At 42.1% G+C, this 72,089-nt stretch overlaps 1 protein-coding gene and 2 pseudogenes across 1 annotated transcript; 1 reads left to right on the top strand and 2 right to left on the bottom strand.

The window, feature by feature from the left end:
• Positions 1-16,156: 16,156 nt before the first annotated feature.
• LOC138824932 (14-3-3 protein zeta/delta-like) lies at positions 16,157-17,943 on the bottom strand (annotated as a pseudogene).
• A 1,879-nt stretch (positions 17,944-19,822) lies between these two features.
• Positions 19,823-29,764, bottom strand: LOC138824959 (zinc finger protein 420-like). Its single transcript, XM_070019352.1, has 8 exons — positions 29,714-29,764; positions 26,920-27,046; positions 25,296-25,388; positions 23,877-23,977; positions 21,559-22,746; positions 21,187-21,319; positions 20,955-21,122; positions 19,823-19,914 (listed from the first exon to the last, which is right to left on the bottom strand). The coding sequence occupies exons 1-8, from the start codon at positions 29,762-29,764 to the stop codon at positions 19,823-19,825; spliced, it is 1,953 nt and encodes a 650-aa protein (XP_069875453.1).
• A 6,403-nt stretch (positions 29,765-36,167) lies between these two features.
• LOC138824933 (cytosolic iron-sulfur assembly component 2B pseudogene) lies at positions 36,168-36,630 on the top strand (annotated as a pseudogene).
• The last annotated feature ends 35,459 nt before the right edge of the window (positions 36,631-72,089 follow it).

A 72,089-nucleotide genomic window follows, 5' to 3' on the forward strand; every position in this document is an offset into this window, starting at 1 on the left:
TGTTCCATAATCCTTCATACCAGCTCTGTTGGGACTCAAATTCCCGCTTTCTTTTATCTAGCCTCTCTTTGAGTTTGTCTAGGGTCTCGATTATTACTCCTGTTTTGTTAGCGTAAAAACAACACTCTTCTTTTAAGGCTGCACATAGGCCCCCTTCCTTTAGAAAAAGCAAGTCTAACCCCCTTCGATTTTGGAGGACTACCTCAGCTAAGGGGCTTACGGAGTCTGTCAACGCCCGGACAGACTTTTTTAGGGTCTTTAAGTCTTTATTTACAGCCTGATGTAGGAGCATGTATTGATCTGCCTTCATCAGGGCTGTGGTTCCTGTGGCGATTCCGGCCGTTATTCCTCCAAGGCCCAAAAGAACAGCTAGGGAGAGAGTTACAGGTTCTCTGTTGTCCCTGTACACAGGGTTCTCGAAATACTGGAGGACAAATTCATCGGGATGGTAGGTGATGCGGGGCCAAATTTGCACTAGTACACAATAATCCCTAGTTGGGTTAAAAACGGCTGCTGACACACACGGGGTAATTCCAGTGTTACAAGCCCAATTTTCCTTTGGCTTGCAGAACCTTTATCTTAGAACAGCCTTAAGGCACCACTGTGATGCAGAAGCTTGCTAGATTTTAAGGCTAAGAGTATTACCTCCATTGATAACACACTCAGGTTATTACCATACCAGAGCCAAACTAGGCTGTGACCATAGAGTGGATTTCCAGTCATTATGCACTGAAGTGCCTAAGACAAGCAAGCCAGTGATATCCTTGTCCCCAATATCCACTGTGGGAAGAGAGGGTTTCTGGATATCACCCAAAAGAATGTCCCACAAGATCTTAGATTTAGCAGCAGTCAACCAGGAAGCAGACTCAGGTGATGGAATCAAGCAGGAGTTCCTCCAAGTGACTGTCAGGCCGTCGTTGAACTTTACCCATTAGGGTATGCAGCAGCAGCAGCAACCGTAACAGCAGCAGCAGCAGCAACAGCAGGATCTCTCAGTGGCTCCAAGGGACTGTCACACCTCATGCTCGGCTGTAAATTCCTACACAGACTGGTTAAGGATACATTGCATAGGCTTGGCAGGCTTTGATCCTGCTGGTTTTTAAGATCTTTTAAACAATAGCTCAGGACAATTTACCAAAATCACAACTTTTTACTATCCAGATATTTTAGTAAATACACACAGAAGGCTTAGTCTTGTAACCATCTCTGACAAATGCAGTCTCCACACCTTGCACACCTACAAGAGTTAACACTATTTTTTATGCCCTTTTTTAAAAATTATTTTATCTATTTTGCCTCATTTTTCCAAAACTGACTCTGGACCCTTGATCTTAAAATGGGGGTAGAAGGGCGAAGGTCCATCTTCTGTAACTTCTTCAAGCTGACTTTAGGGGCATTGATCTTACCTAGCCAGGAGCCTATAACCTTAGCCTATTTTACAAAGAGGCCATCAGGGTTAGATGTCATTAAGAACAATATTTAACTTTTGACAACTGCACAGACCTTTTCTCCAGCTATAGCAGTGTAGCTTGTTTAGCACTCTGGTTTGTAAAAGCATCTTTCTGGATGACTTAGGAATGTGATCTCTAGTGACCCTAACACAATGCCTGAGTTACCTTTGCAGGCCTTTAGACAGATATCAATAGAAACACACTCTCAGGTTTACAAACTTTTTCCTGAGAAGATGAATTTCATGTAACTGGTGTCAGCTCAATATTACTGCCAATTAGAGCTTTTGGCACATAAAGGGGTTAAGATTTAAACTACCCCCCCATATTTTATAACATTAGCTTTTTTACTATCACAGAGGACTGGCAAGTTCCTGTCCCTTACAAGGTAGTCATGAACATTAGGCATGCTTCCAAACTATCTTCCTATGACCTCCCGGCTCTGATCAGTTTTGAAGGGCCACGCACAAATGACTCTAGGATCTGACATTTCTGCCATCCAAGCAGTGGCTTACTGCCTCTGGATGTTCCTCCATTGTTTTTGTCCCAGGAGTGTCTTCTCTACACTGGATAAATGCCTCATTGGCATTTTCCTTAGCTGGTTGCTGGACTTGAACTCGGGGCCTGAGCACTGTCCCTCAGCTCTACAGTTCAAGGCTAGCACTCTGCCACTTTGAGTCCCAGACTCGGGGCTTGAATGCTGTCCCTTAACTCTTCAGTCCAGGGCTAGTATTCTGCCACTGTGAGTCCCAAAGCATCTCTGCTTGCTCTTTCAGCACTCTGCTGGCTGAGTAGAGGTGACAGTCTCACAGGGACCTTTTTCTGCCCGGGCTGGCTTTGAACCAGTTTGCAGATCAATGAGTCTTATAAAAGGCCACTTTACTCCAATTGAAAGCAACAAGGTGGTCAACATAGAAGTAGCTTTTAAGCATGCTCTTACCTGAAACTTATTAAGAGTCAAAGTTACATCTGACAAACTGTAGGAATCCTCTGTGCTTTGCTCTGGACTTTGCTGGAAACTCGAAAAACCTATAAGAGCAAACTAGAATAGCAATTATTTTGGTAATCCTAATTTTTCCTTTGTGCACATTGAGGCTAATGTCAAGAACAATTTTACGTTTAAACTTTATATCCAAAAATCCATTCCCTATTTTTTTTAAACCTCTTATTAACCACCTTTAATATTTTATACTTTAGTTATTATTTGCGTTTTGAAAAGATCCCTTGAAATCTTGAGGCCAAGTGTCACTCATTGCCTCTTGGCTTCTTGTTTTAAAACAGACATACATTAAGATTTTTAAACTCAGATGACAATTTTTCCTTAATGAGAAAATAACAATCATCATAACTGAACCAAAAAGTTAGACTTAGCGTCTTTATGACTTTTAAAAACATCCTAATTGTAAACATTAAAAGCAAGTCACATTATACAAATAACTTTTTAACCCTCTTTTTAAGGCCTTCCTAATTTTAATGTTAACACATCCAAGGGGAAGTTTTAGCAATACTAATCAGATCATCACATCACTCATTTTAATCATGTTTTCAGTGGCTATCCACAGGGAAAAGAGACAGAACAACGATGGGCCACTTGGCCCCTCCTATGGAATAGGCAGGCACACACCCAATCCGACTCTTTAGGGTTAGATGAACTGCGTTTGTGCCAGCTTGCCTCACCATGGGTGGACTCCTCCCAGGGCCTGTCCCACCATGCATGACCAGCTGAACTGCACTTCTGCTTGTTCACCCCTAACCCCTAAAGATAGGTCTTCTGTTGGCTTCTAAGTTTTTCCCCCTGTCTCTTCTCTTGGTTCTCGAATGAAATACACAGTTTTAGACAGACAGAACAGGTAACATCTTTGACAGTGTTAAACTAACTTTTACATTTAAATTTTTATTATTTTTCCCCAAATTTTAGCCAAGGGAATTAAATGCCAAACTGCCAATGCATTTTGTTAAGCCAGATAACTTGATTACAGTATAAACAGACTTATGCATTTTAAAATATTAGCTTTTAAAATACCAGATTTTCTAATTTGCAAGTTAAAGAATCTTTAAAAAGCCATTTAAAACAATGTGAAGATTCTTTAAAATTTTTGGTAATGTCCAAACCTCATAATCTTTTGAATTTTAAATTTAAACTCACCCAATTGTTACAGTATGCTGACAATTTTCATCTTTGAACACGTTCACAGACACACAAAAAACACTCACACAGATCTTAAAGTGCGCAAAAATCAAAATCAGTTGTATGTACGCCTTCTAAAGTTTTTAAACAAAAATTTAAGACAGTATTTCTTTTAGAACTAGGTACCTTTGTTGGGCTTCATTTTCACAGAGCTTGCTTGTTAGCAAGGCTTTTGAATCTCTTCTGAGTTGGAGGAGGGCTGGGGGAGGGAGTCACCTAAAACAAAATTGGCCTGATTTATTTATTTATTTATTTATTTTTACCCAATTTTAGACAGAACTAGCTGAAAAGTCCAAACCAGGCACACAGCCTTCTACGCCCTCGCCTGTCCTCCAGCAGCCTCCACTGGGAGAAGGTGCAGCCTGAGGCTTGAAGGGAACCAAACTAGCCCAGTAACCTTCCATGCCTCGCAGGGAGGGTGGGCATAGCAGGTCTGTGACCAAGCCCAGTTGGAACTTTTATTCCCTCAGAGATGTTTAAATAGATAAATAACAAAAACACAGATACACACAAAAACCAATGATCCACATTTAAAACTGGTACCAATTTTAAAACAGAACTAGACAAGAACCAAAGGCTGAGTTGGGGACTAATGGGCCCCAGTTTATCCCTACCGGAACTCTGTGCTGTTCTCACTCAGCAAGCTGAATCCAAAGTCTGCTGGGTGAGCCTGCCACACTCACCCAGAACTTTCCTACCCCAGAAAACATAAAACAAACACACTAAAGTTAACAAGACAAACAAGTGGTCACAAAGACAAAATCAGGTCTCAGTGAATGGGGCGACATCTCACCACTTACCAGGGGACTCAACACCCCCTCTACTCATTCCAGAGAAATTTTTCTATTAGATTCCTGCAGACGTTGACCCAGGGGCCTTCCAAGGCAGAGGAGAATTCCCAGTCATCTTGGGGCAAGGGAAAGAAGTCCCTAGCGGCCGTCCCCTCAGACTGACAGGTTCTCCCCCACGCTCAGACCCCCTAAGCCAAGGCCTGAGGCTGAGATCTAACTGGGGCCACTCGCAGGTGGTCAGTGGCAATTTCATAATTGACAAACAAGCAAGTTCCCAAAACCTGACAATCTCGGCTCAGGCTGTGACTTCCAGTGATCTATAGTCAGACTTAAGGGGGTTGTTAGTTGCTGCCCCATCCCTTTAAGGACAACAAAACAGACAACAGAAACAATTAACACTAAACAGAAACACAAAAACAGACAGGCGCCAAACAGAAAAAGCAACTTCAGATGGGAGTGGCCGACCACGGCTAAACTCCCCGAGAAGGAGAGAGATTCCACGTTCCCTCCTTTCCCCGAGAAGGAGAGAGATTCCACGTTCCCTCCTTCCCCCGAGAAGGAGAGAGATTCCACGTTCCCTCCTTCCTCCAGGTCACCCTGGAGTAGGACTCCAGGGCGGGGCCAGGAAGAGAGAGATTACTTCTCCAGTGGTCTAGGGTTAAAGACAGAGGAGTAACAACAGCCTGACCCATGTTAAAAAGAACAAGAGTTAAACCAACACTGAACACAAAAAGAACCAAAAACGGACAGGTTAAGACAAACGCTGCGCGGCTCCGGTCACAAACCGAAAGCAGATTTTCAGACGGGGAAGCAAAATCCCCGGGAAGGAGAGAGATTCCACGTTCCCTCCTTTCCCCGGGAAGGAGAGAGATTCCACGTTCCCTCCTTCCTCCAGACATGAGCTCCGAAAAATCGAGCCCCTCTAATCCCTGAGGCATCCCCCAGGGTGGCGGGGGAGAAGTCCGAGCTCGTCAGCTCCTTCTCAAGCCGCCCAGATACAGAGCTATTACGCGTAATAGTACAGACGCTGCGCGGAGACAAACACCAGACAGACAGAGACAAAGAAAAAGGCCGGCTTACCTCCTGGTGGGTCCGAGCTGGAGTGGGTCAGGGGGCGATCCCGGACGAGCCCCCAAGATGAAAGACCCCCGACTTCGGGTGTCCCCCATATCAGGACCTCCCTGCCCCAAGCACCAGTCAGACGACACCAGATGCAAAAGGCAAGAGGGTTTTATTTGGGCATGCCCAGGTTCCCAGGTGCACGTGACCTCGAGATCCGCAAGGTTCGGGTCAGTGGCTGGGAACCCCGAGCAGTCCCGGGGATGGTCCTTTTATGGGACCCCTCTGTCCGTTACAGGAGTGCCCGCGCTTTTTCAGCCAGTAAATTTAAAGTATTACAACCTGGTCTGCACGCAGGCAGCCAATCCTTTTAAAACAAATCATGTGTTTTGGCCAATCACTGTTCGAGGGGGTCCCTCTGTGTACATGCCCCGAGTTGTGTGTCTCCCGCCCTTGGTATGAGGAAGTGACCTTTGTCAGCGCCTGTCCTTCGCTCACACCAGGGGGCTGACTGCGGGGTGGGATTAGTTAGTAGGGTGTGGGCTTGTTGATTAACTGGTGAGGTTAGTTATCAAAGGGGGAGTGTGGGGTAATAGAAAAGCAAAGCATGTTACAGAAGACAGAAATAGCTTGGTTAGATACAAAACTCTGTTCCCCTACAAAGAGGCTCAGGGCCTGGTTGGTTGGGGAGGGGGTCTTTCAAATCCTTACAGCCTGCAAGGTCCATATGATATGACCGATTTACACCTTTTGCTTTTCTCCTAGTTAGGCTGATCTTGCTGTTTTCCTAACTAAATAAATACCCAAAAAGTTAACAAATCAGGCAGGGCCTTTGCAAACTTCTAGAAATTTCTTCTCTAAACCTTTGTGTGGACCTGGATACTTGAAGGCTTCTGCTTATAACCCTAGCTACTCAGTAGGCTGAGATCTGAGGATACTTGTTAAAAGCCAGACTGGGCAGACAAAGCTGACAGACTCCTATCTCCAATAAACTAGCAAAACACCTCAAAGTGGAGGTTTGGCTCAAGTGGTAGAGGATCTGCCTTGCACGAAAAGCTAAGCAAGGGCATGAGACCTGGAGTTCAAGCCCCCTGGCATGCATACACACACACACACACACACACACACACACACACACACACACACACACACACACACACAAACCTTTGTGTAGTTCTCTCCATTTTCTCAGGAACAGGAGCAGAAGTTCTACCTCAGCAACCCCTTCCCTTGCCTGCTGACCTAAAATATTCATTTTCTCACTAGTTCTTTGATTTCTCCACAGAGCAGGTCTCAGTTTGGGCCTCCCTCGAGAGGATGTGAGCTCCTAGGTCACAATCTATTCTATACCATCCTTATCTCTAGCAGCACCTGCTACTGTTTATTGAGAATAAACTAGAGCTCTTTCTGGACAGAAGAATTTGCAGAAAAGGTCCCCCTCTTCCCTGAGCCAAGCAGCCTAAGTAAAGCTGAGACCTGAAGATTTTAGCTCATATACTTCTCCACCTTGGGAAAGTAAACTGAGGACCTTCCCCAGCTAGGTACATTGTAGCTATTGTATTCAGTAATTACTGCTTGAAGGAAGTATAGCAGTCAAAGTCATAAAAGGAAGGAAATTATTTAGTCTCTCTCCCCTTCACCTCTCTTCAACTAGCTTCCTAGAGTACTCTGAAGGAAATTGGAGTTGAGGTGTGTTTTGTTTTCCTTTTATCTTCCCAGAGTCACTTTTTAATCAAAGTTGCACACCAGGCCAGGCTTCCCCACAATACTTTAAGAACCCAGATTTAATCTCATGCCCTTTCATCACTTTTTTTTTTTTTTTGGTTCTGGTCATGGGGCCTGAACTCTGGGCCTGGGCTCTCTCCCTCAGCTCTTCAGCTCAAGGCTAGTGCTCTACCACTTGAAACAGAGCACCACTTCCGGCTTTTTTCTTTTTGTTTATGTGGTGCTGAGGAATCGAACCCAGGGCCTCATGCATGCAAGGCAAGCACTCTACCACCGAGCCACCTTCCCAGCCCCTTTCATCACTTTTGTAATATAGGATGCACCAAACAAGGGATTTTTATCCTCCTCCCAGAGACAAGACTACTTTCAGTGGAAAAACAGACCTGATCATTGACTGAAAGTAAATGAGAACTGATACTTTCAGACTGAGCCCTCCTATTGGGGCAGCCATGGGCATTAAATGAGATAATATATAGTAAAAGGTTGCCTGGCTGTGGTGGCTCACATATGTAATCCTATCTACTCAGGAAGCTGAAGTCTGAGGACTGGGGCTTGAACTCAGGGCCTGGGCCCTGTCCTTGAGCTTAAGGCTAGTGCTCTACCACTTGAGCCACAGCTTTTTAAAGTAGTGTATTGAAGATAAAAGTCTCATGGACTTTAGTGCCTGGGCTGGCTTTGAAACAGGATCCTCAAATCTCAGCCTCCTGAGTAGTTAGGATAACAGGTGTGAGCCACCAGCACTTGACTCACAATGACCCCTTTAAAGCCCTCTCACCTGCACTGTTGATCTTGCTATGGTTGCTTCACATATTTGTTTATTTACTTGGTTGTCACTGTGCTTCCTCAAATAGATGATTGGTTGTGACTTGGGTCAGCACCTTGTCAGCTTCTAGACTATTGTATTTGATGAATGGTAAATCTCTCCTCCCACTGTCCCCTTGCTACTTCTCTCTTTATTATTTTTGTGTGGTCCTGTGCCTTGAACTCAAGGTTTGGGTCCTGTCCTTGAGGTTTTATTGCTTATGCTAGCACTCAACCCCTTGAACCACAGCCTCCCCATTCAGTTTTCTTGGTGGGTAACTGGAGATAAGAGTCTCAGACAAGCCTATCCTGGTGGCTCCCACCTGTAATCCTAGCTACTCAGGAGGCAGAGATCTGAGAATCTGGGTTTAAAAGCCAGTAAAGGCAGGAAAGTTCAGGAGATTCTTATCTCCAGTCAATCACAGAAAGAGCCAGATGTGGCTATATGGCTCAAGTGATAGAGCGCAATCCTTAAGCAAAAGTTTAGGGACAGTGCCCACGCCTAGAGTTTAAGGCCCAAGACTGGCAAAAAATAAAAAGGAAAGCAAGCAAGCAAGAAAGAAACTCATAGACATTTCTGCCCAGATTTGCTTTGAATAGTGATCCTCAGATCTCTGCCCCACAAGTAGCTAGGATTACGAGCATGAGCCACCAACATCCACGTCCCTTTTTATTTAAGTATTTATTTTAACAAACTGTGGTCTGTGTCTTCAACCTTCCTGGTGGGATACAAAATTTCCTACCAGGTGTCCTTACTTTGGCTTTTTTAGGGATCTTCAGTGTTGATGCTATTTATTCTGGGACCTCAAGCTGATGAAGCCAAAGCCTTAGCCAAGGGTTTTGAAAAAAGAATAGATTCACCTAGAAGTGCTGGTTTATGGGTCAGTATTTAAAACACATTTTATTGTGTGTGTATGTATGTGTGTGTGTGTGTGTGTGTGTGTGTGTGTGTGTGTGTGTGTGTGTGTGTGTGTGTGCGCATGCATGTGCGAGTACTCTGATACTAGGGCTTGCTCTCTTGCTTAGCTTTTCTGCTCAAGTCTGGTATTTACCACTTAAGCCACACTTCCATTTCTGACTTTTTTTTTTTTTTTTTTTTTTTGGTTCGGGTTGTGGGGCCTGAACTCTGGGCCTGGGCGCTGTCCCTCAGCTCTTCAGCTCAAGGCTAGCACTCTACTGCTGGAGCCACAGCACCACTTCCGGCTTTTTTCTTTTTGCTTATGTGGTGCTGAGAAATCGAACCCAGGGCCTCAGGCATGCAAGGCAAGCGCTTTACCACTAAGCCATCTTCTCAGCCCCCATTTCTGACTTTTTAAAACTTAATTGTCGGTAAGAATCTCACAAGCTTTTTTGCCCAGGCTGACTACAAACCAAGGTCTTTAGATCTCAGCCTCTTTAAGTTGCTTGAATGGCAGGCAGGAACCAGTGCCTGGCTTGTTCTTAATATTCTTTTTTTTTTTTTTTTTTTTTTTTGTCAGTCGTGGGTCTTGAACTCTGGGCCTGGTACTGTCCTTGCACTCTTCAGCTCAAGGCGAGTGCTCTACTGCTTGAACTACAGCGCCACTTCCATGTTTTTAATATTCTTTAACAAACTGATTCAAAGACTGGGTCTCCATTTTCCCATCTCATCATCACAAACCTTTAATCCCCATTCATTCTCTTCTCTATGAAGAAAGGATGATGATAATGGTGTGATTTCCAGGCTGGCACCAGACAGATCGGCTTAGCCAAAATCAAAGCCCAAAAATCATAAGTCTGAGACTTCTGGCAAAGATCCAGGAGAAAGGAGAAGGGATTGGAATGCAAGGGTTTAAGGACAATGTCTGTGAACTATGGAGGAAATGAAGGCTCAGAAGACGGAGGTGACCTCTCACAGTCCCAGTGGTGGCAGTGGAGTACAGGAGGAGCCTTAGTGCCCTGCACCCCAGGACTTGGCATGTCTGCAGTGAGTAGGCATTCATCTAATTCCTTGGAGGTCTCCAAGAGGGCAGTGGCATTATCAGAAGCCCCAAGATCACTCATACTGTGGCAGATGTAAGAGGTAGCAGGCTTAGATTCCATACTGTCTATCCCTGGCTTATTTCCTTATGTTTGCCCTAGTCATCATAATAGCATTGCAGTAGATTCCTAGGACCAGAGACTGAGTGATTCATTCAAAATAGGAGGGAGTGACAATCAACACCAATGATAGCAAGGGAGTGAAAAGCCAGGGCAGGAAGCTAGGGAGGTTGGCGGGACTGAAAAATGGACAAGAAGAGAGCTTTAGCCAGGTGCTCGTTACTCACACCTGTAATTCTCACTACTCAGGAGGCTGAGATCAGAGAATGATGGTTTAAAGTCAGCCTGGGAAGAAAAATCCAACAGACTCTTATGTCCAGTTACTCAAAAACAACAAAAACAACCTGGAAGTGAAGCTGTGTCTCAAGTGGTAGAGGGCTGTCTTGAGTGAAAAGTCAAGTGAGGTAGATGCTGGTGGTTCACACCTGTAATCTTAGCTACTCAGGAGGCTGAAATCTGAAGATCATGGTTCAAAGCCAACCTGAGCATGAAAATTTGTGAGACTTCTTTTTTTGAGTTACTACAGGGGGTAGGAGGGAGTCAGTACCGAGGCTTGAACTCAGGACCTAGGTGTTCCTGAACTCTTTTGCTCAAGGCTAGCACTCTACCACTTGGAGCCATAGCAACACTTCTAGTTTTCGTTTGGTTAATTATAGATAAAAGTCTCATGGAATTTCCTGTTTGGGCTAGCTTTGAACCATGATCCTCATATCTTAGCTCCCTGAGTAGCTAGGATTACAGGCATGAGCTATGAGACACTCATTTCCCTTTAATTACTAAAAAGCTGGAAGCACAGATGTTCCTCAAAAGGTAGCATGCTAGCCTTGAGCATAAACAGCTCAAGGTCAATGTCCAGGCTCTGAATTCAAGCCCCAGGACCTGCATACATACACACCAAGGACCTGCATACACACCAAGGGGGTCCACTAACAGCCAGAGTGATGAAGGCCATGAAGAGAACATTCATTCACCTGCCTACCACACTAGGACCTTGCAGAACAATCTAGAACTGTGTAGAGAGTTCTGTCTCCTCCCCGTTTGCTGTTCTCCCTTAGATTTGGATGCTGGCTCTTCCTGTTACTGAAGTCCCCATTCTTAGGCCTGTAGGAGACCCTTCCTCCAGTTCTGTCCCCAGCACCACACCCAAAACACGACTCCCAGTCAGCCACCCCGTCTATACCCCACACCCCATGGTCATACTACTGTATCTTCCTCTGTGTGTGTGTGTGTATGCACGCATGCACGCGTGTGTGTATGTATGCATGCGTGCATGTGTGCACGCTCATCCTGGGAATTGAACTTAGGACCTGCACATTGTCCCTCAGCTTTTCTACTCAAGGTTATCTCTGTATCTCTTGAGCCACAGCTCTGCTTTCAGCTTTTTGATAGTTAATTGGAGATAAGTGTCTTATGGACTTTCCTGTCTGGCTGCACACCATGATTCTTGCCTCACTCCCAGTCTCCTGAGTAGCTAATACCAGTACACAGAAAATCTATCTATCTATCTTTCTATCTTTCTATCTATCTATCTATCTATCTATCTATCTATCTATCTATCTATCTATCTATCTATCTATCTATCTATCTATTGTTGGTAATGAGGCTTCAACTCAGAACCTAGTCACTATCCCTTAACTTTTTTGATCAAGGCTGGAACTCTGCCACTTTAAACACAGCCCAACTTTGGAATATTTGCTGGTTCTTTGAAGGTAAGTCTAGGATCTTTTCCTACCCAAGTTGTCTTTGAACCAAGATCCTTAGTTCTCCGCCTCCAGAATCCTTCCTATGTTATTTTTCCATATCTGTTTGTTACTATTTATCTGCTTTTGTCCAGAGAAGCTGATCTGAGACCCTTCCCAGATCACGCATGCTGCCATGTGCAGTGTGGCAAAGGAATGGCTTGCAGAATGAAGGAATGAAGTCTGTGTGTCCAGCCTCCATCTAGGGATGTGGCAGGTTTCAGGTTAAGGCAGTAAAGGTGGCTAATTTATGATCCCTGGCTCGTGAGCCCATGTTCTTCCCATAATGAGAAAGCCTACAGCTGGAAAGAAAGACATGAGATCTTGGGGGTGGCAGCCCTGAACTCCCATTCTGGTAGAAAGGATGTTCTCCCTAGGAGAGTTTTGGGAGTCTGTGATGAGAAACAAAGTAGTCACCAGGAAGGAATAGGAATAGCCCAAAAGGCAGGGAGTAACAGAACACTCCCTCCCCTCACCCAAAATCTAAGACCACTGGACAATAAATGGTTGGTGTGAACATTGCTCTGTCCTTTGACTGGGCTTGGACAATGTCCCTGCTTCTCTGTGTGTGTGCGTGTGTGTGTGTGTGTGTGTGTGTGTGTGTGTGTGTGTGTGTGTGTGTATGCGTGCACGAGGGAACACACACACACACCATGGATGAACACAGAAATATTATCTTATAAGAAATGTACTCATTATCTTGCCCATGTAATTGTAACCCCTCTGTACAGTATTTTCACAATAAAAAGAAAAAGAAAAAAATATTACTTTAAAAAATCATCTCTAAAACAACTCACTGATGGCTTACGACTGTAATCCTAGCTATTCGGGGAGGCAGAGATCTGAAGATCTCAGTTCAAAGCCAGCCCCAGCAGATATATTTGAGAGATTCTTTTCTCCAATGAACCAGCAAAATCCCAAAACATATGAACATATGGCTCCAGTGGGAAGAGTGCCAGCCTTGAGAAGAAAAGCCAAGTAAGAGTGACAGACTCTGAGTTAAAGCCCCAATGCTAGCAAAAATCAGGCAAATAACTAATTTAAAAAATCAGGTCAGAGCTTTCCTCATCTGTAAAATGGAATGATGAGCAAGATAATGGAAGAATGAAGGAATCCTGAAGGGCCTCAGTTCACCCCATTCCACCCCCAACACCTGACAAATATACAAAATCACCTGCTCATTACTTAGATCCAACCAACTAGGCCTGCCTAACCTTGTTGTTTTAGTGCCACCTGCTGGTACAGATGCAAAATGCTGCATGTTGCCATCCTAGGAGACACTTAGGCAAGTGTCTTACCTGCTCCACAGACCTCTGGCCTCATTGGGTCTCACCTTGTCTATCTGCTACATAAACACAGTAGACTCCTTCTGCTCTATATCCTGCATCTTCCTGGCTTGTGATTTTCAGATTATTTCTTTTCTATTCCTTCTGTTGATCCTGGGGCTTGATCTCAAGTCAGGGTGCTGTCCCTTAATATGTATGCTCAAGGCTAGCACTCTACCAATTGAACCACACCTCCACTTCTGGCCTTTTGGTGATTACTTGGAGATAAGAGTTTCGTATGAGCTAGGTGTCAATTGCTCAGGCCTTTAATTCTAGCTTCTCAGGAGGCTGGTAGCTAAGGATGTCAGTTCAAAGCCAGCCTGGGCAAGAAAAATCTGTTAGTTTCCTATCTCCAATTATTTACAGAAAAATCTAGAAGTGGTGCTGTGGCATAGAGTGCTACCTTTGAGCAAAAGAGCTCTGGATAGCTCCCAGATGCTGAGTTCAAGCCATAGGACTAGCAAAAAAAAAAAAAGTTTTATAGATTTTTTTTTTTGCCTGGGCTGGCTTTGAACCCTGATCCTCAGATCTCAGCCTCCTGAGTAACGAGTATTACACACAAAGGGCCCTTCTTATAAAGGTTCTGCCTCCTATCACCTTGACCTTCAGCCTTCCTGTATACAGGCTCCCAGACTTCATCTCATCCTGCCTTGAGCAGTTAAGCATGTGGGCCCCTGGGCATCACACTGTGGCCCATCACCCCTGGAAGACTTGTACATGAACACTGGACTGATTGGACCTCAGAGGTGTTTCCTTTCTTTTTAGTCCCCTTCTTTGTAGAGATCTTCATTTCTTTGATTTTCAATCCCAAATAATTTAATAATCTTACTGATATCCATCCCTTCTTTCAAAACTGATCACACCTCTTTTGTGGGCCTATTTTTAAGGCCCTGATAATACACCTTGTGTCCTGTTGTGGCTTCTCCTGACCAGCTAACTCAGGAGGACTAATGCTTGTGCAAAAGATCTGATAAGTTTACAGGTGTTATGAAGGAGTCTGGATGGATTCAATTTACTGGATGAGTTTGTACTGATTTATACAAAACACTGATTTAATATTTCATATTAATGAAATGTAATCTGATTATTCCAAAGCATTGTATGTGTGTTTATATACACATATGTGTCTGTTTGTCTTTGAAAGAATGGCAGTTTTTATTTTAGAACTATATCAAACTCAAGAATAGTAATTGGTATAGTTGATATTTCCAATGACAGCAGATTTTTTTTGCCTCCAATAATCAATATTTATTGAGCATTTACAGTGTACTGACACAATAGAACATACAGAAAATATTGTCCCTGCTCTGGAGGATCTTACATTCTGAAAGAAAAAAATATATCTTTTTTTTTCTTGGTCGTGGGGCCTGGGCGCTGTCCCTCAGCTCTTCAGCTTGAGGTGAGTGCTCTACCACTTGAGCCACAGCACCACTTCGCACTTTTTCTGTGTATGTGGTGCTGAGGAATAGAAACTAGGGCCTTATGCTTGTGAGGCAAGCACTCTATCACTGAGCCACCTTCTCAGCCCCACCTGTCTTTTAAAATGGCACTTTTATTTGGTGTCTTCTGTAACATTCTGAGGAAATACTCTGTAGGGTGAGATTTGGTATAACTCAGACCCATCATTACTTAGAGAAGATTTAAAGGCGAACAATGGCAGACCATTTGGGATAGAGTTTATAGGAGATATACAGTCTCATCAAGTAAGGTGAGATGTGCTGCAGTAGAGGATGAGGTTAATAGTTTGTGGGATGCAAGCAAAGAAAGCAAGGGATCTTTGACAGTAAGTAGAGCCAGAAAATTCATGTGACCTTTTCCAAAGCACATGGCCACCAAGGAGGAATGGTTGGTGACAAGACAGAAGACTAAAAAAAAGGAAGGTAATCCTGTGCACCTGACAAATAAAATGACCAAAATCAGAAGGCAAACAGAATCAAGAAATTCTCAAAAACCAAAACAGAATTTATAGTTAATGCTAACCAATGTCATGATGGGTCAAAAACGTTGTGACTTCCTAAGTTAGAAAATGCTATATATCAACATTTTAACTGGAACATATTACTTTTCAAATCAATTTTCCCCTCCCAAAGGAAAAACTTGGCTCTGTAGGAGATGGTCATTAGATAGATTAGTATTTTTGCTATTGTGATAAACTTTGCACTTTAAACTTGGTGAAAGCCCATTAGCTGCCAAAAGGGAGTAAGGAACAAGTTTATAATAATGTACAATTTATTTTGAGGTGTTTCAAAACCAAAAGACTAATTTACATGAAAGTTGTAGAGAAAGTAGTAATAATGATTACCAAACAGTTCATTTTCACTGCATCTTTACTTTTACATTTGTTCGTAGGTTGCCTAAAACATTTAAATACAAATAAAATGTGTAGCAAAAATAATGAGCAAACATTACAAATAATGGAATGTGAACCATTTCTGCCCTTATCCAGAGTTAATTGAGACACAACTTTGTGTCAAAGAATACTTCTAGTGCTGTACTCTAAGTTGTGCACACTGAGATAACTCTTCCACAGAAATACATGATTCCAGCATGTAACAGCCATGGAATGTTTGTACCACAGCCCTGCAAGTGCGCCCAAACTTTCTAATATCCAGAATAACTACACCTGTGCCTGGAACCAATTTTCCCTTTTATTCTCCACCAGTACAAACCAATATGTAGGAAGATTTCTTCACTTTGACATGGAAGCAGTTTTAACACTGGCCTTTGTGAAGTCACTATGTACCAAAGTACATGCCAAACATTTACAACTTGTATAAAAATTCTACATCCTCATATTGGTCATCTCAAGATGAAAACAGATAGCTTACTAAATGTTAATGGGCAATATCTATTCCCCTAATATTAAGCAACAGAAAAACCCCTGGGAAATATAGAAATTCAAATAGAAGCAACGTAAACCTGTCATAAATCATAAACGACAAACTATTTGTGGGACAGTATGGATGACAAATGGTCTACTGTATAAATTTTAGAATGAGGCAGACAAAAGTTGGAAAGCCAATTAATTTTCCCCTCCTTCTCCTGCTTTCACTTCATCTTATATCCACAATGTCAACTTTTCGCTCAGTAACTACGTTATTAGCGTGCAGTCTTTGAACCACTCTTCACTGAATGTATCAAGTTCAGCAATGACTTCATCAAAAGCTGTCTTTGCAAGAAAGCTAGCTTCCTCTGGGGAGTTCAGAATTTCATAATAAAACACTGAGAAGTTAAGGGGCAGACCCAAACTGATAGGTTTATCAGTTGTGAAGCTTGAACTCTGGGTCTGTGCGCTGTCTCTCAGCTCTTCAGCTCAAAGCTAGTGCTCTACTACTTGAGCCACAGCACCACTTCTGGTTTTCTGAGAGGTTTATCAGATATAAGAGTCTCAAATGTTTCTATCTTGCTATTGTTTCTAACATATTTATAAGATTTCTTTATTGCTTTGTATGTCCCTCCCTGATGGTATAACCCCTGTTTTCACTGTATTTGATGTTGTATAATTTGTGGAGGGGAAGGGAAAAAACAAATTGCTTAAATAAGGATACAGGTGGACCCATTGCAACAATATGAAATACAAGACATTATGCCGAAAAACGAATTTTACAATTTTGGCACATGGGGGTGGAGGGTGTGATGAGATGTGAGGGGGGGATAGGAAGGGATGGGATGGGGAAACAAAGGAGGAGGCAACAATGCTTGATATGAAATGTACTCATTACCTTGCTCATGTAATTGTAACCCCTCTGTACACTATTTTCACAAGAAAAACAAAAGTCTCTCAGACATTCCTGCCCAGGCTGGGCTGGCTTTGAACGGTGATGCTCAGATCTAAGCCTCCTGAGTAGCTAGGATTACAGGTGTGAACCACCAGCACCCAGCTTGCATTTCCTTTTGGCTGATCTCAAAAGCTTCTTGGTATGCTGGTTATGAACGATTCACAATCCCTTTCTTGTCATCATCTGCAGCAATCTCAGCCAAGTAGTGGTAGTAGTCTCTCTTCATTTTCAAATACAAGACTGCTTTCTGCTTGTGAAGCACTAGGGATGGAGAACTTTTCCAAAAGTGACAGTGCATCATTGTAGCTATCTCCTAGCTCATTCTTTTTCTTTTTTTTTTGTTGGTCGTGGGGCTTGAACTCTGGGCCTGGGCACTGTCCCTCAGCTCTTCAGCTCAAGGCGAGCGCTCTACCACTTGAGCTACAGCGCCACTTCCGGTTTTCTGGTGGTTTATTGGAGATAGGAGTCTCACGGTCTCTCCTGCCTGGGCTGGCTTTGAACCGCGATCCTCAGATCTCAGCCTCCTGAGTAGCTAGGATTACAGGCGTGAGCCACCAGCGCCCGGCTTCCTAGCTCATTCTTGATTCTATGTTCTTCATCATCTGCTGTTTTTCTCAGCAACTTCCATTTTTTTGCTCAATACTTGAAATGACCCTCTAAGATGACCTATAGGCATCTATAACATTTCTGTAAGCAACTGAGAGAAGATTCCTTTAATCATTTGACAATTCAGCTCTTTGCTCAGTGACAGACTTCATGTCACCATATTGCTCAGCCTGCTAGGTCAGTTTGGCCTTCTGTACCAGCTCATTACCCATCACTGGATTTTGTGTCCTGAGTAGGTGGTGGAGGACGGACAGGGTTTCAGTGGCTTCTGGGTGGTGGCAGGAGTGGCATCAAGGCTGAGACTCGGCCCTGGATCTTGAAGTTCATGGGCTCCAGTGATGGGGTTTCCTCCAATCCAATTGTTTTTTTTTAAATTCACACTGAAATTTTCAATCAATGAAAGTACATTTTGATTGATGCTCTCTTTTGCCATTTTAAAAGGATTTCATATCCAGACATTATAGTAACATGTGGTTGTGGGATTTATTTTTGAAACAATACGATGTCAATGTGTATGTTGGCAGGTGCTCAGTGTGAACATTCTATGACCTCTTACCACAATGATGAGATGAAGAATGAAGTCTTGCCTTCAACTCCAACTGTCATTCAGCGCCAAGAGGTTCACATTTGTGAACAGTTGGGATATGCTCAGGTTCCTTCTAAAATTCTGAGAAATGGGAAATCTTTACTATTGTTATGGAGGTATGTTTAGAGTTTCTGAATGCTGCTTTTACAAGAGACTGCTCAATGTTACTTAATCTATATTCCTCATCTTTTTTTTTTTTTTTTTGGTCAGTCGTGGGACTTGAACTCTGGGCTTGGGCTCTATCCCTGTGCTTCTCAGCTCAAGGGGAGCTCTCTACTGCTTGAGCCACAGTGCCACTTCCAGTTTTTGAGTGGTTTTTATTGGAGGTAAGAGTCTCATGGACTTTCCTTCCTGAGCTCAGATCTCAGCCTTCTGAAAAGCTAGGATTACAGGTGTGAGCTACCAGTGCCCAGCTATTCCTCATCTTTTTAAAATTTCTCTAATAGGGGCTGGGAAGGTGGCTCAGTGGTAGAGTGCTTGCCTTATATGCATTAGGCCCTGGGTTTGATTCCTCAGCACCACATAAGCAGAAAAAGCCAGAAGTGGTGCTGTAGCTGAAATGGTAGAGTGCTAGCCTTGAGCTGAAGAGCTGAGGGACAGTGCCCAGGCCCAGGAAAGACAAAAAAAAAAAAAAGGAAGAAAAAAAAAAACAAGCAATATCTTTACTTATTTTTAAATATGCAACAAAATACTACATTTCGACTTAAGGTTCTGCAATGAAACATTTTAAAAAATATTTTTCTAATTTAAAATATTGTAGTTCTTTGAATATAAACATCTTTTTCTAAACATCTTAGAAGAGAAAATGTAACAGGGGGCACAACTTCACTGCCCTTATCAGAAGGACTCGTGATACAAAATAGAACAATATCAAAATTTGATATGTGGCATAAGGAGTAGAGCACCAAGCTTGAGCATAAAAACCAAAGACTAATGTGCCATGAGTTTAAAGCTCTCTATGAGCACAAACAAAAAAAGATAAGTATAGTAATAGAATATCATGAAACAAATTGTGCATCATCTTATTTGTGTTGATGTCCAAATAGAAAATATTAGACATGGAAATCCAGAAATTTTAGATGGGTTTTCAGAGTAGTGTGTGTGTGTGTGTGTGTGTGTGTGAGAGAGAGAGAGAGAGAGAGAGAGAGAGAGAGAGAGAGAGAGAGAGAGAGAGAGAGAGAGAGAGAGAGAGAGAGAGAGAGAGAGAGAGAGAGGATAACTGTCCCTGAAAGAGAGAGAGAAGATAACTTTGTCCCTGTGACTAGGGGGATCCTGAGGAAGTAGTCACAAGGCGTAGTGTCATCAGGTCAGTAGAGTGCATAGTGGATGATGAAGGGAAAATAGCTTGGATGGTTCTCAGTGAGTTAAGGACTGTGGGAGTGACTGGGTATCTATCCTGAAGCACCTGGTGAGGGTAAGACTGACTGGGCCCCTGATTGTTGAGGAGTGCCTGAAGAGGCAGATAACTTTTCTCAGCTGACCTTGACCCCTGGCGTGTTTGACTCACATCAGTAATCAGCAGAAAGTTGTCATTCCCTTCATAGCATCACTTCAGTAGGACAAAAGACTAACCGGGGCCAATCAGTCAAGGAAAAGTGAATTCTTGGCACAGATATCAATTGGTAATTGGTTCAGGATGTTCTGATCTGTGAACCATCTTGGGAGCCACGTAGAACAATGATCACAGGTGGGGTCACCTACTGATCAGAAAGGCTCCCTAGAGGTCTTTGACAGCAAGATGGTGAGTGGATTGTATAAGTGTGCTCTTCTTCATGTCCTTCAGAAAAAGTACATTTCGAAGAAGGTGACCTATTTTTCGTCAGGAGTGGAAATGTAGACCTGGTAGGCATTCATGATTTGAATCTTTTCCTGGCTTAGGCTATCTACTAGAGAATCAGTATTTCCAGGATAAGTTGATGAAGATTTGAAGAAAGGGAAAAAAACTTGCTCTGGCTTTGGATTCCATGACATCATGCAGAGGAATGAAGGGTTCCAGGAGATAGCTCTCCAGCACTCAACTAGATTCTTTTCTCATTACCATCACTCAGGAGTGTTGGGATTCTGAGGAAGTATTTAAAAACAATCTACCCTTCCCTCAGGGCTGGGTTGAGATCACAGGAAACAGTAGATATTATCTATGAGCTGCAATATAAAGGATGTAGAGTTAAGGCTCACTTGACTTTCCTATGGTTAGACAATTGGAATAACATAGGCAGGAGTAACATATCCACAACAACCAACATGGAACTGTGGCATAGAATCATCTATTCATTGTATAGATGTCATGTTCTATTTGAATCCAGGGCTCAGCTATGCCTTAATGGCTAAGGAATTTCCATATTTGTTACATTCATATGGCTTCTGTCCTCTGGGTATTTTCTGAGACAAACTGACCTATGTCTTCTTGAATAACTTTCCACATTTGTTGTATTCATAATATGTCTCTCCTGTCGGTAGTCAATGAAGAATACTAAGCTGTGCCTTCTGAGTGAAAAACTGCACATTTGCTACATGCATGAGGCTTCTATCCAGTGTGGGTTCTCTGATATAAATTGAGTTTTTTCCAGGTGAAAGATCTTCCACATTTGTTATATTCCTAAGATTTCTCATGTGTATGAATTCACTTATGCCTGCTGAGTTGGGAGGTTCTGGTTAAATGATTTTCCACATTTGCTTCATCTATAAGGTTTCTCAACTGTGTGAATTCTATCATGTGTGACCTCCACTTAAAAATCTTTCCATAGTTGTTGCATTCATAAGGTTTCTATCCTGTATGTGTTCTCTGATGCAAAGTGACATGTGACTTCCGGCTGACTTTCCACATTTATTGCATTCATAAGGTTTCTCACCTGTGTGAATTCTCTTATGCCTGTTGAGGTTTGACTTCTGGGTAAAGGATTTTTCACATATCTTACATTCATAAGGTTTCTCTGCTGTGTGTATTCTCTGATGGACACGAAGTTCTGTCTTCTGGATGAAAGACTTTGCACATTCGTTACATTTATATGGTTTCTCACCTGTGTGAATTCTTTTGTTTGTTGAGGGTTGACTTTCGGGTAAAGGACTTTTCACATATCTTACATTCATAAGCTTTCTCTGTGTGTATTCTCTGATGGACATGAAGTTCTGTCTTCTGGATGAAAGACTTTGCACATTCTTTACATTTATATGGTTTCTCACCTGTGTGAATTCTTTTATGTTTGTTGAAGGTTGACTTTCAGGTAAAGGACTTTTCATACATCTTACATTCATAAGGCTTCTCTCCTGTGTGTGTTCTCTGATGAATAGTAAGTTCTGCCTTCCAGTTGCAAGATTTTCCACATTTGTTACATTCATAAGGTTTCTCTCCTGTGTGTGTTCTTTGAAGAAAATGAAGGTATGCCTTACGGGTGAAAGACTGTCCACATTTTATACAGGCATAAGTTTCTCTCCTGTGTGTATTCTGTGGTGAACATGAAGGTGTGTCTTACGGGTGAAAGACTTTCCACATTTGTCACATTTATAAGGATTCTCTCCTGTGTGTCTTCTCTGATGCAAAGTGAGGTCTGACTTATGTCTGAAGGAGTTTCCACAGTTGTCACATTCATAAGGTTTCTCTCCTGTATGGATTCTCCAATGAACAGTAAAGTTTGCCTTGTGTCTGAAAGATTTTCCACATTTGTTACATTCATAAGGTTTCTCTCCTGTGTGTGTTCTTTGATGAACATGAAGGTATGCCTTACGGGTGAAAGACTGTCCACATTTTATACAGGCATAAGGTTTCTCTCCTGTGTGTATTCTGTGGTGAACATGAAGGTGTGTCTTACGGGTGAAAGACCTTCCACATTTGTCACATTTATAAGGTTTCTCTCCTGTGTGTCTTCTCTGATGCAAAGTGAGGTCTGACTTCTGTCTGAAGGTGTTTCCACAGTTGTCACATTCATAAGGTTTCTCTCCTGTGTGTGTTCTTTGATGAACATGAAGGGATGCCTTACGGGTGAAAGACTGTCCACATTTTATACATGCATAAGGTTTCTCTCCTGTGTGTATTCTGTGGTGAACATGAAGGTGTGTCTTACGGGTGAAAGACCTTCCACATTTGTCACATTTATAAGGTTTCTCTCCTGTGTGTATTCTGTGGTGATCATGAAGGTGTGTCTTACGGGTGAAAGACCTTCCACATTTGTCACATTTATAAGGTTTCTCTCCTGTGTGTATTCTGTGGTGATCATGAAGGTGTGTCTTACGGGTGAAAGACCTTCCACATTTGTCACATTTATAAGGTTTCTCTCCTGTGTGTCTTCTCTGATGCAAAGTGAGGCCTGACTTATGTCTGAAGGAGTTTCCACAGTTGTCACATTCATAAGGTTTCTCTCCTGTATGGATTCTCCAATGGACAGTAAAGTTTGCCTTGTGTCTGAAAGATTTTCCACATTTGTTACATTCATAAGGTTTCTCTCCTGTGTGTGTTCTCTGATGAAAAATGAGGTATGACTGCCTGAAGGTCTTTCCACATTTCTTGCATTCAGAAGTTTTCTCTTCTGTGTGAGTTCTCCAATGCCTGCTGAGAGATGACTTCTGGGTGGCAAATTTCCTACATTCCTCATATGCATAGGGTAGCTCTACTGTGCATGTTTCAGGCTGGAAAGTCAGGTCTGACTTCTGAAAGATAAATTTTGCAAATTGGAGACTCATCAGACTACTCCTCTGGAGATTTGCTCTGAGGTTTTGTAAGGTATATTGCTTTAGTGAAAGACTAATGGACTAATGTCCACTACATGGACAAGGATTCTGTCCTGAGTATATTTTCTGATGTGTAGTGACTATAAGGCTGAAGTAGAATGTTTTCGTACAGACCATACATTCAGGTGCTCTCCTTACTCTCTGAAGTATTTCTTAGACAAGGAGAGCTGACTTATAGTCTTTTCTATATTTACTAAGTGGAAGGTCTCTCTCACACAAACCCAATTACATCTAAAAAATATGATCTCTAGCCGGGCGCTGGTGGCTCACGCCTGTAATCCTAGCTACTCAGGAGGCTGAGATCTGAGGATTGCGGTTCGCAATCCTGCCCGGGCAGGAAGGAAGGTTCATGAGACTCTTATCTCCAATAAACTGCTAGAAAAACGGAAGTGGTGCTGTGACTCAAGCGGTGAAGTGCTTACCTTGAGCTGAAGAGCACAAGGACAGCACCCAAGCCCAGAGTTCAAGCCCCATGACAAAAAAAAAAGAATATGATCTCTAACCCAGGCACTGGTGGTTCATGCTGTAATCCTGGTTACTCAAGAGGCTGAGATCTAAGAACTGTGGTTCAAAGCCAGGCAGGGCAGGAAAGTCTGTGAGACTCTTATCTCCAATAAAGTACCAGAAAACAGGAATTGGTGCTGTGGCTCAGGTGGTAGAGCACTGCGTTGAGCTGAAGAGCTGAGGGACAGTGCACAGACCCTGAGTTCAAGCCCCACAACTGACAAAAAAGCTTTTTAAATAAGAAAAATTTAAAAAAAGAATATGGTCTCTGAGTTTAATACTTCCCTTCTTCATATTCAAAATTCTGCAGCTCATTTGGAGTTCTCCTACTTTTGACTAAAATGTTCTGAATATCTGCAGGATTCTTCAATTACAGGAGACACACCAGGCCTACATGCAGCATGCATCTCATCAGGCTCACTATAGAGAAGCATGTTCTGATACTCAATGAAATCCTCAGTCCTTATCTCTAAGGAGTTCACATTATTTCTAATCACCTCTGGCTTATGTTTTGAGCTCAAATTAAGGGTCATTACTAATCTCACCCTTTCCTCCACTGTGTTAATTTTCGTGACTGTTGCTTCACACAGACATTCATCTGGACTTTGCTGGCACATCTTAATCACATCCTCAATTCCTGGGACATCTAAGATGAGTCATAGAAAAAAAGATAAAAAATAAGTAAAATCCAAAGTTCACTTAGTGTAGACATTTATTTCATTGTAACTGTTAGAGATTTTAAAAAATCAAAGTCAGAAATGATTTATAGAAAATATATGCTTTTTTCTCAAATGTATTGAAGTAATACTGATTACTTTCAGTGGAAAATAATGTTTTTGTGTTTAAATTTTTTCTTCTTTTATATCAGAGGAAATATTTACTCAAATAACTCAACTATGTGCTGCTAGAATTTTAAGCCAAGTACTAGCCATCTGCCTTTAGTAATTATGGTGTTGTTTTTCTCAAATATACTTTTGTTTGATCATAAGGGGATAGCTGCTGTGTTTTTCATTTTTCTTGAAAAAATTTATGTACTGTGCTGCTTTTTTCTTAACTAGTAGGTTAGGAAAAGTAATATTTCCTAGATTCAGAGACCAAAAGAATGTTTTATACACCCCTTGGCCTTTCACTTAAACAGGAATTGTTCTCAGAAGTAAGGATTCATACCTATATCTCTTCAGTTCTAACTTCTTAGTAAGAATTACTTTTAGGTCCCTTTGAGAATTTTAAAAACCATTTCTCTCCATCTTTAACAAAGTTTCATCAAAATTCCTTTTCTAACACTCCTGCCTTTTAGATTCATGGAAGACCAAATATCCTCCAGGTAAAGATCACTCAATTATCCTCTCTATACTAAAATCTTTGGTTCTGAATCCCAGTCTCTGCCAACCATGACTGTTAAGAAATTTGCCTTCTCTGGGGCTGGGAAGGTGGCTCAGTGGTACAGCGCTTGCCTTGCATGCATGAGGCCCTGGGTTTGATTCCTCAGCACCACATAAGCAGAAAAAAAAAGCCGGAAAGTGGCACTGTGGCTCAAATGGTAGAGCGCTAGCCTTATGCTTAAGAGCTGAGGGACAGTGCCCAGGCCCAGAGTTCAGGCCCACGACTGGACCCCCCCCCCCAAAAAAAAGAAATTTGCTTTCTCAAAGGATAGTAGCCCAGAAGTACTCCTTATTTCCACTTACCCGGATTGTGCTAGTTTCAAAGAAAATGATATCTCATTTCCTCCATTATTTTTTGTTGGTTTGTTTCAGAATGATTTCCACACAGAGAAAGAGAATTGCTAACTATAACTCAACTGCCACACAGAATTCAGGGTATCTCCATATTAATTCTTGATTCACAAAGGAGATAAAGGATCACATAATTCTCTGACTAGGAACATAATTGCTCAGTTCAGCACAAGATGAACTTACCAACTGGGGGCTGGATGCAATGTCACTATGCATGGCGCATTAACTTACCTGTGAAATTCTTATCTGAGGCTTCTCCTATCCATGGTTCTACACCTTGCTCCAGCTTGACAATCAAGTTAGGTTTAGGAACACAGGGCCCTGCTAATAAGAACCAATGCAGAACTATTGTTCATGCTGAGTCACCATTCCTCTAACATCTCAGACATCCTGTTCACAATGTTGCTCTTAAATGTTGTTTCTCAGTTCTCACTGGCTTCATGATTGACTTTCCCCCAGCTTTGGATTTATTTTACCGGTTTTGTTGCTTAATCTCGGCCCTTGTGCTCTATGATAGCAATGTACCAGTTTAAGTCCCCTCTACACTTTTAATTTTTGAGTGGTTAGTTGGAGATAAGAGTCTCATGGGGACTATTCAGCCATTGCTGGCTTCAAACTGAAATTCCCCAGATTCAGCCTTCTGAGTAGCTAGGATTATAGGCTTGAGCCATTGCACCCAGGGACAGGTTTGGATTATAAATAGCCACTTTCAACTAGTGATTTCCAGTTCATATTTCCAATAGTCATACCTCTTCTACTGTATACCACCTAAAATAATCACCTCAAGTTTGGGAAGACAGTCTCCTGTTAGTGGAGCATAGTTTAAAACTTTTGTCAAATTTCTGATTTGCTTCTTGAAGAATGAGAATAAAATTGCCTCAGGAGTTACATGATAAAGTTGAAGTTTTCCTTTGGAAGAATTTACCCAAATGTTTACAAACAAGACCACACTAAAGCTACTAGCACAACTATGTTTATTGCAGCATTACTTACCATAGCTAAGATATGGAACCAACCCAGATGCACCTCAGTAGATGAATGGATCAAGAAAATGTGGTATATATACAAAATGGAATTTTATGCCTCCATCAGAAAGAATGACATTGCCCCATTTGTTAGGAAATGGAAAAACTTGGAAAAAATTCTATTAAGTGAAGTAAGCCAGGCCCAAAGAAACATAGGTCCCATGGTTTCCCTTATTTGTAATATCTAGTATATGTATGAGTCAAGTGGAAAAGGTCAAATAATGTGATGTCAGGAAAATGAACCCTTAGATGTATATTTTAAGGTTTTTTTCTTTCATGCATGTGTTTCTAACGCATTTATAAGATTATCTCTTTGTTGCTTTATATGTCCCTCCCCCATAGTATAACCCCTGCTTTCACTATATTTGATGTCAGTATAACTTGAGGAGGAGATGGGGAAAAACCAGTTGTTTAAGGATACAGGTGGACCTGTTGCAACAATGAGAAGTACAAGTTGTCATGTCCAAAACAAGCTTTACAACGTCGGTGCGGGGGGATGGGGGGGAAGGGGGGGGAAGGAGAAGGATGGGGATTGGGGGGGAGGGGGGAGGCTGGGTAGGGATGTGAAGGGTAAACACAGGAGGAGGCTGCAATGCTTGGTAAGAAATGTACGCATTATCCTGCCCATGCAATTGTAACTCCTCTGTACAGTATGTTCACAAATAAAATAAAATTAAATTATAAAAAAAAAAATCAAAAAAAAAAAAAGAAATGATACTTCTCACACACTGGAACCTTACATCTAAATACTATTGAAAATCTGACAAATATTCAGCTATCTACTGAAAACAAATCATTTGACTTTGCAAATTAGTATGACTTTTGCTCACCCAAAGACACCAGGTTGTTGTAGGTCTCCAGCATTACATCTCTATACAAGGTCCTCTGAGCAGTGTCCAGGTCCATCCACTCCTCCCAGCTAAAGTCCACAGACAAATCACCAAATGACACCAGCTTCTGTGAGGGTATATTTCCATCAAATAATTAGCCTTCAGTCATGGGAACAGTACGTCTGGAATTTCACCCTTTTAACATGTATTTTGTGTCATCTATACATTGGGAGAATTAAAAATCAAATATTTTGCCTCTATGTTAACACTAATTAAAATACAAAGATTCCCTAATAAATCAGAACACATTTTTGGTGCTAGCAAGAGAAAGAAGATAACAATTCTAAGGAGCTAATAACCTGACATGATAACATTAAATGTAAGTAGGTACCAGAAAGATGTTTTGATAAAATTTACTACATATTAGGGTAACAATGTAGTAAAAAAAATTACTTTTTCTTCCCAGTGAAGAGCCTATTTAGATCTTCTATTAAAAAGTATTGTTGTAAGCAATCAAAACACATTAAGGATATCACATAGACTACATACCACTTTAGTAGATCTACAAAAAGCACAGTGTCCAGGTTAATGTTAAATGGAGTAATAGTACTCGAGAAAGTAGCTAATGATTGATAAGGCCATACAAGATTTGACTTAGTTCCCACAATAACAATATCCTATGTCAATCATTTTTGTTATTAATTTTCTAAAGAATGTAGTGAGGTCATAGATATCCTGATACTTCCTTCCTAAGTAAAAAAGAACTGCTAGCATGAATTTTTGTGAACATTGCCTACCTCCTACAATATAGACTATAGGTGAGGGAGTAATAAAATATTTCTTGAAAAGATTATTTGAAATAAAATACAACACTTAATTTGAATCATGAAATATTTGAGTTTAGGTTGAATATTAATTCTGCATAAACCAATAACAATAATCTTGTTTCATTGTAATATCCAATTAACTGTTAATGTTAAATATTCAGGTAAGAATAAACAAAACAATTGCTTCTGGCTCAACTGGTATCCTATCCTACTTACTTTGGAGGCTGAGGTCTATAAACCAGCCTGAGTAGACAACTCAATTTAAGCAGCTAATAAGCAGGTTGGACTCATGGCTAAAGTGATGGGCCCAACATTGAATGAAGAAGCTAACTGACTATGAGGGGTGTGAGTTCAAGATCCAGTACTAGCCCAAGAAAGGTATGATGGTGATTGAGGTAGGAATATCAAATGAGTTTCCAAGTTAGATACCAACTGTGACAACACAGCAATCCTCATCTCAGAGCTAAAGAGAAAAGAAAAAGTGGAACAGGGAGAGAAGGGGAGCAAAGGGGTAGGGAAAAGAAGAAAGAAGAGGGGCAAGAGAGGTGTGGAGAAGAGGGAAAGAGAGGGAAAGGGCAGGAAGAAAAGAAGAGAGGAGGGAAGAAAAGCTTCATGACATTAGATTTGACAGTAACTCCTTGGATAGGACACCAAAAGTATCTGATACAAAGCTAAACATTATTTAAATTCATACACTTAAAACTTTTCCTTCAAAAGGTACAATGAACCAAAAAGAAAAAACATGGTATAAAAGAAAATGTTCTCAAATATTTCTAAATATGTTAATTACTGGAATGCATTAGAAAATATAAAACCAATCCAAAACTACTGCACAGAAAATCTGATTTTAAAATGGGAAAAAAACTGAAGAATATATGCAAATAGTAAATAATAGTAATGAGAAAAATTCATATCAAAATTATAATGAAATAACTAACAATCTCTCTATGTGTATATGTCTTTAGGTTTTTCTAATTTTCTTTGGCTCTGGAATCCCATAGAACTATCTAGGCAACACTTTCCCTATATAATGGATAATAAAAATCTGAATTCTAAGAGCCACATCAGCAAATTAAATTGATCAGTAAGAAAAACTAATTCCCAGATAGATCAGTTGAAGAAAAGAAAAAAAGAGACAGATGGACGGAAGAGGCCCTGAGAGAAAAATGAAAAAGTGATAGAAAAATAGATACAAAAAGAGAGAGCGAGAAAAATAACGAAAGCTAGTGAGTAGAAAATCTAGAATAAATAGTTCTGGAATCCTTAGCCAGAGCAATAAGGTAAGAAAAGGACATTAAAGAGAGCCACAAAAGGAAGGAAGAAATTAAACTATACCTATTTGCAGATGACATGATCTTATACCTAAACGACCCCCAAAATTCCACTCCCAAACTCACAGAACTTATAAGTCACTTGGGCAAAGTAGCAGGATATGAAACTAGTGCACAAAAATCAGTTGCCTTTCAGTATATCAACAATATACAAGAAGAAAGGGAAATCAGGAAAACAACCTCATTCATAATAACCTCCAAATGGCTAGGAATTAACCTAACCAAAGATGTAAAGGACCTATTTAGTGAAAACTATAAAAGCCTAAAGAAAGAAATTAAAGAGGACACCAGGAAATGGAAAGACCTTCCATGTTCTTGCATAGGCAGAATCAACATTGTGAAAATGGCCATCCTGCCAAAAATGATATACAAATTCAATGCAGTTCCAATAAAAATCCCAATGACATTCTTTATGGAAATAGAGAAAACAACCCAAAAATTCATCGGGAACTGCAAAAGACCTAGAATACCCAAAGCAATCCTAGGCAAAAGGAGCAAAGCAGGAGGTATCACAATACCAGATTTCAAGCTCTTCTATAGAGTCATAATAACAAAACAGCTTTGTGTTGACACAAAAATAGACCTGAAAACCAATGGAATAGACTAGAAGACCTAGAAATAAAACCACATACTTACCATCAGCTGCTGTTTGACAAAGGAGCTAAAGACATACACTGGAAAAAACATAGTCTCTTCAACGATTGGTGCTGGGAAAACTGGGCAGCCACATGCAGAAAACTATAGTGGACCCCAGCCTAATACCATGCACTAATATCAACTCAAAATGGATTAAAGATCTTAACATCAAACCTCAAACTCTGAAACTACCGCAGGACAGAGTAGGAGCGACACTGGAACTTAAAGACACAAGCAGTACCTTCTTGAACAGAGAGTCCCAGGGTCACAACAATTGGAGAGAGACTCGACAACTGGGACTACCTTAAAATAAAAAGTTTCTGCACAGCTACAGACATAGCTACCAAACTAGAAAGACAGCCAAACAACTGGGAAAAGATATTTACCAGCAATATACCAGACAAAGGCCTAATATCCACTATATACAGGGAACTCAAGAAACTAATCTCTCCCAAATCTAACAAACCAATAATTAAATGGGAAAGGGATCTAAAGGGAAATTTCTCAGAAGAAGAGATAAAAATGGCAATTAAACACAGGAAATGTTCATCATCCCAGGGCATAAAGGAAATGCAAATAAAAACAACCCTGAGGTACCACCTTACCATAGTCAGAATGGCTTAGATCCTAAATTCAAACAACAACAAATGAAGGTGGGGATGTGGAGAAAGATTAGTGGTGGGAATGCATTCGCAGTGGGAATGTAACTAATGCAACCACTCTGGAAAAAGCAGTCTGGAGGTTCCTCAGAAAACTAAACATACACCTTACCTATGACCCAGCTATATCACTCCTAGGTATCTACCCTGAGCAACAGGAACCAGGATACAAGGACACATGCACCTCCATGTTCATTGCTGCACTTTTCACAATAGCCAAGATATGGAAACAACACAGATGCCCACTACAGATGAATGGATCCAAAATTGTGGTACCTATATACAATGGAATTTTTTATGTAGCCATTAGAAAGGACAAAATAATAACATTTGTAGGAAAATAGAACTAGAACAAATCATGTTGAGCAAAATAAGCCAAGCTGACATATGGTCTCCCTGATATACAAGTGCACATATGAGGGAATCTAGGAGGAGGGTATAGAATCAGAAAGAAACAAGTGATAAAATACAGCAAAGGGGTCTATCAGCTGCCCTGGACATCCATGAAAGTGAACTACATACACAACTCAAGGGCAGTAGTGGAAGGGAGGGAATGAGAGAGAAAGAGGGAATAGCTTACACTAAGCACAAAGAAAGAAATGTGCATATCACCCGACATGGAAGAGATAGTTGTATTGTCAAAGTTTGTAGAGTTCACAAGCTTCATAGACCATGATGATGACAATTAGCCTTGTAAAGTTAAAAATGTGTTTGTGACTTTGGCTAACTATCCCAAAATATTGTGGAAATTTAAGTAATCACTTCATCTCAATAAATAAATTTTAAAACATTGGAAACAAGCAAATCTGCACTCAAGACAAAAGGTGAGATTTTATAAACTACTAAATCTATAAGCAATTTTTAATTAATTTATGAACATGTTCCTCAAGCTGGACCTGTTTTTTCTGTTTTTAAATCTTAGACATACTTAGGTTCATAAAATGGAATGTACAGTAAAGAGGAATAAAAAGCAACTCACCAGAGATCCGTTCATTCTTTCTTGCTGTTGACAATGAACAGATGATTCTGGAAGCATGGCTGGAAGATAAGCCAAATTACAAAGTCAGGAAAAAACCTGTGTGATTTTGCCCCAGATTTTCCTGCTCAAACCATTATACATAAGCTGGAAAAGCATAAAGCCTTCTTATAAGGGAAGGTTGTTTCAAGTGTGAAGTAAAGCATTGAACACTAAAGACAAATCCACAGTCCATTAGTTGGTATAGTATAAAAGCAATTCATGTCTATGTTTAATATACATGTAGAATTCATAAAAACTAATGTTCCCACAAAATAATTGAATAATTGAAACCAAAAAAAATTATATCACATTTTTACTAAAACTAGTTATTACTGAAATACACTTAGGGACACATGAGCTATTAATCTATTAATGCACAGGTATCCATCTTAGGACTCCAGTGACCATTTGTGCTCTACCTCATACATACTTAGAGTTATACCGGAAAAATATATACAATTCATTTTTCTAATGTTATAGTGTTCCAATAATGGTTGCCAAATGGCCTAATTCCCTGTATCGAAATACTCAGAGCACCCTTGTGCAATGACTTGCTATTTGCCATTGAACCTGCTTGACACCAGTAAAGATGATGCAAACACAGGTTTGAGAAGCTCCTAATTCTCACTTTCCTAAACAGTCAAATTAAGAACCTTGGGGGCTAGGAAGGTGGCTCAGTGGTAGAGTGCTTGCCTTGCATGCATGAGGCCCTGGTTTTGATTCCTCAGCACCACATAAGCAAAAAGAAAAAAGCTGGGGCGACCCCGGCCACTGGCAGTGGGATGCGGGATGCCTGGCCACAGAGAACTCAGAAAACTCCGAGGCCTAGAGTGCAGTGCCTGCAGCGCCCCGCCCAGCCCTGCCCAGCCCCGCCCAGCCCCGGCCTTGCCTCACCTCCCGGCCCAAAAGGCCGCGCGCACTCCCCAGTTCCCTGATTTCTGCAGCGGGCAGTGGGATGTAGTCTCCAGAAAGCAGTGCTTCCTCCAGCACCTCCTGTTGGACTTTGTGGTGGATTCCAAGGTGTGACACCTCCCTGGGATAGCTTCCCTGACAGCCTACAGTTCCATTAGACTGGTTGTATGTTTGTCATCTGGGTATTACAGAAGGGACTGGGGTAAGTGCCAATGACTGCCAGAGTCTCAGTCCTCCTGAAGTGAACTGTCTTAGGGACCCTGCAAACTACTTACCAGCACTGAGGATGCTCCCTATTTGGAAAGAGATTTTTTTTTCTTTTTAATTTAATTTAATTTTATTTGTGAACATACTGTACAGAGGAGTTACAATTACATGGGCAGGATAATGCATACATTTCTTACCAAGCATTGCAACCTCCTCCTTTGTTTACCCTTCACCTCCCTTCCCAGCCTCCCCCCTTCCCCCCCACCCAATCATACCCCCCTCCCCCACACACACCGACTTTGTAAAGCTGGTTTTGACATGACATTTTGTACTTCTCATTGTTGCAACAGGTCCACCTGAATCCTTAAACGACTTGTTTGTCCCCATCTCCTCCACATGTTATACTGACATCAAATATAGTGAAAGCGGGGGTTACACTGTGGGGGAGGGACATACAAAGCAACAAAGAAATAATCTTATAAATGCGTTAGAAACACATGCATGAAAGAAACGAAAACATTAAAATACATATTTAAGGGTTCGTTTTCCTAACATCACATTATCTGACCTTTTCCGCTTGACTCATACCTATACTAGATATTGCAAATAAGGGAAACCATGGGACCTATGTTTCTTTGGGCCTGGCTTACTTCACTTAATATAATTTTTTCCAAGCCTTTCCATTTCCTAACAAATGGGGCAATGTCATTCTTTCTGATGGAGGCATAGAATTCCATTGTGTATATATACCACATTTTCTTGATCCATTCATCTACTGAGGGGCATCTGGGTTGGTTCCATATCTTAGCTATGGTAAATAATGCTGCAATAAACATAGTTGTGCTGGTAGCTTTAGTGTGGTCTTTTTTGTAAACATTAGGGTAAATGCCCAAAAGTGGGATTGCTGGGTCATAGGGGAGTTCTATGTGAAGTCTTTTGAGGAACCTCCATACTGCTTGGAAAGAGATTCTAAGTTGCACATTTCAAGTCCTGGAGAAGTAACATGTCCAAAGTGGAAAGGGAGCAATGACAAGGCCTTCAGCCTGTCAACGGCTTATGCTGTCCAAGCCCGGATTGGAAGCAGGCCCTGGGGTTCTGAAGACCAGCCATGCAGTTAAGCTGGGAAATGCAAGATAGAGGGGCCCTTCATGCTGCATCATCTCATAGCAGAAAGCAGAAGAGGAAGGGACAATGAGAGAGAAAGAGCTTGAACTCACAACTTCAAGCTCTTTAATAATGAGCATGAAACCATTTGGGGATTTAAGTTTCCACTGCACATTCAAACCGCAACAGCACCTATCATGGGCCAGCAGTTTGTAGATGAAGTTGCATTGGCTACAAGATCTGGTGGATGTTGTGAATGAAGACTTACGAGTGAAATTGGTCTGTCTGTTACTCATCAGTGAGAAGTTCCTGGCTGTCACTCTTCCTTCTAATACTCTATTGAATTTAGAGATTCCCCAACTGCTTTCATCTGATTCAATAAGCAGAGCAAAGGAAAATGTGATCAACTACCTGAGGCTGTTACCATTGCTTTCAATTTGGGGATGAAAATGGAAGGAACTGGAAGAATGTTTTAATGGTCAGCTATTGGCTGGAAGCAGCCCCTAGAGCACATGACCTCATTTCTCGGTTTCTACAAGCAAATGCAGTCTGAAAATACTAAGTGGAGGATTCCAAAAATTAACTAACTTCTTACAGTATGTTGTTGTGATTGTTGTTTTTGCCAATCCCTTATTGTGCCTAGTTTACAAACGAAACATTATCCTAGGTGTACATGGATAGGAAAACCATTGGTCCTGCAAGGCTCAGTTCCGTTTGTGGTTTGGGGCATCCTCTAAGGGTTGTGAAATAGGATACAAGGGATTGTAACATAGCATGTCTATAGGCCAACTCCAGGTAGCAGGCCTTCGATGAGACACATGTTGTAAACATAGGCAGAAAGAGGAAATGTTTGTAGACAAAGAACAAAAATGTCACCCCATTTGTAGATTTAAAAAAAATAAAGCCAGGAGCCTATGGTTCAGGCCTATAATCCTAGCTACTTAGGAGGCTGAGATCTGAAGATTCAGTTCAAAGCCAGCCTGGGTAGAAAACTCAGACTCATATCTCCAATTAATCTCACACACACACACACACACACACACACACACAGCTGGGAGTGGTGTTGTGGCTCAAGTGGTACTAGCCTTGAGCAAAAAAGCTCAGGGACAGTGCATGAGTTTCAGCCCAGGACTGGCACAAAAATAAATACATATACATACATACATACATGCATACATACATGCATACATGCATGCATGCATACACGTCCTTCCATGAAGCCATGGAACAGCAACCACGTCAGAATTGCTTGGTCAGGAGGTAACAGAGAACTCAGCCTGCATTAGGTTCATAGGGGGAAAATCTTCCAGCTCAATATGAAACTAACTTTGACCCCATTTTACAGTTAAAAAGAAAGAAAGAAAAAACAAACACACCCTGAAGTCCCAATCCTTTAAAATCCTATCTTTAAATAAAACAGAATTCTAGTCTCAAAAAAAAAAAAAAAAAGAAAAAGAAAAAAGCTGGAAGTGGCACTGTGGCTCAAGTGGTAGAGAGCCAGCCTGGAGCTGAAGAGCTGAGGAACAGTGCCCAGGCCCAGAGTTTAGGCCCCACAACCGCCCCCCCCCCCAAAAAAAAGAACCTTGGCCATCCTGCTGGAGATACAGGGCCTAATAAAGATGCAACATAAAATACTGCTCATAGGAGTGACACAATCCAACCAACAACCCTCAGCAAAGGACACAGAATATTAAAGTTTTCTATGTTACTTAAACAACATTAACACAAAAGACTAAGCTGAGGACACCCCAAATTTTAGATTCATAAAAGTTAAATATAATGAATTAAATAGCTGTGAACTTTTGCTTATACTTGTTGGTTTATCACATAGGAATTGCTATTATCCACAGTTCTGGTTTTTTTTTTTACACAATTACTTAGAATGGAAATTTGCTAATCTAAAATAACATGAACTGGGTTGTAGGGGAGGGAAAGTAAAAGAAAATTGAGGGAAGGAAGACCAAGTTTGAAAAGAAATGTACTCATTACCTTACTTATGTAACTGCAACCCCTCTGCAAATCACCTTGACAATAAAAAAGGAAAAAAAAAAAGGAAGTAAAATCTGAAATACCATCTTACTGACCATACATAATTGCTCTGTGTGAGAGAACACAGAAACACATAGACCTACAAAGTCCTTGATCACCTATATAAATGTTTGGTAATAAAATTAGAGATAATTATGTTGAATTCTCTATTGGTGAAAAAAAAATGAACTTTACGGTGACATTTGCAAAGAATGAGAATCTACTCCACAGATTTCAGTGAGGATGTTTTAGGAAAGACAATATGAATCATTTTAAAGCAACGTTTGTATCTTACTACTGGTTTTGTCCACATCACCTGAATGCTTTCATACTTTAAAAAACTTTAAAAGGTTTAAATATTGGCAATGTGTCTATATTCACAATGCTTGACACCAGGAGTGAAATATATTTCAGGGTGGGCATTTTTTTTCTTTTGGGATTTGGACTATCATCATAAACATAAGTGACAGAACATCACTCCTTAAACATTAAAAAATTTCTATTTCAGGTTGGCCGCAGTTGCTGGATGGTGGGCGGTGGCGGAGGCAGTGGCCTGCTGGAGAATGCAAACCCCCTCATCGATGAGCGCTCTGGGGAGCGGCCCGTGACTGCAGGGGAGGAGGACGAGGAGGTTCCCGACAGAATTGACGCACCAGAGATCTTCGATCTTATTCGCTCCATCAATGACCCAGGGCATCCCCTGACCCTAGAGGAGTTGAACGTAGTAGAGCAAGTTCGGGTTCAGGTTAGTGACCCTGAGAGCACAGTGGCGGTGGCCTTCACGCCCACCATTCTGCACTGCAGCATGGCCACTATTATTGGTTTGTCTATCAAAGTCAAGCTTCTGCGATCCCTTCCCCAGCGTTTCAAGATGGATGTGCACATTACCCCAGGAACCCATGCCGCGGAGCATGCAGTGAACAAACAGCTTGCAGATAAGGAGTGAGTAGCAGCTGCCCTGGAGAACACCCACCTACTAGAGGTTGTGAATCAGTGTCTGTCAGCTCGTTCTTAAGCTTGGCTTCTGACTCCCAGCCTGCACACTGGTCTCTACTGGCCCCAGCTGCATCCAGGGGTCATGACTTTGTTTTCTTGAATCACTGACAATGAGAAATTAACATTTTGCATTTTGTAATAAACCTTTAATTTATATTCATTAAAAAATTTCTATTTCAGATTATTTTATTAGACATATTACTACCAATTATAGCTGGGAGTAGAGATGTGGCTTAAGTGGTAAACATTACCCTTGAGCAAAAGAAGTTCATAGTGTTTAGACCTTGATCTCAAGAACTGGGACTAGCACACGAAAAGAGGGCATTTAATTATAGTTTATCAATTATTTTGGAATATATTTTTAGGCACTCTCTCATTTTAAGTGGTGTAAAATATGCTCATTATTCTATTGGAGAAATTGTAATTTATCAAAAACAGAAAGTAGAGGGGCTGGGAAGATGGCTCAGTGGTAGAGCGCTTGCCTTGCATGCATGAGGCCCTGGGATTGATTCCTCAGCACCACATAAGCAAAAAGAAAAAAGCCGGAACTGGCGCTGTGGCTCAAGTGGTAGAATGCTAGCCTTGAGCTGAAGAGCTGAGGGACAGCGCCCAGGCCCAGAGTTCAGGCCCCATGACTGACACCCCCCCTCTGCAAAAAAAAAAAAAAAAAAAACAGTAGAGAATATCCATGTTAGTAACATTTTAAAGTTGTAAATGCCATAAGAAGTGCACAAAAATAGGACCAACATGTTCCTATAAGGTATTTTAAGGAATGTTTATGCTTTATTAACTTCAATTTCTAAAAGGAATTTCCTAAGTGAATTAATACTTTTTAAAGAAGATTGTGGCAAATGGGTAAAACTAGCTAAATCTTCAGGATATATAACATCTAAAAGCATACAATCTTGAGCAATATATATTTTCTCAAGATTTCTTCTAAAATTTTCTTAGAAGGCCAACGGTCTCTTCAACTCTCTGAACTGCCAGGAAGTACCAACATGTTAGAGCTGGCATCAGCAAATCCACAGACAGGGCACTGAAGATAAGTATGACAGATCACATACTATAAATAATTGTGGAAAGAGGCTGAATAAATCATTGAGAATTGGATTAGGGATTGGTACCTAGACCGATACTTTCAGTTGTGATAGTTTTCCTTCTACCCTAAACCATACCCTCCTGTACCCTCTGATAACTATGCTCTGGCTTATTCCTCAGCTCAGCTCACCTTCCCTCCTGAAAGTTGGTCTAAACCTTTTAAAAGCGGCAAGTGATTGCTCCTTTCAAAAGCATCAAGTGATTGCTTCAAGAAGTAGAACCAATTATTGCTTAAGGGAAGGAAAGGTAAAAACATCCTCACCTTCCTGTGCTTTTCAGCCTCTGTTCTTTAGGAGGGAGATTTCTATTTGTAGGGTGCCCTCCTTGCTAGGCTTCATTCCTGAAACTACAGGACCAGCACACACTACTCCAATATCCCACATAGACCTTTCCCTAAAAACAAGATCACGTACAAACATGAGTAAACAAGCCAGAAGTGCTAAGAAGGCTAACAAACAGAAGCAGAGTAAAAATGCCTCTCAGATAAACAACACAGAACCCCAAAATAGAACTGCAATATAAGAAGATTCAAGGCACACACTTTACTGCAATTGTTACCATGCTCATGTTACAGCAGGGCAAAGTGAATTAAAGTCACATGGGTTAACAACAAAATCTCTAGGTCATAATAAATAATAAACATAAAGTTCCAGGGTTTTCTAGTCTGGAAAAACACCCAAATTGCTCTTGGAGCTTCAGAAGCCAGATTCTGGTGTCTGGAAGCACACAGGCTAATGGCAGCACAAGTTCATGACTCCCAAAGAAATCATCCACCCCAGACTGGAGGAACACCTGCAAGGTAGAACCACCGGGTCCTGTGCCCAACTTGCAGTTAGTGCCTGACATCGGATCTGTAGCTTGAGATCTCTTACAGTTACAACTCCCAAAGTCCACTGAAGAGAGGCTGAGTGCCTGCCTTGGGGCTTTCACCTACTGAATGCAAAACTGAACTTCAGAGCACTTCCAACAGCAATGCAAAGGGCCAGGAACCACAATTTATAAATGGAAAACACCAATCATGGGTGGGGAGGTGCACATGCAGAAGGATCTAACACCCCCCCACACACACACACATACATTCAAAGTATCTAGGTGCAATTGAGATTATAATTCCCACAAAGTGATGAGCCATCCTTGAGGAAGTTGGCTCCTTGCAGAGCTTGGACCAATGCTTGACCCTAGGCTTGCTTAGATGCATGGGGACCTTCCTCTCCCAACTGTAAGTTGAGTTTCTTCTTGAAAAATCAGTTTGCTTCCTGAAAAATTCCAAGACCAAACAGAGAAAGGAAATGTTTGGGGAGCATTAAATGAGTTGGCATTTTAGTTCTTTGTTCTAATAATGTAATTGATGTTATGAGACTGTTGTTTCCATTTTTTATTTTTGTTTAACACATATGTTCTGCTGAATGTAAGTTATGTCTCTGTTTTGCCTTAAATTTTGGAATAACTACCCTCTCACTGTAAAGATAGTCACAGCCACTAAATTGATTCTTGGATCATTTTCCACTGCTCAAATGTATACACTGGAATGAAACGGTATGACTGTTAGGTAGATATAAAACACAATGCTTGTGTCGTTAGATTTCTCAAAAATCTATTAATTAATTTCCCAGAAACTACCAAATTCCATCAATGAAACAATAAGGCATTTTTGGTTGGTTATTTCTGAATTTTGCCTTTCCTTTAATGTGTTTGTTGCTATTGGTCCTGTTGCTTGAACTCAGACCTTTGGCAAATTTGCTGTGTTCTACTTGCCTTTTCTTCATTAATTTCTTCAGCTAACTAGTGAAACTCCTACAGGAGTTTCTCAGAGCATGGTATATTACTTCTATTGCCCTTCAAGAAATGCTGGATTGCTGTAATCTGGGTGAATATGAGTTTGAGTAGAGGAATGAAGTTTAGGGTAGGTCTGAGTTGTGGTGACGTTTTATCACTTGCCTCAATCCAGTCTGTTTTTGTCTTGTTTTGCACGCCCTACTTTGTTTTGAATTCCTACCTCTTGTCTGATCCTAAAAGTTCCACTCAGTAACTCCAGGCTATATATCTAAGGGACCTCTAACTAGTCTTCCCAGATCTTATCAATCAGCAATAAATCTACTGTCTCCCTCCCTCATATCTGAGTTTCCATGCTTCTCTCTTAAAGGTTTCTTGTGATTTTGGATGATAAAGTATGATTTGGAAAGACTGGATAGGAAACGTTCATGCCTGATATTCAGTCCTCCAGTGTATGGGATCTCCATGTCTCTTTTGTGGACCTTATCTATTCCTCATAAAAATGGAGATCATAGGGCATATTTGTAAGTATAAGCTTCAAATTGAGAGCATCTATACTAATATAAAGGAAAGAATAATTTCCTTCTATAAAAGTAAATTACTGAGAGGCAAGGAGGCAAGGATCAGGTAAAAACAGGGTGCTTTGAAGACTAGCTATACAGTGCACTTTTCATTTTTCGAGATTACATTTTAGATCAATTTATTTTAAAATGTTTTATTTTTTATACTAGTATAAACAGAACTGACTCCCTACATTATTTTAAAATTGTTCATTGCTCACAAAGGAAAGTTCATTATTATTTTTGGGGGGAGGTCCGGTCATGGGGCCTGAACTCTGGGCCTGGGCACTGTCCCTCAGCTCTTCAGCTCAAGGCTAGCACTCTACCACTTGAGCCACAGCAATGCTTCCGGCTTTTTCTTTTTGCTTATGTGGTGCTGAGGAATCAAACTCAGGGCCTCATGCATGCAAGGCAAGCACTCTACCACTGAGCCACTTTCCCAGCAAGTTCATTATTTTTATACATACATTATACCCTGTTAGTTCAGTGAATTCAGTTATTGACCATAATTACTTTTAATGAGTTTTGTGATTTTCTAAATAAAAGAAAATGTTAGCTTTGGGCACCAGTGGCTGTTGCCTATAATCTGAGTTTCTCAGAAGATTGACTTCTGAGGACTACAGTGAAAGCCAATCTGGACAAAGAAGTATATGAGATTTATCTCCAATTAACCATCAAAAAACCAGAAGTGGAACAACAGCTCAAGTGGGAAAACTCTAGCCTTGAGTAAAAATCTCGGGGATAACACACTATCCCAGAGTTTTAGGCCCAGGATTGCACAAATAAAAAGATAATTTTATCTGCACACAAGATAATTACACCCCTTCCTTTCTACATAGATACTTACATTTCTATTGTCAAATTGACCTTACAAGGAACTCTAGTACAGTGCAACTTAAAATTGATGAGAGTATATATATTTATTTTAGGATATTACTACTTGTAGTTTCACCATTATGTATCATTATGTATGGCTATCAACTGTTCTTTTTAAAAAACAAATATTTTTACTAACATCTATCAGTTATACAGGGGAGTTTCATGGTAACATTTTTTTTTTTGGTCGGTCATGTGGCTTAACTCTAGGCCTGGGCGCTGTCCCTGAGCTCTTCAGCTCAAGGTGAGCACTCTACCACTAGAGCCACAGCACCACTTCCTGTTTTCTGGTGGTTAATTGGAGATAAGAGTCTCTTTGGACTTTCCTGCTCTTGCTTTTCTGCCCATGCTGGCTTTGAACCATGATCCTCAGGTCTTAGCCTCCTGAGTAGCTAGGATTACAGGCATGAGCCACTGGCGCCTGGCTTCATGGTGATATTTCAATACAATAATATAATTTACTTCATCAGCCCCACTCAATCATTCTCCCTCATTCACTCTCCTTCCTAAAATAATTTTAACCTACTTCATTGCACTGTTTTTGTAAATGGTTCTATATACTTTGACAGAAAGAGAATAAACATATTATTTGCATGTATAAGAATAAAACAATGAGGGCTGGGAAGGTGGCTCAGTGGTAGAGTCCTTGCCTTGCATGCATGAGGCCCTGGGTTCGATTCCTCAGCACCACATACGCAAAAAAATAAAAATAAAAAAAATAAAACAATGAAACGTCCAAATTATTTTACATCATGATGAAGAGAATAAGGAATAGAATACATTATAAACATATATGAAAATGTCATAATGAAACCCTAAGTATATAACTAATATATTCAGTTTCTTTTGTTCCTTTCTTTGAACTGTCTTTGACCTTTTATTTTTTCCCCTCTACCCTCTTCACTGGGCAGAGCCACTCCACACCCAGCTTTGACCCTATTCTGCATCTTGCAGGCTCCATTAAAGACAAAAAGTTCTGGCAATTTTAGGAACATCCATTATCTCAGAGTCTGAAAGCTGGGTGCCAGTGACTCACTCACACCTATAATCCAAGCTACACAGGAGACTAAGATCTATGGATCAGAGTTCAAAGCCAGCTCAGGTAGGAAAGTTAGTGAGTTTTTAGTTTTTTGTCAATCATGGGGTTTGAAATCAGGGTCTGGGTGTTGCCTTGAACAACTTTTCCTCAAGGCTAGTGCTCTACCACTTTCAATTACAGCTGGTGGATAATTGGAGATAAGAGGCTTGCTCTGGTTGACTTTGAGCCTCAATCCTCAGATCTCAGCCTAATGAGTAGCTACAAGTGTGAGCCATTATAACCTGGCTGGTGAGACTCTTATCTCATATGAACCACCAAAAAGCCAGAAGTGGAAGCCTAGCTCTAATGGTAGGGCATCAACCTTATCTAAACACAAAAGCTGAGGGAGAGGTCTTAGAGCCTGAGTTCAAGCCACAGAATCAGCACATGTCCATGCATGCATGCATGCATACATACACTCACACACACACAAAGTAGTCTAATAGTGAAAAAAACCCTCCAGAATGACATATGATAGGTGAGTTTTGAAAGAACAAGGAAGGTAAATATACAAACAAATGAAGTTGACCTCTGCGGTGGTTAACCTTGAGGTTGAACTTAATTGGAATCAATTTAATTGGATTTAGATGCACCCAGCTGATTAGTCAAGCACCAATCTGGGGAGGGGGACCTTCCCTAGCAGATTAACTGAAGCAGAAATCGCTCCTGCTTGCGGGTGGCACCATCCTTTAGGCTGGTGTTCCATATGGAATTCAAAGGGGCCTGCAATCCAGGCATTCTCTTTCCCTCTTATCCCTCCCAGTGCTCCCTGGCTTCCATGAGTTGTTCTGCTTTGTTCTGATTGCCTGAAATCTCTTGACACTGAGCAAAATAAATCCTTTCTCCCTTATTTGGGTCAAGTATTTTGTTATGGCAACAACATCAAAACATATGACTAACAACCTAATCTGCCTCTTTTCCTTCTACCTCCAGTTTTATTTATTTATTTATTTTTGCCAGTTATGGGATTTGCACTCAGTTCCTGAGCACTGGCCCTGAGCCTCTTTGGGCTCAACCAAGGTTAGTGCTCTACCACTTGAGGCACAGTGCCATTTCCAGCTTTTCCTGAATAGTTTATTAGAGTAAGAGTTTCACAGACTTCCCTTCCTGGCTGATTTGAAACACATCCTCAGACCTTAGCCACTTGAGTAGCTAGGATTATAGGTTTGAGCCTAGCTACCTTCCACCTCTTCTTCTTCTTCCTCTTGGTTCTTCCTCCTCTCTCCTCCCCTCCCTCTTCCTCCTCACCATGCTAAACAAATATAGGCTTTACCACTAAATGAGACACCCAGCCATAGGTTGCCATCTTTACCCAATATAACAGCTGACTTTAATGGGTTGCTGACTATATAGGCCAGGAACCAACCCACCTTTTGCTATGTGAACTTGCTAACAGACCCAAGAGACAGGTAATGATTACCTTGGCCACTGGAACACAGAAAAAATGATCACCCAGGGCCAAGATCACAAAACTGTGGGTGTTGTGGATTCCATGATAGAGGAATGTGAGGGTATGGTGCTGGGAATGTGACTTAGTGGTAGAATTCTTGCCTAGTGTGCATAAAGGACTGGGTTCGATTCCTCAGAACCACATAAACAGAAGTGGCACTGTGGCTCAAGTGGGAGAGTGCTAGCCTTGAGCAAAGAGAGGCTCAGGAACAGAGCTCAGGCCCTGAGTTCAAGCCCTAAGACTGGCAAAAAAAAAAAAAAAAAAAAAAGAAAGCAAGGAGGGTGAGGGTAGGGGATGACAAAGGCTACACACACAAATGGAGTATTATTTGAGGGTGAGCAAATTGGAAAGGCCAGGATAAAATTGGAAAGGATAAATTGGAAAGACCAGGATAAAAGACCCAGCTCTGGCATATACTAATTTGTGACATCAAAGACAAGTCATTTGAATTTGTTTGTCTCTATTTCTATATCTGTAAAATGGGGATAATCACAGCCCTCATATCTAAGCTTCCTGAGTAGCTAGAATTACAGGCATGTGCCACCAACACCTGGTTAGTGATGATGAATTTTAACATATTAGTTCTGCTAGACTGTAGTACCTCATTTTTGAGGCAAACATCAGTATATGTTGCTACGAAAATACTTTTGGATGTGATTACCATTTTAATCACATGGGTAAAGTTTAAATGGGTAAGTCCAAGTAATTTTAAACTTTGGGTAAAGAAGAGTGATTACCTTTCCTAAAAGGAATGGCCTTTACTCAATGACTCGATAAACTTCAGAAGGAAGTTGAAGTTACCCAAATTCTGTCACTTAGCTGCAAAGTAGAAATTCTACCTGCGTTTCCAATCTACAGATTAATGATGCAACATGAGTTCTTGTTGAGCTATCAGGCCTGATATCCCCCAATCTACATATATACACATGCATGTATATACACATGTATGATACACATGCATATGTAAATTTCCCTTTAGCTTATTCTGCCTCAAACTAGTACTGTACTTCTTGAAATACACCTTCATTTCCAGGTTTTGCCTGGTGTGTGGGAGATAAGACTTTCTGGCTTTGAACCATGATCCTCAAATCTCAGCCTCCTGAATAGCTCAAACTATAGGCATGAGTCACTGTCATATGACACATATATGACATCTTGGTTCTGTTTCCAGAGAAATCAAAGACACTGGCTGTTCTTCCTTCATGTGGACCTTATACTCAGCCCCTCCAGGAGCTCAAGCCACCTAGTAGGAAGTCAATATATACCAAGGATCTGGGTCAGGCCTGGGGTGTCACACAGGATGCCAGGCTTATTCCCTGGCTGCTAGCAAAGGAGGTTCTGACAAAGGGACAAGAAACTATGAATTTGTCTTGGGGGATGGTCAGAAATCTTTTTCTTTTCTTTTTTTTTTTTGGTGCCAGTACTAGAGCTTGAACACAGGATCTGGGTGCTGTCCCTCAGCTGTTTTATTCAGGACTAGCACTCTACCACTTGGGCTCCTGATCCATTTGAGGCATTTTAGTGGTTAGTTGGAGATAAGTCTCACACTGGCTTCAACCAAGATCCTCAGGTATAAGCCTCCAGAGTTGCTAAGATTACAAGCATCAACTACCAGCACCTGGCTCAGATAGTATTCTTATTGGTCATATTAATTTCATTTTTAGCTGTGTGGCTCTAATCAAGTGGCTTAATCTCTCTGACTCCTATTTCTTTTTTTTTTGTCGGTGGTGGGGCTTGAACTCTGGGCCTGGGCGCTGTCCCTCAGCTCTTCAGCTCAAGGCTAGCACTCTACCACTTGAGCTACAGCGCCACTTCCTGACTCCTATTTCTTGATAAGTGAAATGAGGATTTTAAAAAAGCAGAATAATAATAATAAATACTTTGTGGGGGTGGCTATGGATATTAGATAGGATAAAGATAAAACAAATGAAATATCCCTCTCTCAAATACGGCAGTTATTAGTTATCAGTATTTATTATTTGTCATTACTTGGGCTGGCCTTGAGCTGAGAAGCCTTCTAAGGTGCAAGGTAGATGAGAGAAGTCCCACTGCCGCCTCTTCCCTGTCCCACCTCACTGGCCCCTTTTGAGGTCACCAGAGGCCCCTGGCCATGATAAATGTCCCATCCTTATAGGCTGACTGACTTGCTGCCAGAACTGACTTTAACCACTAGTGCTCTGGCTGTATGTTTGAGGTAAAGTGGCTAAATGCTGCTGGGGACAATGGGGAGATAGCAGCTCAATCTAGACTATGGTCTTTGAAGGTTCCCCTAGACAATAAGGAGAAAGAGAGAGAGAGAAGGAGAGGGAGAAAGAGAAAGAAGGAGGAGGCTGCTCCACAAGCTGTTTAGTCTATTAATCGTGGTGCTGACAGTCTTTTCTGGCTGGCCCAGGGCTGCCAACTGGGCTGGAGAGACCAGCCTTTCCTTTTCCTGGGGTGCTGATGTTGTAGGTATTTTTGTTTGTTTGTTTTTACATTTTTCCTGGCTACCACAAGAACATGGGATAGGAGAAAGATCAGATTGGAAGATTTTCGGAATGTCACAGAAAGGCTCGGACTCCAGGGAGTGGACACCCATCTCTGCCTCTTCTGGTCAGGAGAGGTCCTTGATGTCCTTAGTTTCTTAGTCTTCACAATAGAAGCAAAGGCTAGCACTTCCTTCCCAGGGCCCAGCCCAAGGAGGATTCAGTAGGCCTGAACTAAAGTACAGCAGGGGCTCTATAAGGAGAATCTGGCATTCAGCACCAGCCAGACAAATGGTTAAAGAACTCAAGTTTGGCTCCTGGCTCTCTGTAGGTTCTCAGATACCTAGCAGCTTCTATTTCACTCAGCTCTTGGAAATAGTTTTTTCCTTCCTATCCCTCCCTCCGTCTCTTCTTCCCTTTCCCCCTTCCTTCCTCTCTTTTATTGTCAGTCTTTGGGCTTAAACTCAGGCCCTAGGTGCTGAACTTTTTCTCTCAAGAGTAGCTTTCTATCACTGAGACACAGTTCCAATTCTGGTTTTCTGGCTAGGGTTACAGGTATGAGTCACTGATGCCCAGATCTTTGTCCCCTCCCTCCCTCCATCCCCCCCCCAACTCTTTCTGTTTTCTTGAACTCAGGGTCTGGGCACTGTTCCTGAGCTGTTTTGTTCAAGGCTGAAATCCTACCACTTGAGCCACAGCTCCACTTCCAGATTTTTGGTAGTTAATTGAAGATTGGAGCCTCACAGTGTTTCTTGCCTAGGCTACCTTTGAACCGAAATCCTCAGATCTCAGCCTCCTGACTAGCTAGGATTACAAGTGTGAACCACCAACACCTGGCTTAGTTGTCCTTTTCAAGAACTATAATTGCAGGCAGAGTAGTTAGTGCTATACTGAAACACCAGCCAGGCACTGTGAAAAGGACATACATGTCTCAACTGGCCTAGGATCAAACATTATTAAAACCATTCACACTGGGGAAACTAAGCTCACTTAAGCAGATTTATCTAGAAGACTCAACAATGAGATATACAAGCCATTATGTCGAAAACGAACTTTACAACTTTGGGGGGAGAGGGGGAAGAAAGATTGAGTGGGGGGAGGGAGGATGATTAGGTGGGGGAAGGGGGGGGAGGATGGGAAGGGATGGGAAGGGGAAACAAAGGAGGAGGCTACAATGCTTGATAAGAAATGTACTCAATATCTTGCCCATGTAATTGTAACCCCTCTGTACAGTATTTTCACAATTAAAAAAAAAAGAATCTATGCCTGATGCCAATGGTTCACATCTATAATCCTAGCTACTTAGGAGGCTGAGTTCTGAGAACCATGGTACAAAGCCAGGACAGAAAGGTCTGTAAGACTCTTATATCCAATGAAGAATTAAAGAGCAAGAAGTGGAGCTGTGGCTGAAGTGGCAGTGTGCCAAGCTTGAGAATAAAAGCTCAGGGACAGCATCCAGAGTCAAAGTTCAAGGCCTACTAGTGGTGCATGTGTGCACATGCATGCACACGCACATAAAGCACACACACACACACACAGGACACAGAATTTCTCTAGCCTGTTTTTCTCTTGGGTCACATGTGTTGCTCGTAGGAAAGGTACTGGGACAGGGGCAGAGATTAGTTGTCCGATGCCATTGACTCACCAGAAATTTTTCTCCTCTGTAATATGGAAATGAGGATATCTGACTTATATGGTTGTTGGGAGCATTAGATGAGCTAACAATAAAGTTGTGTGTGTGTGTGTGTGTGTGTGTGTGTGTGTGTGTGTGTGTGTGTGTGTGTGTGTGTGTGTGTGTGTGTGTGTGTGTGTGTGTGTGTGTGTGTGTGTGTGTGTGCCAGTCCTAGGGCTGTCCCTGAGCTTTTTTGCTCAAGGTTGGCATTCTACCACTTGGGCCACTGGTGCACTTCCAACTTTTCTGGTGTTTAATTGGAGATAAAAGTGTCACAGGCTTTCCAACTCTGAGCTGGCACTGAACCACAACCATCAGATTGCTAGCCTCCTGAGTGGCTAGGATTACACATGTGAGCCACTGGCTTATGGCTGCAATAAGGTTTTAATGAAGGAGAGTTGGTGAGATTCTTCAATACCTATTTCATGTGACCTCCTCTGAGACCCCTAAAGTACAATCAGTGGGAGACTCTGCCTTCAAAGCACCAAGAGAAGTCAAGACCAGCCAAGTAATGCTGCATTGACAAACAGCCTGGCATTTTTTCTACTCACAATATGAGTTCAAGGTGAGTCAGTAGGAGCTTCTGTTCTTCTTATGAGGGACAGAAGTCACTGAGCAGAGTCTCTGCTCTGACACACTTCCCTAAGATCACAGGCAAAGGGAAATGAACTCAGACTACACACTGACATGTTGTAATCATATGATTGTGCCTAACCATGAAAAGAACAGAAAGGTATAAGTCTACCATGTTTCAGCCAACAATCAGTCAAGTCTGACCCTGCTACATGAATTACCCACTTCCCATGGGACCAGAAAAAATCCCCTAAGTAAATCTGAAATGTCCTGCTATATGAAGCAATTCAAGCATGCATAGACTTGCCAGGAGATGAGAGAGTTGAAGCATGTGACTCAGCAGGAAAATGCTGGTCAAAGCCAGGTGCCAGTGGTTCACACATGTAATCTTAGCTACTTAGAAGGCTGAGGTCTGAGAATCCTGATTCTAAGCCAGCTCAGGCAGGAAAGTCTGTAAGAGACTCCTACCTCGAATGAACCTCCAAAAAGCCAGAAGTGGAGCTGTGGATCAGGTAGTAGAGCACTGGCCATTAAAAAACTAAAAGACAGCGCCCTGGCCCTGAGTTCAAGACCCCCACCCCCACACACACACAAAGAAAAAAAAAGCTAATTTAGTCCAAGTGCATGTACACATGTAAGTTTCAAAGAGGCAGAAACAAATATGATCACAGTTTTGAATGCAAAAAATACCAAGTCCCATCAGTTCAGAGGAGAGTGGAATGTATGTTCCCTCAGGGAACTGCATTCTGGGATATTTTGGGGGATCCTTCCACTAGGATACCTCTATACTTCTGGTGAGTCAAAGGTGGCAAGTTCTTCAAGAACCAGAAACTCACCTTTCACCCCAATCAAAGGGTCTTGAAGTTCTAAGAGGATCTTTGCATTCACTCCCCAAGGAATCCACAAGATCTGAGAAAGAAATAGGATGGGGAAAGCTGGATAAGGAAAGAGAAGCAGGGAGGCCCAGGGGTCTCTGTGCAAATGGGAAAATGGGAAAGGAACTGACCTGAGTAGAAACAACAGGATCAGCAGGTGGGGATGAGGGAGGGGAGCAAAGATGATGAGGGAACCAGTCCTACAGAAGGCATATGGGATACAGGCATATGTGGAAAGAGTACTCCCCATAAAGAGAACACTGGGGGCTGGGAAGGTGGCTCAGTGGTAGAGCGCTTACCTTGCATGCCTGAGGCCCTGGGTTCGATTCCCCAGCACCACATAAGCAAAAAGAAAAAAGACGGAAGTGGCGCTGTGGCTCAAGTGGTAGAGCACTAGCCTTGAGCTGAAGAGCTGAGGGACAGCGCCCAGGCCCAGAGTTCAGGCCCCACGACCGAACCCCCCCAAAAAAAAGAAAATAAAAAAGAAAGAGAACACTGGACGAGGTCAGGGGACAGGAGAGGGCAGCAGAAAGGAGGCCAGATTGTAAAGTATGGAAATTTGAAATAAGAGTCCCAGAATGGGGCACCAAGGACCCTGGGTTCTAATTCTGACTACTGAGTGGTCAAATCTCTGTCCTCAGAGCCTCAATTTACTCCATCCGGGAAACAAACAAACCAAAAAAACAGGAAGAAGCACCGACTTTTCTGGTGCTGCCTCTGAGGACATCGACCAGAAGAGGAGGGAAAAGGAGCTGCAGAGTGGTGTTGGGTAGGGGAGAAGGCCGCACAGCACCAAAGCACTCACTGACCGGCTATGGGGACCAGCACAGCTCCTGTCTCCCCGCCCCCCCATCCCACCTCCCGGGCCACGAGGTGCCATCGGCCTGTTGCTGGTGGTCCAGAGCCCACAGCCCCAGGTTGGGTAGAAAGACCAGGGCCTCCAGTACCAAGGCGCCCATCTGCAGAAGCCCCTACTGCTTCTGCCAGTTCAGAGCCAGTCACCATCGCCGTCCCCCTTCTGACTCCGCCGACCCCGGCGGCCCCGCTGGCCCCGAAGCCCTGCTCCACACCCACCACAAGACCCCGGGTCGCGGAAGCCGCAACTCACCAAACTCATGCAGCCGCAGCACCATCCAGGCCCCAATTCCCTAGCATTTCCGCCTCTCCCCAGGATGTAAGCCAGAAGATACCATTGACTCACTGCCATGGGGGGTGTTTGCAGCTGCCAATAACAATGTTGGGCCCTGAGGAGCCATCAGATCCACGATTCTGTATTCTACAATTGCTAGAAAACGCCTATATTTGTTGACCTCCGCCTCCTTTTGGAATGTTTCAGTCTGTCCGGGTGCCACCTGAGAGTCCGACCTCAGAGATACCCCCTCCATCGCCACAATAGTGTATCCCACTCCTCCACATCCCTGCCCACCAGGCGGGGAGAAAGCAGATTTGAGTTCTTGTTGGGCGCTGAAATGGTGCGGGCTACACGCTGGTGAGAGGCCTCTGTTTGGGCGTGGTTGAGTGCGCTTCAGAATCCGATCCTGGCCTCCTGCTGCTGCTGGGAGGGAGTCCTTGGGCTTTGCAGATAGTGATAGATCCCTGCCATTCCCAGCCCCTGTTGTCTGGGACTCCCCACTCATCTTGGCAGGGCCCTGAGGACAACCAGATCTCATTTGACCCAGGGATCACAGTGTCTTTTGGCATTCTTCCCTCCTCAGATCCTCAGCCGCTCCCACTGCCTTTCCTGGGGCAGCCCATAGCCCTCCAGCTCCACCCAGAGCTGAGCTCCTTCCAGCCCTAGAGTTCCCACCAGAATAGCTGGCCACTCCCACTCTGCCCAGATCTACCTGCGCCTGCAGAGAACCTCCTCTACCACTAGCCCCAGAGTTATGAACTATCACCTATATAGGAGTAGACACCGTATTGCTCCCTAGCCCGTGGGCAACATGGCCCCACTAATCAATCTCTTTACAACAGTCCTTGTCCTGTATGTGCCTGCCCCTGCATGGTTCCCTGGCATGGCCAGAATGGATTCTTTCAGTGTCCTGTGTGGTGAAATGAGGCCCACACAGTAATCCCTGTGCAATTCTGCCCACAGGTCCTAGGTTTCTTCGTGCAGAAGATACTAGATGTTGGGTGTGTTCACTCCCATATGTAATCCAGACTGCAGTCAGCGCCCACCAGCCTGTGACACCTGTCTGCCATGCCTAGTGTTGGGGAGGTAACCCAAGCCTGTCTACAGGCTCCTTCCTCACGCAGGTCTAGTCCCACACATATCCACTGGACACTCAGCACAGGCTGAGCCCTTCCCCAAACCTCAGATTCAGGGTTTGTCTCCATTCAGCCCTATTTGGCAAGCCATCGGCCAGCACCCATGTGTGCCAGACCCTGTGCCAGGCTCCAGGAAGATGTGGAGGCAGTTCAAAACCCTGGGAGTTGAAATGGGGGTTGGGAACTGAAACATTAAACAAATATGCAGTTACCCAAGACAGTGAAATGTGTGCATCACTGTGGTAAGGGCTCTGAAGAAAGGCTGGACCACAGAGAATCTGGGCTTCTTGCTCCAGTACTCATTCCTTAACTGTTTCTTCCAACACCCTCCTCTCTGGCATACTCCACAGTGCCCTCTTGATTCTCTGCCTCTCCAGCCCAACTACTGATTCTGGTGACTTACCAACCCCAGCCCTAGACAGGCATCCTGATGACTCTCGCCTCCCATTTCTTCTAGCTCCAGGCCAAACAGTAAGGGGTCAGTTTTTCTCACATCACAGCTTGGTCTTAACACCTGTAACAAAACTTTGAAGGCTTGGGTCACCTTGGCTGAGTCTGCATTTCTGGGGATGACATGCAAGAGTTAATCAAACTGGGCAGTGGTGGATCATGCCTCTAATCTTAGCTACTCAGGAGGCTCAGTAGCTAGTCCATGTAGCACCCTCATAACACCTCTTCTCAGAACTGACCCTACCCACAAATTCCCATAGTCTTATACAATGTGACCTGTGATTGCCCATATGACCCATGAGACTACCACTAAAATTTTGTTTAAATTCAGCCTATACCTGTCCATGGCTGCTGCCTCCATTTTTCCTTGGAGCAGCCCGGCAGGTCTGCCCCCCAATAAAGCATTGAACTCATATTGGCTGTTCTCACGTACCTTTTATTTCTTACAAATTGGAGTCTCAGGCACTAATCTGACTTCAAGCCTCCATCCTTAGTTCTCAGCCTTCTGAGTAGCTAGTATTATAAATGTGAGCCACGGTTACCCAGCAAATTTGCCTATTTTTTGATACCTCATGGATGTGGAAACATATAGTTTTTTATATCTAATTTACTTGCTATATTTTATAGATTCATTCATGTTATTGCGTGGCTCAGAATGTCATTCCTTTCTAAGATTCAATCATATTCCCTTGGATGGATTTACCACATTTTGTTTATCCATCAGTGGACATTTGAGTTGTTTCTACATTTTCACTATAGTGAATAACGCAGTCAATAAAATTATATGTCTCTTATATTGAGCAGACTGATGTAACAGAGTAGCCAGAGTCATCCTTTCATAAGAAACTCAGATGACCTTTGGGGACCACCTGTGGCTTTCCTTTACATTAACTATCCATGAGAATCCTTACAGCCTGTGAGGCCTATATGGTATGACCAACTTACATCCCTGAGCTAAGCAGCCCATGTAAAGCTGAGACCTTAAGATTTTAGCTCAAAAACCTCTCCACCATGGGAAGGTAAACTGAGGACCTTCCCAGGCTAGGCACATTGTAACTACTGTATCCAGTAATTACTGCTTGAGCAAAGTATAGCAATCAGAAAGGAAAGTATTTAGAATCTCTCCCTTTCCAATCTCCTCTTCTTGCTCCCTAGATGATTTTGAAGGAATCTGGATTTGAGGTTTGTTTTGTTTTGTTTTTATCTTCCCAGATTCACTGTTTTTTGTCTCTCTTAGGGCTTGAACTCTGGTCCTGGGCACTGTTCCTCAGCTCTCAGGAAGTAATCTACCACTTCAGCCACAGTACCACTTCGGTTTTTCTGGTGGTTAATTGGAGATAAGTATCTCATGGACTTTCCTGCCCAGGCTGGTTTTGAACTGTGATTCTCAGACCTCAGTCTCCTGAATAGGATTACAGGTGTGAGCCACTGGTGCCTGGCCAGAGTCACTTTTTGATCAAAGATGCACACCAGCCAAGTCTTCCCACAATAGGGAATCTGCCCTAATAACACCTTTAATCTGGGACCTCTTTCATCACTTTTGCAATATAGGATGCACCAAGCAGGGGGAGGGGCTTCTTGAGCTTTATCCTCCTCCCAGAGAAAAGTCTACTTCCAGGGGGAAAACAGAGTTGACCATGAACTAAAACTGAACCAGAACTGCTGCTTTCAAGTCTGAGCCCTCCTATGGGACAGTCATGGGCATTAAATGAGAATATATAATAAGGTGTTCCCTGGCCCTGATGGCTCACACCTATAATCCTAACTACTCAGGAAGCTAAAGTCTGAGGACTGGGGCTTGCCCTTAGGACCTGGGACCTGACCTTGAGACCAGGCTAGCACTCCATCACTTGAGCCAAAGCACCACTTCCAGCTATTTCTGAGTTGTTTACTGGAGAGTTTCATGGACTTTCTTGCCTGGGCTGGCTTTGAAACATGAACCTTAGATATCAACCTCCTGAGTAGCTAAGATTATAGCCAGGGCCTGGATAGCCCCCCACCTTGCTCATGCCATAGCCTTATTCTCTTTCTCATTTGGAACCAGCCACACACCCTTTCCACCTTGTCATGAGTTCATTCCAGCCCTAAGGCTTTCACCCTAGCTATTGCCTCTGCCTGATCATTTCCATATTGCCCCTGAAGCTGGCTCCCTCTCATCCTACAGGTGTTGGCTTCAATGCCACTTCTTTACAGAGACCTTCTTTGTGTGTGGATTCTGGGATTTGAATGGGTTTGATCTCAGGATTTGGGCACTGTTGCTTAGTTTTTGTATCTCAAGGCTGGCATTCTACCACTTGAGTTCTCACTTATGACTTATTGCTAGTTACTGGGAGATAAGAAATTCGCAGACTTTGCCCAAGCTGACTTTGAACCATGATCCTCAGATGTCAGTCTCCTGAGTAGTTAGAATTACAGCTGTGACTCACCATCACTCAACTCACAAGCACTCTCACCTGCACTGTTTATCTTGCTATGGGTGCTTCATATAGTTGTTTATATACTAGATTTCCACTGGGCTTCCCCAAATAGATAATCAGTTGAGACTTTGATAGATGCCTTGTCTGCTCCTAGACTACATTGTGAACCATTTGCATTTGACATGTATCTGATGAATGGTGAGTTTCTCCTTCCATAGTCACCTTGCTACCTCTCTGTCTCTCTGTCTTTCTTTCTCTCTGTCTCTGCCTTTCTCTGTCTGTCTCTGTCTCTCTCTGTGTCTCTTTCTCTCTGTCTCGTCTCTGTCTCTGTCTCTGTCTCTGTCTCTGTCTCTGTCTCTGTCTCTGTCTCTCTCTCTCTCTCTCTCTCTCTCTCTCTCTCTCTCTCTCTGTGTGTGTGTTCCTCAGCCTTGAACTCAGGGTCTGGGTACTATTCCTGAGGTTTTTTTTGCTCAAGTATAGCACTCTATTACTTGAACCACAGCTCCACTTCCAGCTTTTTTGGTGGTTAATTGGAGAGAAGAGTCTCACAAACACCCAGGGCTGGTGGCTCATACTTGTAACCCTAGCTACTCAGAAAGCTAAGATCTGAGGATCATGGTTTAAAGGCAGCCAGGGTATGGAAGTCCATGAGACTCTTATCTCCAATTAATCACAGAAAGAGCCAGAGTGGCACAATGGCTCAAGTGATAGAGTGCTAGCTTTGAGCAAAAGGATCTTAGGGACAGTGCCCAGGCTCAGAATTTAAGGCCCAAGCCTGGCAAAAAAGTAGTAGTAGTAGTAGTAGTAGTAGTAGTAGTAGTAGTAGTAGTAGTAGAAGCTCACAAACATTCTTGCCCAGACTAGTTGCAAATCATGATCCTTAGATCTCAGTCTCCTGAGTATCTAGGATTGCAAGCATAAGCCACCATCATCCAGGTCCCTTTTTATTTATTTATTTTAACAGACTGCTTATTCATGGACTCTGTCCCCAATTTTCCATCTTGTTGTTAGTAACTGGAAAAGTCAACCAGAAGAATGGTAACAAGTGCAGGCCTTCAACCTTTCTGGTGGGGATACAAAAACCTTTTCTACTATGTGTCCTTGCCTTGGCTTTTTAGATACCTTCAATGGTAATGCCATTCATCATGGAACCTCAAGCTAATGAGGCCAAAGCCTTGAGCCACGGATTGTGAAAGAATAGATCTACCATTCTAGAGGTGCTGGTTTATGGGCCAGCATGTTTTAAACACATTGTATTGATTGATAATTGATTGTATGTGTGTGTGTGTGTGTGTGTGTGTGTGTGTGTGTGTGTGTGTGTGTGTGTTGGTACTAGGGCTTACTCTGTTGCTTAGTTTTCTGCTCAAGTCTGGTGTTCAACTACTTGAGACAAACTTCTATTTCTGGCTTTTTTGTAAGGTTAATTGGAGATAAGAGTCGCACAGGCTTTTTTGCTCAGGCGAAAAACCACCAGTGTGTGGCTTGTTTTAATATTGTTTAACAAACTGCTGATTCACAAACTCAGTCTACAATTTCCCATCTCATCACCAGAAACCATTAGCCCCCATTTCTTTTTTTATTTTTTATTTTTTATTTTTTGCTGGTCATGGAGCTTGAACTCTGGGCCTGGGCACTGTCCTGAGCTCTTCAGCTCAAGGCTAACACTCTACCACTTGAGTCATGGCACCCACTTCCAGCTTTTTCTGGGTATGTGCTGAGGAATGGAACCCAGGGCCTCATGCATGCAAGGCAAGCACTCTACCACTGAGCCACCTTCCCAGTCCCTAGCCCCCATTTCTTTATCTTCCAAGTGAGGATGATTGTAATGGTATGATTTCCAGGCTGGCAACAGAGAGATCTGCTTAGCCAGAAGCTGTAAGTATGCCAGGAGCTGGTGGCTTAGGCCTGTCATCCTAGCTACTCAGGAGGCTGAGATCTGAGAATCATGGTTCAAAGCCATCCAGGGCAGGAAAGTCTTTCAGACTGTTACTTCTAATTAACCACCAGAAAACCAGAAGTGTTGCTGTGCCTCAAGTGGTAGAGCACTAGCCTTGAACAAAATAGATGAGACACCACCCAGATTCTGAGTTCAAGCCCCAGGATTGGTGTGAACATGAAAGACAATGTGTGTATGCACCCTCTCTCCACCAATCACACACTGGAAAGTAGAGAAGTGGAGGGAGTGGCACCAGAACATCCAGACACATGTCACGAACCAATCAAGCTGGGGCATTGCCTTTCCCTTCTGGAATGCTTGGGGATTTCCTTTCTAGCCTCCAACTCAGAGTCACTCTTCCACTGCAATTCAGATTCTGGATAGTGTCTACCTGAGCCAGGACAAGTTCTTTCTTTCCTCTCCAACTCTCTCCAGGAGCTGGTGTCCACCAAAGCTGGTGGGAACATGTTGAAATGCTTTAGCTTGGGGGTGATTTATATTCCAAATGTTCACTGGATTTGTCCAGGAACTGCCAGGCTTGATTTTGAGCAGGTGACCAAGCCAGCTGGGCTTGCTTGGTCACTGAGCTGTAGCCTGTTGTTTGCCACTCAGGACTCTAGGTCAGCCCATGGGGAGGAAGAGCAGCGGTGGGCCTCCTGGCCCAATCCATGACTCTACAGCATCCTCTCCTGGCCAGCCACAGAATTACAGGCACTCTTGCCTGGTTCTGGTTTCATAGTTTATGTTTCCATTCCTGGGGCTTTAACTCAGGGTCTGGCCTATTCTTGAGTGTTTCGTCCTCATGCCTAGTGATCTACCACTTGAGCCACAGCTCTACTTCCAGCTTTTTAGTTGATCATTTGAAATAAAAAAAATCTCAGGGGGCTGGGAAGGTGGCCCAGTGGTAGAGTGCTTGCCTTGCATGCATGAGGCCCTGGGTTCGATTCCTCAGCACCACATAAGCAAAAAAAGCCGGAAGTGGTGCTGTAGCTCAAGTGGTAGAGCGCTAGCCTTGAGCTGAAGAGCTGAGGGACAGCGCCCAGGCCCAGAGTTCAGACCCCACAACCGGACCCCCCCCCAAAAAAAAATCTCAGACTTTCCTGTCAGAGCTGGCATTGAATGTTATTTCTCAGCTCTCAGCCTCTTGAGTAACCTAGGATTGCAGACATCAGTCACCACCACTGGCATCCAACTAATCCTAGCTTTGCTCCTCACTGGCAGAAAGACATTTGGAAAATTATTTAACTTCCTAGTCACTTGTTGGAATGTTGAAAATGATTTGTTTTTGTAATGCTGATCCTAGGGCTTGGTGCTGTCCTTGTGTTTTTGTTTGTGTTTCTTTTTGTCTTGTTAATTGTGACTTTAACTCAGGGCCTAGGCACTGTCCTTAAGCTTTTCTGTTCAAAGCTAGTTAGTGTTCTACTATTTAGAACCACAACTTCACTTCAGGGTTTGTGGTGATTAACTGGAGATAAAACTCTCACTGACTACCCTACTCTGGTTGGCTTTGAATCCCAATCCTCAGATCTCAGCCTTCTTAGTAGCTAGGATTACAGGCACGAGCCACCACCATCACCCAGATCCTTGAGCTTTTTTTTAACTCAAAGTTGGTGCTCTACCATTTGAACCCCAGCTCCACTTCCTGGTGTTTGGTAAGCCCCATGACTGACAAAACAGTCTCATGGGCTTTCCTGCTTGGACCAGCTTCAAACCACAATCCTTTAACATCAATTGCATGAGTAGCTGGAATTATAGGCATGAGCAACTGGCACCCAGTTTTTATGTTTCTTAAACCAAATTAAGTCACTTTCCAACCCCCAACCTTTAAGAACTTCTGTTTCAGAATAAAAGTCAAATTCCCCACCATAGCCTGAGGGGCTCCACCTTAGCTAGTGGTTCTCAAACTCCTCTAGAGAGCTTGTTTGAAGCAGGAATGTGTATGTGTATGTATACACATTCTCTAACCCCCACTCACACTAACGTGTTAACTTTCAAAAATAAAGCTTTTCTTTTTTCTCATTGTTACATCTAGTGTCTACAACTAATAAACACAATAGACATAAAAGTAATGAACCAGACACAAATATATGCATTATTAAAGTCCCTGAAGTCATAATGAATTTCCCAATTTTTATTTAAAGCATGTACCTACATATACCAGAATTTAGCAACTCAACAAACTTCAACCGTTCCCCATGGTATAACCCCTGCTTTCACTGTATATGATGTTGGTATAATTTGTGGAGGGGAAGGGAAAAAACAAATCGTTAAAACAGGAATACAGGTGGACCCACTGCAACAATGAGATGTACAAGTCGTTGTGTCAAAAAACAAACTTTACAACTTTGGTGGGGGGGGGTTAAGGAGAATTCGGTGGGGGGGGGTCGGAGGGAGGATGGGAAGGGATGGGAAGGAGAAACAAAGGAGGAGGCTACAATGCTTGTAAGAAATGTACTCATTATCTTGCACATGTAATTGTAACCCCTCTGTACAGTGTTTTCACAATAAAATAAAATAAAATAAAAAATAAAATAACCAAACTTCAAGTAGGATAAACTCAGAAATCCACACTGTCACATTGTAATTAAATTGTTGAAGACAGAGAACCTCCAGAGTAATACACACAACTCATCATACACAAGAGATCCTCAATGAGATTATGACCAATTTCTCATCAGAAACGTAGGAGGACAGCAGACAGCAAGAGCAACAAAGTTAAAGTGCTAAAAGTAAGACTATCATCCAACCTTTCCAAAAGAAGAAAACCTGGACACCAGTAGTTCATGCATGTAATCCTAGTTTCTCAGGAGGCTGATATCTGAGGATTGCAGTTCAAGGCCAGGCTGGTCAGAAAAGTCCCCATGAGACTCTTATTTCCAATTAACCACTCAAAAACCAAGTGGTAGAGCACTAGCTTTGACCACAAAGAGGCTCAGGGACAGTGTCCAGGCCCTGAGTTCAATACCACACCTGACAAAAAATAAAATTAAAAAATTAAAAGGGAAAAACTTTCCTCAAAAAATGAGAGCTGAGCTGAGTACCAATAGCTGGGGGCCTGTCATCTTAACTACTCATGATTCTAAATTTTGAAGATTATCTCCAATTAACCACCAAAACAAAACAAAACAAAAAGCCAGAGTAGAGCTGTGGCTCAAGTGATAGAGGACAGGCCTTGAGGGAAAAAAAAAAAACTTAGGGATGGCATGTATGCCCTGAGTTCAAGTACCAGGACAAGCCCTCTCCCCGCCCTGAATCTTTCCCAAAAGAAAAAGCCAAATAAGAGCAAAAAGGTAAAAAATTCAATCTTAGTAGCCCTCTCAAACACACAAAAATTGAAATAAAAGCAATGAAGTGGACATGCTGGTAAATCTAAATAAGGCTTTATTGTTATAAAACAACAGCTATGGGGGCTGGGAAATGGCTCAGTGGTAGAGCGCTTGCCTTGCATGCATGAGGCCCTGGATTCCATTCCTCAACACCACATAAGCAAAAAGAAAAGAAGCCGGAAGTGGCGCTGTGGCTCAAGTGGTAGAGTACTAGCCTTGAGCTGAAGAGCTGAGAGACAGCGCCAAGTCCCAGAGTTCAGGCCCCATGACCGGACCCCCCCAAAAAAAATCCAGCTATAAACAATAACTAGTTACATATTGTTGTTGTTGTTGGTTGTGGGGCTTGAACTCTGGGGCCTGGACCCTGTCCGTGAGCTCTTCAGCTCAAGGTTAGTGCTCTACCACTTGAGCCACAGTGTCACTTCCAGTTTTCTGGTGGTTTATTGAAGATAGGAGTCTCATGGCCTTTCTTGCATGGGCTGGCTTTGAATCATGATCTTCAGATCTCAGCCTCCTGAGTAGCTAGCATTATAGGCGTGAGCCATTGACCCCTGGCTAGTTACATATTTTTAAAAGAGAAGTTCTATGTTTCAAATGTAGAATCTCTAGTTTCAAATTAGATCCCTCTCACTAGGCAGAGGATCTACCACTGGAACCCACTCCCCTAGACCTTGCCTTTCATTAATTTGAAAATATCAACCCACTGCCTCTTGATTGCAAAGCAAGAATCATATGATAAATTATTTTTCTCATAGATGGTATTATCTGCCAGTAACTCCTAGTGGAAGTGGATATTTCCACCACCAAGTGAAGTGGGAGAGAATAAAGACCCAGTGACCCAGTGGTCCCAGTGCAGGGAATCCTGCATAAAAGAAGAGAAATGTACATGTAAATGATGGAAATCCACAGCAGGTAGAGAAATGCAGCCTGCACCTGGCTTCAACTCCTGACTTTCCCTTTCCCATGCCTGGTTGAATCCTTCCTGGCCATATTTATTACAATGTATCCTTTCTTAGCAATACCTCCTGTACCTCAGTTATAGGTTTGAAGTTTCTCTTATTCTGAGAGTTTGTTTGCTTTGTGGTTTCATCTTGTATATTCTTACAGCCTTTTACTTTTAATAAATCATTTCTTCAAGTGGTGTGCCAGAGATTTTGAGTTTTTTAAAAATAAAATCGTATGGCATCAAACATAAAGAATCAGGGTTTAATTTTTAATCTGGATATCACTCTGGTAGTTTCTTTGATAAGCTCTGGTGTGCCTAGGACTTCATTGTGGTGCACCATGGATTCACACATTGTTGGACCAAGTCCTAGGACCTACCCACAAGAAAACTGAGGTCTTTGCACTGGGAGCCTGGGGTTAGTGTCTGTGCAGGAGCAGATCCTAGGATCCCATGGCCCTGAAGAAGGAGAGAGGTGCTTGGCCACTGTCCCAAAACATTGCCATGGTGATGAACATAGTCATCCACCTTGACCTACCTGAAGTCATTGACAACAGTCCTCAAGGTCTAAGAGCTAGACCCCGGCTGTAATTGGCCCATTCTTCCCTGATGTCACTGGGTCCAGCTGGATTGGTCCATTTCCTCACTGATCTCACATGCCATTGTGAGGTCTCTGCAGTGGTTCCAGAAGGTAGGTAGTTTCTGTGCAGTGCTGAGATCTCCTTTGATGACTACTGGACTAAGTCAGAGCTAGGTTGATACTTTTTTAGCTGGGGAGGGAGGTTTTGTGTTGTGTGGGTTTGGGGATTTCTGTTATTCTGTAGTTTAGATTGTGCTAATTTCAGTTAAGATATACTACCACTGAATTGATTTAGCTGTTTCATTAAGATTTGATACCCAACACATTGATTTTGCTAATTTTAATTATGATTTGCTACCTACTGTATTTACTTAGCTAAGTATAGTTAAGATTTACTATGCATCATATTTAAGGAGCTAAGTTTAGTTAGGGTTGATTCCCTGCCATCCCATAAAGAAAATGGAGTCAAATGACAATGGATACACTACATTCTCCTCCAGGGAAGATGAGATCCTTGCCAGTCAATACCATGTACAGCATGTACATTGTCTATGGCAACTATGGGGAAGTGAAGGCCTATCTGCCTCACAGACAGTGAGGTAGCAGTAAAAATACTGGAGAGAGAAGACTACCGTATGCTGGTAGAAAATGAAGTGGATATTGTTAAGGCTCTGAATCACCCCCACATGATTAGAGTGTTCCAAGTGATCCAGGGAGAGAAACATGTCTACCTGGTAATAGAAATGGCCACCAAGGGAAACCTGCAAAAGTGGATCAGAGCATCATGCCACCTATTTGAGAATGAATCTAAGTTTCTGAAGCAGATAGTAACTCCTGTGCAGTACTTTCATCTGAATAGGATGGCCCACCTTGACCTAAAGCCTGACAACATCCTACTGGATGAAAATGGCAATACTAATGACTTTGGGTTAAGCCCGAGGATTGCCCCAGGGCAGTTGCTCACAGAAATGTGTGGTGCCTACATATTCCATGCCCCTGAAACCTGAAACAGGTTTCAAGGTGGATCTCTGGGGCCTGGGCACCAGCTTGGTTTTTATGATTACAAGAAAATTCCCATTTAAAGGGACCACTTCCATCCAACTATGTATACCAATTATACAGGGCAGGTATGATGTACCATATCACCTGACTGCAAAAGGACATAACATCCTTTCACAGATGCTAACTGTAAACCCACAGCAGAGGCCAGATACACACCAGGTAATGGTTTGATAGAGTTGAGGAAGGCTGAGTGTGTCCAGGTGAGCCACTGTCCAACAAGTTAGGTCGGACAATTGTCACCAGAATGTGTTTCATGGGATCCAACAAACTTCAGACCTACACATTGGTACTACAGAGAATATTTGATGAAGTGATGGCCACTTACTTTCTGATAAAAGATGGCTTAAAACAAGATAGTGCCAGCCCTGTGAAACTAAATCAGTGCACCTGCTGTGTTCAACCATACCCAAATGTCACAAACCTTCCCACTTTTCTTGTAAAGAGATCAAGTTTAACATGACCACTTCAGTCTCTTCTGCCAATGTGCAGCAAGACGCAGTGCCACCTCCCTGCCATTCCCCTCTGCTTCCTGCAGAGGAGCTCCATTCCCAGTATCTCACACCATACTTCAGTGGCTGCCCTCAACTGCTTCTCCCTCCTGACGAGCTATGAAGAGACAGCTGTAAAGCAAAAGCCCTGCCCTCTGCAGAGCCCCAGGATGAGAACAGAGTCTGCAGGGTTAGCAAGAGACAGGGCTGCAGTGAGCCTGGAATGAAGCTTAGAAGATATGGGGTCTGGTATGCCAGAGGAGGCTGCACAGAAAGTTCATACTACTGTGTTCCCAGCATACCTAGCAAAGACTGCTGCTCTTGTCTTGGGAACAGAGATAAAACATCAGAGGAAAATGCCTTTCACTCTGAGCAGCCTAAGAATGATAGCAGAGACTCTATCTCGAAAAGAAAATGGGGCAAGAGGGAAGTGGTTAGCAGGATAGTAATCCCTGCTCTTCACAGATGGTGCTGCTGTCTGCGAACCAGGGAACAGAACAGTTACAGGGAAGGCAGAGAAGAGCCCTGAAAGACTTCAAAGCCACTCAGAGCCAGAAGCCCTATCACTGACATATGAAGCTTCTCACACACCCATCTGGAGACAGCAGAACAACCCCAGCCCCAGGGGATTTGGAAGAACAGGGTCATGCAAGAGAAATCAGCCTGAGTCTCTGAACACTAATAACCCTATTAGAAGATGGCTCTAGTCACAAATTGTACTGCCTGAATACACTTAAAACTGATTTTCTTAGGGAAAACAACGTGAAAGTCTTTCAAAGACAAAACAGGAACAATCATTATCATAAGGAAACAATTGAGGTCAAACTGTCTGTGGTTGCCTAGAAATGCTGTCCTCTAAAGAGAGGACATCCTTAGAACACTTCGGATGAATGAGAATAGCTTAGAAGTGTTTGTCTTCTCACTTTAAAACTAGCTAAATGACTTCAGCTTTTAAGCTTGAATTCTAATTTTACTTAGAGTGTGTAGACAAATCCCTATTCCCTTTGTTTAGAAATGTATGTGGTGTAAATCTGTGTATTTTATAAACCTATGAATCTATGAATACTATAGTCTATAATAACCTGTAAATTTATTCCCTTATGTAACTGTAACCTCTCTATATATCACTTTGACAATAAAATTAAAATAAAAAATCTGAATTCTAGAAGTAATATTATAAGCATTATGTAACTCTGTTCTTAAAATAGAGAAAACCAAACTTTATTTGCAAGCAACAGAGAGAGAAAGAAGAGAGAGAGAGAAAGAAAGAATGAGAAACCAGCATCAATTGCTGCTGGTGAAGATCTTGAATTCTGCACCTCCTCTCCTGTGAGAAAGAGACTCACGAGTGATTACCACTGCCTGTGGTCACGCCCCCATCACCATGACTAGGCACATAACACAAAGGAAATGAGAAAAGTCAATAACACACATTCTATCCATTTCCCCAAGGCTGCACAGCCCAAGGGATCAGAGCATGAAGATGCATCTTAACATAGACTGTGAATTTTCAGTTCTAGACAAATGACCGCCCTGGCAGAAAGAAAAACTAAAGGTTTTTGTTGTTGATGGTAGTGGTGGTTGGGGTAAAGTTTTGGTAAGATCAGCTTGGTTTTACTTTGACCTTTTTCGCCTTGTTCTTTTCTCCTTAAAAGAAATTCTTTGTTTTTCCTTGTATCTTATGAAATAATTCTTTCAGTTTTTTTTTCTATTTTCCAAATTATATTTTTCATTTAAATATATTTTTCCTCTCTCTATCCATGCCCGCTCCATGGCTCCTAGTCACAGAGCTTGAAGTCAGGTCATGAACACTGTCCCTGAGCTCATGTTAAGGCCAGTGCTCTACCTCTTGAGCCACATTTCTACTTCTACTTCTGAATTTTTTGGTGATTAATTGGAGATGAGTATCCTGGACTTTTGTTCCCAGACTGACCTCAAAACTCAAACCTCAAATCTCAGGTGTACAGGTATGATCCACCTGTGCCCAGCAGCTTTAGATGCTTTAATTTACATGTAGGGCTAGGTGCTGACTCTGAGCTTTTATGCTCAAGACTAATTCTAGCACTTGAGCCACATCACTTTAGGTTCTTTGGGGACTAGTTAGAGATAAGAATCTCAATGTCTTCCCTACATTGGTTGACTTTGAAGAGCCTCAGATCTCAGCCTCCTGAATAGAGGAGTACACGTGGGAGCCATGGGTGCCTGGCCAATTAATAAGTCCCCAAACTACCTTGAATACTTTAGAATGACAAACAGTTTTCTACTGCCTGGATTTCAGACACACTGCAGGTTGTAAGGGAGGAACAAGCTGTGTTGGAGAACCAGGAATACTTGCTCAGGGTGCTAATGTATCAGAGAAACTATTCACTGTGAGGTGAAATGTGATTTACTCTTTGAATCAACTAAATTCCTTTCTTTCTAGTCTTTTTCTTAATAGAGCACTTCACTTCATTGTTTTTCAATTCCAAAAAATTTAAACTTAAATTTATCCCTTCTTTGAGAATTGATTACACAATAAATGAGTTTCCTCATTTGTGTGCCTGTTTTCAAGGGCCTGATATGGGTCTTGTGTCCTATTCCACCATGACTCCTCCTGAGATGAGCTTTCTCAGGAGAGTCAATGATTGTGTAAAAGATCTGATAAATTGACAGGTGTTATAGAGGAGTCTGGGTGGACTCAAGTGACTGGATGAGATTGTACTCATTTATATATAGCACTGATTTAATATTTCAAATGAATGAAATGTAATCTTATTTCTTACTACAAAGCAATATATATACATTTACATATTATATATATATATGTCTGTCTTTGAAAGAATTGCAAACTTTATTTTAGAACTATATGAAATTCAAGAAAAGTAGAAATTGGTAAGGTTGATATTTCAAAGTAGAAATTGGTAAGGTTGATATTTCAAATCAAGTAAACAGGTTGTATTTTATTTTACTTTTTTGCATGTCAACTTTATGCTTAATTCACACTGAAATTTTCAAAATCTATGAGAGTGGATTTCAAAAGCTGCTCACTTTTGGCCATTTAAAAAACTTTTATAAGCATGTATTAGTATAACATGTGGTTCTGGGATTTATTTTTTCCACATAAAACTGTCCATGATAAACTGTCTGCCGGCAGGTATTCAGTGTGAAATACTCCATGATGACCTGTCACCACAGTGATGAAATGAGGCATGTCTTGCCTTCTATTTCAACTGTCAATCAGAGCCACGTGTCACATTTGTGAGTTGTTGGGACATTCTATTTCCTGTAAAATTCCTAAGAGATGGGAAATCTGAGAAGCCACTGTAGAGGTATGTACATACTGAGGTTCTGAATGCTGCTTTTATCCATGGGACTGCTCTATCTTAATCTATATTCCTCATTTTTTACATTCTGTAATAGTTTTATTTTTTAAATTTAATTGCCACAGTGATGTACAGAGGGGTTACATTTATATCCATAAGGTCATGAATACATTTGTAAATGTTACAAAATTTCATTAAAATATTCAATCTTTATTATAGATTAAGTTATGAAACTAATTTTTAAAATATTTTAAATTCTAAATATTGTAGTTTTTCCAATGTAGCGTTTGTAAACATCTTGGAAGAGAAAAGATAACAGGGAACACAAGTACTCTCCCTCCAACAGGTGAGGGTACTCATGATACTGAATAGAACCATGTCAGAATTTGAGATGTGGTTTAAGGAGTGGAGTGCCAAGCTTGAGCATAAAAGCTAAAGGACACTAAAGCATCATGAATTGAAGGCTAAGTATCAGCACAAACACAAGGAAAAGGTGAATATATTAATAAAATTCCATGAAACATAGGTTGTATATCTTCTTCTTCATGTAGATGTCCTTAGACATAGTAATCCAGAAGTTTGGGATGGGTTTTCAGGGTATAGTGACTGAGAGAGTACTGATAACTTCGTCCCTGTTAGGCAGATAATGGTGTAGTGATGACAAGGAACTGGGTTATCAGGATAGTGGAGTGGACACGGAGTGATGGAGGGAAAGTAGCATTAGTTTGCGCGAGTTATGGACTGTGAGAGTGAATGTGTATCTACAAGGGAGATCAACTTCTGCTCTCTTGTCCTGAGGCAGCTAGTGAAGGTGAGACTTACTGAGCTCCTGGCTGGTGAGGAGGACCTGAGAAGGAAGATGCCTGTCCTCAGCTGCCCTTGTCCCCTTACTTGTTCTTTCACTCAGCTCAGTAATTACCAGAAAGTTGTCACCATCCTCCAAGCATCAGTTCAGTAGGACACAAGACCTCTGTTAATTAGTTTTAACTGCTCATCAGGGATGACCAAAGAACAGTGAATTCTTGGAACAGACATCAAGTGGCAATTGGTTTGGGATGTTCTGAGTTCTGAGCCTTCTTGGGTGCCAAGTAGAACAATGGTCACACGTGGGGTCACCCACTGGTCAGGAAGGTTCCCTAGAGACCTTTGACTGAGAAGATGCTGAGAGAGGATTGTCACAAGTGAGCACCCTCTCATGTCCTTCAGAGAAAGTCTATTTATAAGAAGCTATCTTATTTTTGGTCAGGAATAGAAAGGTAGAGGCAGTAGGCACAGGTTCATGATTTGAACCTTTCCCTGGCTCAAGCTGTCCCCTAGAGCATTAGTATTCCCAGAGTCACTTTGTTACAGAGGATTTAAGACTAAGACTTGCTCTTGGTTCTGGATTCCATGACATCATGCAGAGGAATCAAGAGTTGGGGGAGCTCTGTATCCAGCACCCAATTAGATTCTTTTCTCATTACCATCACTCAGGAGTGTATTGAATCTGAGGAAGTGTTCAAAATCTCTTACTTTCAATTCTTGCTATGATTTTTCCTCAGGGCTGGGTTGAAATCACAGGAAACAGTAGATGTTCTCTATGACTTGCAAATTATTTACTCACATAAAGAAAGTAGACTTCAGGCTCACCTGTCTTTCCCCATGGTTAACCAATTGGAACAACATAGGCAGACAACTCCAAACATGGAACTTTGCACAGAGTAATCTATACATTGTATAGATTCCATATTCAATTTGATTCCAGGACACCAGGACTCAACCCTTTGATTCCTGTCACCTTTTTCTCTGTCTGATGTGCTATTTCTATGTAAACTGCTCTCAGTGAAGGTATTTGCCCATATAATCACTCTGTGATGTTTAAGCACTTGCCACACTGGAAAATCTTCATGTTAGGTTAATTAGGTAGGTGCTCAATGAGAACACCACATGTTATTCAGGCAAAGAGCTGTTTATTTCTGAACTTCTGGTTTAAGGCCAGTTTGGGGATTCTAGGTGGCTAGAAATGGCCAATTCACCCCTGGGCCATGTCTTATCTAGGGCATGGGTGAGGAGAAAGTGTGGTCAGGTGGGGGAAAGCTGTGGCCAGGTGGGAGAAGGTGTGGCAACCTCTGATGTGGCTATGATCTCAGAGCCTGGGACCCTCCCACAGTCAGATGAGAGGAGTGACCAGGGGCAGACCAATATGTGATCTCAGAGAAGGGGGAGATGACTGCCTCCAGGTATGCCAGTTATATAGTTCACACAGGTACTGGTAGAAGATGTATACAGATGCGGGGGGGGGGGAGAGAATAGTCATCTGTATGGGGCCCTCCCGGAGTGTACCTTACACTGCTCAAGCCCACACTGACTCGGTCAATTTGACCAAAGGATTAAGAAGACCAAAATCTTGAACAGAGAGTCCTGACAAAATGGACCAATCTCTCATGCTTCTGCTAACAGCTATTCTACTCTCAACTTCTGTGAGAAATTACTTCTGTTTTTGTTAGCTTCCATGTTTGTGTGAGATTGCTCAATGTCTTTCTGTACCAGGATATTTCACTTCATGTAATATCTTTCATGACCCTTCAACAGTCTTCTCATCACACAAAGAAAAATGCGTTCCAGATGTTAGATATGCAAGCAATGCATAATGAAAACAAAGAACATCACATTGTACTTCAAAATAACAGCAATATAATTTGTAATCAAATAAAATCTTTGAAAAAAATTATTACGAATTGTCACATGGTCAGCTATTCTACTCCCAGTCTCTGTGAGAAGTTGGTTCTAGTTTTCAAAGCTTCCATTTTTGTGTGAGATTGCTCAATAGTTTCTGCACCTTGTAATTTAACAATATAGGATCTTCCATAGTCCTCCAAGAGATTGTAAATGACAGCCTTCTTCTCACCTCTGCTTTAATACTTCACACTTTAGTTTTCATTTGCATTTTGAAGAACCCCTTAAAATCTTGAGGGAAAGCTAGGCACCGGTGGCTCATGTCTGTAATCCTAGCTACTCAGGAGGCTGAAAGCTGAGGATCCCGGTTCAAAGCCAGCCTGGACAGGAAAAGCCCATGAGACTCTAATCTCCAATTCACCACAAGAACACCAGAAGTGGCACTGTGGCTCAAATGGTAGAGCACTTTCCTTGAGCTGAAGAGTTGAGGGACAACACCCATGACCAGAGTTTAAGCCCCATGACGTACAAAAACAAATAAAAGAAATAAAATCTTGAGGGGCTAGGTAACACACATTGCCTCTTGTCTTCTTGTTTTAAAAGATACATTTTATTTTTTTTATTCTGCATTACCTCTTAGAAAACTTTTGAACTCAAATGACAGTTTTCCTTAATGCAAGAATTACAATCAACAGCACTGTACCAAGAATCTAGACTTAACATCTTTTTGTCTTTTGAAACACATATCCAATATCAGTATAGCATTGAAACCAAGTCGCATTACACAGATAAACTTTTTTACCCTCTTTGTAAACCTTTTTTTAAAAATGTTTAATACATCCAAGGGGCAGTTCTAGCAATACCAATCATATCACTCAATTTACCACCAGGTTTTCAGGGTCCATCTGCAAGCAAGAGAGGACAAAGGCCACTCACCCCTCCTATAGAATGGGCTAATTCCCATCTGCCTCTTTAGGGTTAGGTGAACTGCCTTTGTGCCAGCTTGCCCTCTTCACCATGTGTGGACTTCCCCAAGCCTGGATAAGCTTCACTTCTGCCTGTTCACCCCTCACCCTTAAAGATAAGTCTTCTATTGTCTCATACTGTTTTTCCCTTTCCTTTTTTTTGCAGGGGGGTCCGGTCGTGGGGCCTGAACTCTGGGCCTGGGCGCTGTCCCTCAGCTCTTCAGCTCAAGGCTAGCGCTCTACCACTTGAGCCACAGCGCCACTTCCGGCTTTTTTCTTTTTGCTTATGTGGTGCTGAGGAATCGAACCCAGGGCCTCATGCATGCAACGCAAGCACTCTACCACTGAGCCACCTTCCCAGCCTTTTTTTTTTTTTTTTTCTTGGCTGGAATACCCAAGCCTCAACAGCTATGTTATACTCCAGGAAATTCTACAACATTTTGAAAGTGTGTTCTTAAAATCTCTTGTGTAGCTCATATGTATCAGAACTGTAAACTTAATTCTCTCAATTTCTTGTGCCATGTATAGAAAACTGCCAATGGGCACATGTTCAAACTGTGCGCTTTTGTCTTTTTCTTTGAAACAACTGACATTTGATGATGTGACCATGGATTTCTTGCCAGCCAAGTGGCTGTGCTGGACCCTGGCTTAGGGGGCTCTGTACAGGGATGCCATGGTGGACAACTACAGGAACCTGGTCTTTTGATTTCTGCACCCTTTTGTCTTGGGAAGGGAAGGTGAATCACATAAATGTTGGGACAGAAGGTGAGCCAAGCCAGGTGCCAGTGGTTCAAACCTGTAATTCTAGCTACTCAGGAGCCCTAGATTTTAGGATCGAGGTTCAAAGCCAGCCCGGGCAGGAAAGTTCCTGAGACTCATCTCCAATTAGCCACCAGAAAACCAAAGTGGCACTGTGGCACTCACCTTTTGCTGAAGAGCTCAGGGACAGCACTGAGGCCCAGAGTTCAAGCCCCACAACCAACCAAAACAAAAAATGGTGAACCAATACAATAATGATACTCACTAGACACTATAGATATCATGTTGGAAATGATGTGTACCAGGTAGGAGTAGAGTATTGGTAGGGGAAAATTCAGAAAAAATGAGGGAAGGGGTAACACTTTTTAAAAAGAAATGTACTCTTTTTTTTGGGGGGGGGGTCCAGTAGTGGGGCCTGAACTCTGGGCCTGAGCGTTGTCGCTCAGCTCTTCAGCTCAAGGCTAGCACTCTACCACTTGAGCCACAGCCCCACTTCCAGCTTTTTTCTTTTTGCTTATGGGGTGCTGAGGAATCGAACCCAGGGCCTCAAGCATGCAAGGCAAGTGCTCTACCACTGAGCCAACTTCCCAGCCCCAAGAAATGTACTCTTTACATTACTTATTAATACTCCCGTCTTCTTACAAGACCTTTACAATACAATTTAAAAATAATTAAATAAAAATTAAAAAATAAAGGAAGTGGGCAGCTCAGGCAAGAGGATCACAAGTTTAGCCAAAATAGTTAAATTGCCAGACTACATCTTACAAAACCAAAAGCAAGAATTCTTAGGTAACAACACAAAAAATTCCAGACTCTAGGAGACTCCACAGGACCACTGGTTTCTTTAGCAAAATGTGGTAAAGTAAATAGTGCCTAAAGTGTCATATCCATACAGAATGTATGGATGTGATTTGTATGCTACATCAATCAATTCAAGACAACAAAACAGAGAGACATATTGACATATCAAGATTATTTGATGATATTAGGGAGTTACTGCCTTTTCTGAAATGTGACAATGATACCAAGATTATGGAGACAAGCACACTTATCCTTCTAAGGTCTATTTACAAATAATAAAGAAGAAAGAAAATGACCATGAGCATATGTGGAATAAAAAGGACCACAACTATGTTCAAATCCGCTGGTAAACTTGGGGAGTATATACAATACAGATCTGAAATAAAGTATCTTTTAATGAAGTTGTAGGATTTTGGTTTGGAATTTATCATCATTTAAAGAATGAGATGTGCTTACATCACCAGTTTGAGACGCTGTTTATTCTCTAATCTAAAATGCCACTGTTATCAAACTACTTATGTGCTGGAATGTACTTTCGGTTTGTTAATCTTGCTCCATTAATTGATCTGATCAGTCTGGGCAGAACTGTTTTAAGTGAAATGGAAAAAAATTATAACAGACTATAACATAAAACAGACTATTTCATTGGGACCTCCATAGCAACACAGAGGGCTTGGAAACAGAAGGAGTTGAAGGGAAGTGGACTGGGCCTGTGCCCTTGCGAGGATCAGTGTCTTGTCCACAAGGATGCAATCCTTGTGGGCAGAAGCTGTCTAAGATCCCACCCCTCATGTGCAAAATCTGTTTATCAGCTAGGACACAGCAGTGGAGGGAGCCCTGACTTATCCCCAGACCACCAGATACTCACAGCATACTTTATAAACACCATCTTTACTTTTATATGCATGGAAATGCCCATGTTGGCGTTCAGAACCAGTCCTTTAACACCACAACAGCAACAACAACAGCATAACAGAAGAGTTCTTTTATCTGTATCCATCATTGCACACATTTGTACCAGTTATAAAATATTGGATCATCTAGATGCAATTTGAGAACATTCGATTACATAATATCTTG

The sequence above is a fragment of the Dipodomys merriami genome, unplaced genomic scaffold, assembly GCF_024711535.1.
Source record: "Dipodomys merriami isolate MVZ:Mamm:240054 unplaced genomic scaffold, mDipMer1.0.p SCAF_130, whole genome shotgun sequence".
Classification (NCBI taxonomy): domain Eukaryota; kingdom Metazoa; phylum Chordata; class Mammalia; order Rodentia; family Heteromyidae; genus Dipodomys; species Dipodomys merriami.

Excerpts from the sequence above, each read along its gene's own strand:
- LOC138824959 (XM_070019352.1), bottom strand. The coding sequence starts at position 29,764 with ATGTTTTTTCCAGTGTATGTCTTTAGCTCCTTTGTCAAACAGCAGCTG. Across the intron at positions 27,047-29,713 it reads TTGTCAAACAGCAGCTGATG|AAGCTGGTGTCATTTGGTGA; the intron begins GTAAGTATGTGG and ends ATACCCTCACAG. Across the intron at positions 22,747-23,876 it reads TTAACACAGTGGAGGAAAGG|AAGTCAGACCTGACTTTCCA; the intron begins GTGAGATTAGTA and ends TTTATCTTTCAG.